The sequence below is a fragment of the Anomaloglossus baeobatrachus genome, chromosome 6, assembly GCF_048569485.1.
Source record: "Anomaloglossus baeobatrachus isolate aAnoBae1 chromosome 6, aAnoBae1.hap1, whole genome shotgun sequence".
In the NCBI taxonomy this organism is placed as follows: Eukaryota; Metazoa; Chordata; class Amphibia; order Anura; family Aromobatidae; genus Anomaloglossus; species Anomaloglossus baeobatrachus.
Window position 1 is genome coordinate 296,462,952 of NC_134358.1, and position 72,089 is coordinate 296,535,040.

The following is a 72,089-nucleotide window of genomic DNA, read 5'->3' on the forward strand; positions in this document are numbered from 1 at the left end:
CAAAAATGCAGCCAAGATGCAGCCAACAAAAAGATGTACTGTGCGGACAGCAAATTAGAAATCTCATAGACTTTTTGCTGGGAGAAGGAAATGCATGCATTTAGGTGCATCTTTGTGACGTCAAAAATGCACCAAAACGCAGTCAAATATGCAGTGTGTGAATGTAGCCTAAAACCCATAAAAAATTTAATAACAATGTAACGCTGAGGCCATGTTCACACATAGCGTAAATGCTGTGTTTTTTCTGCACGTGTCTCCACAACACAATAACAATCTTGTCTGTTTATTGCATGTTTTCCCAGATATTTGATATATGGTTGCTGCAGATGTGAAACCGGGTTTTTAATGCATTTTAATACTACAGAAAAGCTTTCATTCTCCATTAAAAAATGTAATGGCACTATTTTTGCTGCACAGTTTAGCAATGTCTCTAGATGCTTTTTTTCGGGTGGAGATTTCATGAACCCACATCCTCTTTGCTTGAACATTTAGGCTATGTGCGCACGCTGCAGATTTACGGCGGATTTTACCGCAGATTGTCTGCAGAAAATGTGTCTAACATTTCTGCAGTCAATCCCCAGCAAAACCTATGGGTATAAAAAAATGCTGTGCGCACACTGCGTTTTTTTTATACCTTCGGTTTTACCTGCGGATTTTCCGCTGTGAAATTAATGTGCATGTCACTTCTTTTTTGCATGTACCTGCGGTTTTTGCCATAGATAATGGTAAAAATCCAAAGGGACCAACCTGCGCCAAATCCACGGCAAATCCACACCAAACCGCGGCAAAACCGCATGCGGATTTCATTGCGGTTTTGGGGGCAGTTTTTTACTGCAGGTGCTGGATTCTTTAAGAGGGACCGGAATTTCCGTGAGAAAAAGTCACTTCTAGTGTGCGCATGGCCTTAAGCGGGCTTTACACACTGCGATATCGCCTGAATTTTGTCGTTGGGGTCACGGTTTTGGTGACGCACTTCCGCAATCGTTAGCGATATAGCTTTGTGTAACAGCGTTCAGCGATGTAAAATCGTCGCAAAAGCGTGATTTATCGCTAATCAGCTACACGGGTCCTAATTCCCAAAAATCGTTACTTCAGCAGTAACGAGGTTGTTCCTCGTTCCTGCGGCATCACACATCGCTGCGTGTGACGCCGCAGGAGCGAGGAACGTCTCCCTACCTGCCTCCCGGCCGCTATGCGGAAGGAAGGAGGTGGCCGGGATGTTACGTCCCGCTCATCTCCGCCCCTCCGCTGCGATTGGGCGGCGGTTCAGTGACGTCGCTGTGACGCCGCACGGACCGCCCCCTTAGAAAGGAGGCGGTTCGCCGGTCACAGCGACGTCGCTGGACAGGTAAGTATGTGTGACGGCTCTGGGCGATGTTGTGCGGCACGGGCAGCGATATGCCCATGTCGCGCAACAGATGGGGGCGGGTACGCACACTAGCGATATCGGGACCGATATCGCAGTGTGTAAAGTAGCCTTTAGTCTTTGTTCATATGTAGTGTAAATGCCAGGGATTTCTGCTGCTTTTTAGGACATAAATTCTTTGCTGTTTAACTGTCCAATGAAAGTGGATGTGATTTCATGAAAAGACGCCGTTGAATTCTGCGTTTTTGGTGCTTTTTTAGTCTAGAGATTTCTATGTGGAGCTTACAAAAACGCATGAAGAATGCTGCAGTTCTTTTATAAGTGTAGAGTCAAAGCTTTTCTGTACTATAAAAAAACACTTAAAAATGTGGTTTCATATCTGCACCAAAAACATATGAAATAATGGGGGAAAAGGCATAAAAAATGCAGCACAAATGGAATAATCAGAGAAGATTGTTATTGTATAATTTGATATGGACACCTGCAGAAAATAAAAAACACCGGATTTCTGCAACATATGAACACAGCCTTAGGCTAAGTTCACATTTCAATTGTTTTGCATCAGTCACATGCGTTGCTTGACACATGTGACTGATGCGTTGTACAACGGATGACAACGGTGACAAAGAAAAGAATTTCTTTGTCGGACTCCGTTGTGTGCTGGGGGCGGAGTTCGGGGGGTGGAGTTCGGGGGGCAGAGCTGAGGACGTCAGTGCTGCGGTCTGCATGGCTGCGGACAGGTGAGTGAGTGTGAGTGTGAGTGTGTGTGTGTGTCTACATGCGTGTGTACATGCGGAGTGCGGGAGGGGGCGGAGCGCGAGGGGGCGGAGCCGTGGAGCTGAGGACATCAGTGCCACGGAGACTGCAGGGCTGGGGACAAGTGAGTGTGTGTGTGTGTACACATGTGGAGTGCGGGAGGGGGCGGAGCCGAGTGGTGAAGTGTCGGCCTCCTTGCACACTGTATCCAGGGGAAATATCGGGTAACTAAAAGCAAAGCACTTTTTGCTTGATTACCCGATATTTATCTTGGATACCAGCTTAGCGCGGGCTCCCTGCACCCGTAACCACTGTAAATATCGGGTAACTAACCAAAGCGCATTGCTTGGTTATCCTATGTTTATCCTGGTTACGGGGGCGGGGAGCCAGAGAGCGCATGCGCAGCGAAATCCTGCGGATCAAAACAACGTTACATGCTGCGTTGCTCCCGCCCGGCGGTCAGTTAAAAAACAATTGACCGCGACGCAGCAGATGCAACGCAGCATCATCAGTCACAATCCGTCACTAATATTCTATAATAATTTTCTATGGGGAAAAACAGGATTCCTGCAAAATATTTTGCAGGATACCGTAATTCCTCAAGGCGACGGATTGTGACTGATGCAAAACAACTGAAGTGTGAACTTAGCCTTACAGACACAAAATAGCAACATGTCTTGTAGTGAAGATTATATAAATATGAGAAAGTTCTGTTCTGGCTGATACATCTATGAACAAATGAACAGTCCAGGGCATCTGCTGAACATCCCTCCCTGTTAAATGGGTGGGTGAAGCTTTGGGTGTGTCTAGGGGCTTTGTCAAAATTTACCACGGTGCATGTAGCGCAGCACATGCCTTGTCCCACTTTCTATCCTTAAGTTCATAAGTTGGGAAGTATGGCTTTGTGGATGAGGAGGCTCAAAGAGACCTGTGAATTTACTTGAAGAGGACCTAGAAATGTAAAGTGTCAGCAATGCATTAGAGGGGCCGATGAGAGGAGAAGGGAAGATGTGATTTTAATAGTAGCCAGAGCACAGAGAAGAAAGAAACCATTTATATGATCTTTATTCTTCCTCCCTTGTCCGTTGTTAAATAATGGATATATGCCGGATCAGTTTTTTTTTAACATAGGAGCAAGTGGAGAAATGGATCCATTAATGGATTGCTATTTTTTTTAGTCATCCTGTTTTTCTTACAGAATCTGTTTCAAATGGAAGCTAAATAGCTATCTGTTACTGGATCCATTCTGCATAGTCTCCCATTGTGAAAAAAAATTGATTCGGCAATAATAATTTTCAGAATTGATCTCAGCAGGATCCGTTCTAATGGACATGTGAACTCAGCCTTGCCCTTGACATTTTTTTACGGCTTGGATGCTGTAGTCAATAGCAACTGCAGCAACTAGTTGGTTAGATGTCTGAGTCTATTCAAAAGTTTGAGCCCAATTTTTTTTATTCATGCTCTTGCTCAAAATGTAAAATATTAGTCAAATTTATTTACAAATCTATTACATTTATATATCAATGAAATGCTACTGCATTCAAATTTGGTCTTAAATTATTTTCTTCAAAACTTTTTCTTACATTTCTGGGACATTTGTACATGTTTTCATGTCAAAATTAGGATAGTGCAAAAAAAAAAAAATAGAAGTACAAGAGTTGCTCTCTGCTAAGAGAGATGCACCATATAGATTTTTTAGATTCCAATAATGCATTTTTGTAACATGGCATACTATTTTATGTGTCAACATTTTCTCTATCAGATTTTCCCTCTGAGCTAAAAATGATAACTCCATAAAAAAGCTGTAGGAGAAATTTAGCTCTTGAAAATCCTACTTTGAAATATAAAGCTATGCAATTTTTCCATTGATGTGAACATAAATGACAGAATGCTAACACATACTAATCTATTTACATGGTAGAATCTTCTGAATAAACTTTTCTGTGTATGTGTATCCCCACTGAATCACAGCTGCTGGGTAATATGGATCTGTATTAGCTTCAATTACGTCTCCTGGGGATCTTCTCTTGCGTTTTTAATGCTGGTAAAATAAAATTACAGGTACAATATATTAGGCTAAGTAGGTAAAATGTTAAATTGCACTAACTTTTAATTACATTTCGTAATTAATAATAATTACAGATTGATCTGATAAGGGTCGAGATTGAGTTGAATTTCCTGAAATTATTAGGGTATGTGCGCACTAGGCTTTTTTTTGTGGCATCAAAAATGCTGCGTTTCTTGCAGCTAAAAACCGCACATAAATGCAAAACGCATAAAAAAAGCATGTGTTTTTACCGCGATTTGGTGCGTTTTTGGCTGCGTTTTGCTGCATTTTTGTTCACTGTGTTTTTATGCTTTTTCTTTATCAGTGAACAATGCCATTAAAGATTGGTGAAGGAAAAAAAAGATCTGATGTCATTTCCTGCTTCAATCTGTTCTCCTTCATTCTCCACTAGTGTATGTGTGACGCCCTGGCCGGGCCAGGTAGTCACAAATAGGCCCCTGCACAACACCTTTCCTCACAGGTAACAGCAGGAAAAGAAAACGACATGGGCTTCGCCATGTTTTTGTATACTAGCCAGGTACAGCAGGCAGGTATGGGCTGCCCCCAATCCCCAGCTGCCTATTTGTACTTGCCTGGGAACCAAAAATATAGGGAAGCCCTTTTTTTTTTAATTATTTCATGAATTTCATGAAATAATTAAAAAAAAAAATGACATGGGCTTCGCCCATTTCGCCCATTTTTGTGTCCAGCCAGGTACAAGTAGGCAGCTGGGGATTGGAATCCGCAGCGCAGGCTGCCAATGCTTTCTGGGTACCCCCGCTGCGAATTGCAGTCTGCAGCCACCCCAGAAAATGGCGCTTTCATAAAGCGCCATCTTCTGGTGCTGTGTCCAGCTCTTCCAGCGGCCCTGATGCCGGGTGGCTTGCTGGGTAATAATGGGGTTAGGGCTCGCTGTGTATTATCAACTGGCCCTAAGCCCGAAATTCATGGTGTCATGCCAATGTTGGACATGGCCACCATGAATTTCTAGTAAAGATAAAAAAAAATACACAAAGAAAAATATTTTTATTAGAAATAAAACACAACACAATTAGTGACTTCATCTTTATTGAAATAAAGAACCCCCCCCTCCGCAGTAATCCTAGATCAAGGGTCCCGCGATGTCCAATCCGGATCCAATATCATCTGATCGGTTTGCCAGAAAAAAGGCAAAGCGATCAGATGATGTCAGGTTCAAGGATGTGAATCACATGACACATTAGCTGATTGTATAAACGACGTTTATATAATCAGCTGATGCACCAGTAGAAAAAAAAACAAACTACAAACCTTTGTTCAGACTCCCGTTCGATCGCTGCAAAAGCTGCCGGTAATCAGTGATGCGGTCACCTGACAGCATCAGCTAATAGTTTAAGCCGGCCGGGCGGTAAAAAGCTGGCCTCACCTCGAGACTTATACGATCAGCTGATGTGGTCAGGTGACCGCATCAGCTGATCACCGTCAAGTCCTGCAGCGAACGGACGTGTCCCTGGAGTCTGCACACAGCCGGAGCAGGGGTGGCGGTACCAGGAAGAGGAGCTGGGAGCGGACATGTACTGGGAGTCTGCAGAGACAGGTGAATTTATATATATTTTTTTAACTGATCACTTTTGATTTCGCAGCTGCGATTTGATTTTTTATTTCTTTTTTATTTCGCAGCGGTGGTGGTACCGGTAGGATTAACGCTTTTGTGTTTACCAACAGAAGGAATCCTCTTCCTGTACACGTCACTGTACTAACTACCCCTTGCGTTTATAGCTGCGTTTTTAGTTATAGAAACGCAGCTATATTTGCAATTTGCGTTTTTCATTGCATTTTTGAACTTCTCATTGAACTCAATTGGTGAAAAACGCAGTGAAAAACGCAGGAATAATTGACATGCTGCGTTTTTGTGGGCACCACAAAAATGCAGCTAAAAAAATTGCTGTGTGCAGACAGCAAAAATGAAAACTCATAGACTTTGCTGGTGAAGCAAACTCATGCAGTTTTCTGAACAAAAATGCACCCGAAAAATGTGCAAAAACGCCTAGTGCGCACATAGCCTTACCGTAAATGAATTTGAACAATCTGTAATAAGATGTGCAGTTTTCATTTAAAATAAAATTGCCCAGCACCATTTCACACATGTTGCGTAGTCAGTGAGCGGGTAAATGGCAACAAGCATGGCAGTGTGCGCTTCCCTACAATGCCATGCAGCAATCTAATCCGATGGTGTATTACACTCAGTGGCGTAACTAGAGTTTGATGAGCCCCGGTGCAAAGTTCAGACCTGCCCCCCCCTTCTCCACGTACACCGACACTTGGGATATAGGATAATGATGCTGACACTTGGCTCTTACCTGCAGCACCCAGGTTTCCTATGATCTGAAATCCCTCTATCAGCACCCAGCTTTCCTATGTTCTGATATCCATTTTGTCCTCGGCACCCAGCTTCCCCATGTTCTGCTATACATCTTTCCCTCAACACCCAGCTTTCCCATATCAGAGCATGGGAAAGCTGGGTGCTGAGAGAAGATGCATAATAGAGTATGGGAAAGCTGGGTGCTGAGGGAAAGAGCCTTTTTCCCTCAGCACAAAACGTTTCGATCCCTTGCTTGTATCTTTGTCCCCCCTTGTATGTAGTTCTCCAAATACTATAATGGCCCGAACATAACCTTCCATATAGTATAAAGGGTCCCACATAACACTTCATATATTAGAATGCACCTCCATAGTCATCCATGTGTTATAATGTATTTCCCATAGTTCTCCATATATTATACTGCACCACATAGTCCTCCATATATTATAATTCACCCCCATAGTCCTCCATGTATAAAGTAGCCCTCATAGCCCTACAATTATTATATTGAATTTCTCATAGTTTTCCATTTATTATAATTCACCCCTTAGTTCTCCATATATTATAATTCACCCCATAGTACTCCATATATTATACTGTACCACATAGTCCTCCATGTTTTATAATGCACCCCCATAATCCATGTATAAGGTAGGCTCCATAGTCCTCCATATATTATAATGCAGCCCCCATAGTCCTATAGGTATTATAACGCAACCCCATCAAACTTTATATTGTATTATGCAGCCCCATACTCCTCCATGTATAATGCACCCCTATAGTCCATGTATAAGGTGTCCTTCATGTTGTATAATGCATCCTCATAGACCTCCATGAATAATGCAGCCCAATAGACCTCCATGTATAATACACCCCTATAGTCCATGTATAAGGTGTCCATCATGTTTATTATGCAGCCCCATAGACCTCCATATATAATACAGCACCCCCAGGCTTCCATGTATCTAAATGCAGCCAGCCTCCCCAGGCCTCCATGTATAATAATGCAACCAGCCTCCCCAGGCCTCCATGTATAATAATGCAGCCAGCCTCCCTAGGCCTCCATGTATAATATAGCAACCAGCCTCCCCAGTCCTCCATGTATAATATAGCAGCCAGCCTCCCCAGGCCTCCATGTATAATATAGCAGCCAGCCTCCCCAGGCCTCCATGTATAATATAGCAGCCAGCCTCCCCACGCCTCCATGTATAATAATTCAGCCAGCGATCCCAGGCATCCATGTATAATAATGCAGCCAGCCTCCCCAGGCCTCCATGTAAATAATGCAGCCAGCCTCCCCAGGCCTCCATGTATAATAATGCAGCCAGCATCCCCAGGCCTCCATGTATAATTCAGCACCCCAAAGCCTCTGGCCACCGTGTACTTAATAATTTATATAAAAAAAACAACAACAAGTACTCACCATTCTCCCGTCCTGTGCTCTGCATGCCTTAGCACAGCAGTCGCACAGGAGTAACATCACCTCGCAGGCACAGGGGGAGGCTGATGAAGCATGGAGCGACACAGGCCGCTCTATGCTTTATCATTGCTATGTGCGATGACGAGGGAGGGGGCCCTGGTGCCGCCACTGACACCAGGCAGGGGGGCCCCATGTCAGCGGCGGCAGCGGGTCATATAGCAGCCGCGTGGTCTGCGACAGATCAGTGCAGCTTGTCTCTCACAGAAAGGAGCTGTCTGCTGATATGCAGGCCGGCCGCGGGCACCTAACCTGCTAGGCCGGGTCGCAATGGAGACCCCTGCGACTGTGGTAGTTACGCCACTGACTACACTAATTGATGGAGGTTATGATGGACAGTATAAAGTCAAAAGTGGATTTCAGTTTTCCAGCAACTGAGGCAAAAGTTTAGTTTAGTACCCCCTCCTATACACAACTTAATTGGTTTGAGCAGTAGTATCCACTAAAAAGCAATTTGCACATATATAGTCTGACTTACATGCTGACTAGTTACTCTTCCTTATTAGCTCAATATTCAATGATGACCCCCTGCTTCATCGAAAAAAGCTAGAAGACAAGCTAGTTGTCACATTAAAATTGTATATGAGTCTGATGTTCACTAGCACTGGCAAGCAGAACCGAATCCTGACAGTAAGTACATTACAATGCATTACACACTGTTTGGATTGCACTTGTTATATTGCTGAATTTTGTAATTAAAGAAGTTGTCTAAGATTGCGATGAAAGCCTGCAATCTTTGCAGAACATGTGTGAGGACAGCATGATAGACTACTGTCATGGGTGTATCACAGGTGACAGGCAGTCCTGTGGTGTCCAGCTAAAGAAAGTCACAGCATTTGGCTGCACAAACTGCTCCTTGACATTTCATTATTTCTTCTTGGTGTTTTTGGTGTCCTATGTATCTCCTGTAAGTTTTCATCCCTTTCCCTTTAGGACCCTGCAGAGTTTCCTCAACCTTTCAGCTGTTTTTCATCAGAACCTCCCTTGGTGTCTTTATATACCCTAATTTCCCCCTACTTTGTGTTGGTGTGAAGCCCCACAAGTGCAGTGTCGGTGCATTACCTTCAGGGACTCCACTCGGCTGGATCCTGTCACAGGTAGGAGATCTTCTATTTAGGATTGTCGTGACGCCACTCTCAGAATTGCGGTCAGTGGAGACCGCCACTGCAGATTAAGGGAGGCCTGGGGCTGATGGTGGGTGCAGTCAGTTGTAGTAGCCTCCTGAGAGTGAGGCAAGCCCCAGGACCCTGTGTAGGTGTGTAGAACCACAAGGCGCAGAATAACTCAACACAAGCAGAATGTCTTTCAGGGGTTTTACTCACTGTTGATGGCAGGGTGAGTAACCCGGGCGTAGCTGGGATGAACCAGGCTGGAACCAGGTATCCTTCAGGCTGACTGATGAGGGTGGCTACCGACTCGCCTTCCTTAGCCCTTCTGTGGTTTGTGGTAACCCCGACTTTTAGTCCCTATGGGGGTCACCCAGGGAAGTAACTGCTCCCCTCGTTTGTTTGCCGTTTGCTTGTCGCCTGGACCAGATCACTCCAGCTGCTTGCCTCCTGTGAACTATGGGCCCTAACTGTGGCTACGTGGCTGCGGCTTTTAGGGTGTTGTGGCGTGGGCTTTAAGGGCCCCACACCGGCAGGTTTAGCAAGGAAAGGTGGATCTATCCCCGCACCGGGATCTGCCGCCCGTTTGGGCCTGGTACTCCCTGACAGTCTCCGTACTTTCCACTACGCGGCTCTCTCTCCAGCTGTGTGTGGGGTTCGGGCAGCACTACCAGGTGACCATTCTCCCCCGTCGGTAGTCACTGCGCGGACGCTGTTAGACTGCAACAGCTCCAGGGTCTGCTTCTGCTCTTCCTGAGCTGCACACTAAACTGACTCACTCGTGGGACCTGCACTGCTGCTCCTGTCTGAGCTCCACTTCCCTGCTCCTCACTCCTCCACACTCTGCTTCAGACTCTTACTCCTCCTTCTCTTTTCCCCTTGTGCCTGCCTACGCCACCTAGCAACCAGGCTCTCTACCACACCCCTTGAGTGGAGATGGAGGCTTTGCACCGGCTTCGCCCCCTCCTGGGATCCCCAGGGGTCCTCCCAAAGGTACATGTGTGAGACCTGATCACTATGCGCCTGTGTAGTCACACCTCGGTCAGCCTTCTGGATTACCTGTGTTGCACTGTCCCCAGCATGGGTGCAGTACTCAGTGGTGCCTGACCAGGTCAGGGGCGCCACATTCCCCCTTAGTTATCACCAGCACGTCCTCGGGCTGCAAGACAACATTTTAAAATGCATAAAACATTAAAACATGGTAAAACGTTTTAAAACCACCAGGTACCATACATCACCACCCTCCACCCACAAGTCCGTTAACCCACCCTAAACCCTTTCAGGAGGCAGGTCACCGGTTTCTTTTGGTAACCAGGTCTGGGCCATCCACTTCCCCAGACCTTTCCTCCAATCTGCCTCTCCCGTTGGCCGCGCCTTCAGCCACTTCTGGCAGGATGTAGAGGCGGCTTTCATGGTCTAGTGGTCGTCAGGGCATACCTGGCCTGGTGAAGCCGCGCCTTCAGCCACTTCTGGCAGGATCCAGAGGCGGCCTTCACAGTTGGTGCTGACCAGGTACCCTCTTTGTGGTGGAGAGCCAGGCCCCATAAACAGGCATGCTCTCTGGTTGCAGGCGAGCCAAGGCCCCATAAACGGACGTGCTCCCTGGTTGCAGGCGAGCCAAGCCCCTAAACAGGCTGGCTCTGGTGGTGGTACCTCTGGGGTAACTATGTACACTGCGAGAGTTTGTGGCTATAGCCAGTTCATAGCCTTAAGGTTCATGGGTTTCTCACACTAGTTCATGTGGGCACATGCTTAAACTTGTAAACGTTGCAAACTGGTCAAAACTGTAACTTGCTGTACTTCTTTCTTTACTTTACATAGATTCCTCCTCACCAGGGCTTGGGCCTGTAAGGCTGCGGCACCTGTTGCTTTCTTCATTTCTCTCATCATCGGAGGTAGTCTCATCAGTGGGTTCTTTATCTTTCCTTTCTTCTTCTGTATCTGTTTCTTTTTCTTGTGGTATGGAGACAACTGGGTTTCTATAGGAATCTCTGGTACATGGCGTAACGTCAAGTGCATACCATCCTCTTTCTCCCTGATGCATTGTGAATTCCACTGTATCTCCCATCTGTAAGTTCCTTCCTGGATGTCCTCTGGGCAAATGGGCTCTAACATCCCTTCTATTCACAAATATGCCTTCTTTTATGCCAGGAGCTACTATGAAGCCATATCCACTCTTCAAGCTGAAGTCTTCCACAACTCCACGACAAAGTGGGCCTCTGACCTGGGATTTGGCCCTTCTCAGAAACCGTTTCTCTTCCAAGTCTCTGGCCATGACTTCGTCTTTCTGCTCTGGAGACTGCGGTGCAGGGGAAAACTTTGCTCTGCTACGGCGCCGTGTCCTACGGGCTGGATTCTGCTGGGCTGTTACTTCACTGCCTGCAGGCCCCCAGGTGAGGTTTCTGGGCAACTCTTCCTCTTCATCCCAGCGGGAATACGGCAGCATCTCTGGCGCGGGGCATGGATCCACTGCTGATGGCTCCGGGGTCAGCTTCTCAGCTTCCTGGCCTCCCCTCCCCCTTAGTTCTTCTGAGCACTCCTGTTGTGGCAGCGCCGGGGATGGGTGGTCATCAGCAGGCCCGGGCGGGGGACTCTTTGGCGTGGTTGCTGCAGAAGTCGCCTTGGGGGTGTGCGGAGGGAGCAGGTACCGATCCACCATCTCCTGTGGGAACTGGGCCTCTAGGTCAGCCTTCAGCTTCCAGTATGCAGGGTCCTCTCCTATCAGGGACTTCCTAGCAGGGACTTCCTTAGACTGGGGAGCGGTGTCTGCTCTGGCCTTGCAGGCCGGGGTAAACAGAGGTACATTCTTGTCTTGGCGGGCCGCGCCTGACATGGCGGCGGCCTGGTCTTGGCGGGCCGCGCCTGACATGGCGGCGGCCTGGTCTTGGCGGGCCGCGCCCTGCATGGCGGCGGCCTGGTCTTGGCGGGCCGCGCCCTGCATGGCGGCGGCCTGGATCAGCGTCGCTGTCGCAGCTGGAGTCTTAGCGGGCATCGCTACTGTGGCCGGTTCTTGGCGGGCCGAGCAGGGCATCGCTGCGGCGGCCTGAATTGGCGTCGCAGCTGCGATGGGATCTGTGCAGGCTGGGCTGGGCGTCGCTGCAGCGATCGGAGCTTGGCGGGCCGCACCTGGCGTGGCTGCGGCCTGGTTCAGCACCTCGCCTGCGGCGTGGATGAGCGTCGCTGCTGCGGTGGGATCTTGGCGGGCCGGGCCTAGCAAGGCGGCGGCCTGGGTCAGCGTCACACCCGCGGCATGGATGAGGGTCGCGGTGGCAGCCGGATCTTTGCGGGCCGGGCAAGGCATCGCTGCGGCGGCCTGGGCTTGGCGGGCCGGGCAGGGCATCGCTGCTGCGGCCTGGTCCAGCGTCGCCGCGCCAGGCGCCTCTTCAGGGACCGCGAGCGTGGCAGCAGGGGTCGGGGCACTCGCGCTGGCAGGGGCAACACTGGACTCACCCATCGGTGGCACCATCGGGGTCTGAGTCGTCGCCGCTCGGTCTGGCACTCGTCGCGTGGCTCTCCCCTCGTAGGCCTGAACCGCTGCAGCCATCTCCAGAAGCTCCGTGCGTTCCTCTCTGATCTGCTCTACGACTCGGGTCTCCAGTCGGTCGCAGAACTGGGCAAGCTCCCGATACCACCAGGCAGCGGAGCCTGGTTCTGGGTTTCTGCGTTCAGACGCCATTTCCTCTGCGCCTTCTTCTGCACGATTTCCCAGCAGCGGACTCGTCGCTGCCTCCAGTAGCAGGCTCTTCAGTTTCTGCTCTGCCTCTTCCAACAGCAGGCTTCTGGCTCCCTTTCTGTCCCGACGTCTCTGAACGCCTCCGCTCTCATCACTTGCGAGACCAGAACTCTGCAGGGGATCTCTGGGTAGCCACACCTCTTCGTGGGCGGTAACTTCTCCCAGCGCGGGCTGCTGTTGTTTTTCAGCGCGCTTTTCATGGTGGCAATATGGCGGCGCTTCCAATTTTTCAAGCGGACCGCCCAGGCACATGGTCACCTGTCTGAACAGGTCTAGTCCTTATCCTGTTCGTGACGCCAGATGTGAAGCCCCACAAGTGCAGTGTCGGTGCATTACCTTCAGGGACTCCACTCGGCTGGATCCTGTCACAGGTAGGAGATCTTCTATTTAGGATTGTCGTGACGCCACTCTCAGAATTGCGGTCAGTGGAGACCGCCACTGCAGATTAAGGGAGGCCTGGGGCTGATGGTGGGTGCAGTCAGTTGTAGTAGCCTCCTGAGAGTGAGGCAAGCCCCAGGACCCTGTGTAGGTGTGTAGAACCACAAGGCGCAGAATAACTCAACACAAGCAGAATGTCTTTCAGGGGTTTTACTCACTGTTGATGGCAGGGTGAGTAACCCGGGCGTAGCTGGGATGAACCAGGCTGGAACCAGGTATCCTTCAGGCTGACTGATGAGGGTGGCTACCGACTCGCCTTCCTTAGCCCTTCTGTGGTTTGTGGTAACCCCGACTTTTAGTCCCTATGGGGGTCACCCAGGGAAGTAACTGCTCCCCTCGTTTGTTTGCCGTTTGCTTGTCGCCTGGACCAGATCACTCCAGCTGCTTGCCTCCTGTGAACTATGGGCCCTAACTGTGGCTACGTGGCTGCGGCTTTTAGGGTGTTGTGGCGTGGGCTTTAAGGGCCCCACACCGGCAGGTTTAGCAAGGAAAGGTGGATCTATCCCCGCACCGGGATCTGCCGCCCGTTTGGGCCTGGTACTCCCTGACAGTCTCCGTACTTTCCACTACGCGGCTCTCTCTCCAGCTGTGTGTGGGGTTCGGGCAGCACTACCAGGTGACCATTCTCCCCCGTCGGTAGTCACTGCGCGGACGCTGTTAGACTGCAACAGCTCCAGGGTCTGCTTCTGCTCTTCCTGAGCTGCACACTAAACTGACTCACTCGTGGGACCTGCACTGCTGCTCCTGTCTGAGCTCCACTTCCCTGCTCCTCACTCCTCCACACTCTGCTTCAGACTCTTACTCCTCCTTCTCTTTTCCCCTTGTGCCTGCCTACGCCACCTAGCAACCAGGCTCTCTACCACACCCCTTGAGTGGAGATGGAGGCTTTGCACCGGCTTCGCCCCCTCCTGGGATCCCCAGGGGTCCTCCCAAAGGTACATGTGTGAGACCTGATCACTATGCGCCTGTGTAGTCACACCTCGGTCAGCCTTCTGGATTACCTGTGTTGCACTGTCCCCAGCATGGGTGCAGTACTCAGTGGTGCCTGACCAGGTCAGGGGCGCCACATTGGCGATAAGTCTAATACCCTTAACAAGTCTCCAGTGCAGTTCCTCTTCCTAAGTCATCTGGAAATAGGTTATTTGTTTACTTTCCCCCTGTTTGTTATACCTGTGTCTTCTTTAAAGCTTAGTGGGGTTGACTAAGCGCTCAAACTATTTGTTTCCTACCTAGGGCCTGCTTTAGTATCAGGTATCCAGTAGAGTTGAGCGCGGTTCGCGGTTCTCCAGTTCGCGGCTCGAGTGATTTTGGGGGCTGTTCTAGATCAAACTATAACTCGAGCTTTTTGCTAAAGCTCGATAGTTCTAGATACGTTCGAGAACGGTTCTAGCAGCAAAAAAACAAGCTAATTACTAGCTGGCTTTCCGCTGTAATAGTGTAAGTCACTCTGTGACTCACACTATTATGAAAATTCAGCGTATAGTGTGCGGGAACAGCACATTCAGATCACTGCTGTTTGGATAATGGCCATTTTTTTTTTCCTTGTCTTCCTTCCCTAAGCGCCCGCGTGTAGTGGGGCGGGCTAGCATGTCAGCCAATCCCAGACACACACACAGCTAAGTGGACTTTTAGCCAGAGAAGCAACGGCATGTGTGATAGGATGTCCATGTCACATGTCCATTTTCCTCCAGCACGCCATTATCTGCCTTCTGCGTCTGGGTGTCAGTCACCGTTGGCGTAGCTCCTGTCTCCGATACTGCTGTGTACGCTCTATACACAGCGCTATACAGAATAGGGATAGAAGTTTCTATTAGTCCTTGTAAGGGCTAATACAGGCAGGGTCAGAGCCATAGGTGACAGTCAGGTCCGTGAAAACAGATTTTAACAGCTACAAAAGATGACAGCGTCTGTGTAGCTAAGGTCAGGGATTTCCTCGCTGCATTTCCCCATTAGGAGGGATAGAAAGGGAGGCTTCCTTTCCTCTACCCAGACCCACAACCCTGCCACTGTACCCTCCTGCCCTTTGCACACTCAAACTCATTGTTACTAAGCCATTATACTAGCAAACACTGAGTAAACTTAGTGGCATCCTAAAAGTGGCTGTCGGACTTCCATTAGTGTCCCACTGGTGCAAATCTATGTGCAGCACCTCTGCATTGCACACTCAAACTCATTGTTACTAAGCAATTATACTAGCAAACACTGAGTAAACTTAGTGGCATCCTAAAAGTGGCTGTTGGACTTCCATTAGTGTCCCACTGGTGCAAACCTATGTGCAGCACCTCTGCATTGCACACTCAAACTCATTGTTACTAAGCCATTATACTAGCAAACACTGAGTAAACTTAGTGGAATCCTAAAAGTGGCTGTTGGACTTCCATTAGTGTCCCACTGGTGCAAAGCTATTTGCAGCATCACTGCATTGCACTCTCAAACTCATTGTTACTAAGCCTTTATACTAGAAAACACTGAGTAAACTTAGTGGCATCCTAAAAGTGGCTGTTGGACTTCCATTAGTGTCCCACTGGTGCAAAGCTATTTGCAGCACCACTGCATTGCACACTCAAACTCATTGTTACTAAGCCATTATACTAGCAAACATTGAGTAAACTTAGTGGCATCCTAAAAGTGGCTGTTGGACTTCCATTAGTGTCCCACTAGTGCAAAGCTATTTGCAGCACCACTGCATTGCACACTCAAACTCATTGTTACTAAAGCGGGCTTTACACGCTGCGACATCGCTAATGCGGAGTCGTTGGGGTCACGGAATTTGTGACGCACATCCGGCCGCATTAGCGATGCCGTTGCGTGTGACACCGATAAGCGATTTTGCATCGTTGCAAAAACGTGCAAAATCGCTCATCGGTGACATGGGGTCCATTCTTAAAAATCGTTACTGCAGCAGTAACAAAGTTGTTCCTCGTTCCTGCGGCAGCACACATCGCTGCGTGTGACACCGCAGGAACGAGGAAGTTCCCCTTACCTGCCTCCCGGCCGCTATGCGGAAGGAGGTGGGCGGGATGTTATGTCCCGCTCAGCTCCGCCCCTCCGCTGCTATTGGGTGGCGGTTCAGTGACGCTTCAGTGACGTCGCTGTGACGCCGCACGGACCGCCCCCTTAGAAAGGAGGCGGTTCGCCCGTCACAGCGACGTCGCCGGACAGGTAAGTATGTGTGACGGCTGTTGTGCGACGCTATTTGCAGCACCACTGCATTGCACACTCAAACTCATTGTTACTAAGCCATTATACTAGCAAACACTGAGTAAACTTAGTGGCATCCTAAAAGTTGCTGTTGGACTTCCATTAGTGTCCCACTGGTGCAAAGCTATTTGCAGCACCACTGCATTGCACACTCAAACTCATTGTTACTAAGCCATTATACTAGCAAACACTGAGTAAAGTTAGTGGCATCCTAAAAGTGGCTGTTGGACTTCATTATTGTCCCACTGGTGCAAAGCTATTTCTAGCACCTCTGCATGACATCCTCCTGCTCTGTTTTTAATAAGCTATAATAATAGCAAAAAATGCTGCCATTTAGTGGCATACAAGAAGTGGCTGTTGTACTCCATTAGTGTCCCACTGGTGCCAAGCTATTTCTAGCACCTCTACATGACACCCTCCTGCTCTGTTTTTAATAAGCTATAATAATAGCAAAAATGCTGCCATTTAGTGGCATACAAGAAGTGGCTGTTGTACTCCATTAGTGCCCCACTGGTGAAAAGCTATTTGCAGCACCTCTGCATGACACCCTCATGCACATTTTGCTACGCTAATTTTATAGCAAACTCAGGGAATTCCTTGCTGCATTTGATCATTCGGAGGGATAGAAAGTGAGGCTTCCTTTACTGTTCTGGTACCCACAGAACACGGCCACTGTACCCACCTGTCCACTTTTGCCACGCTATTTAATTTGCCCAAAGAGCTGACTCTTTTTCTGCCTTCCTAAAATTGTCTGTAATACTAAGTTAGTGTTCCTTTGCTGCCAAGCAAGGTACAACACATGTGCATTCTACACTCCTTTCCATTTCTGGAATGCAATTATTAACTGCAGGTAGTCCAGCCAACGAAGGTGCAGGTGTGGATATAATGTAGCCTGCATCCAATGTTGGTTTTCTCGATGTCTGACAGCTCAATAATACCATCTGTTTCCACTTCCAAAACAAGTGATGACCTGCCAATCACACTCCCTGTTGCGTGTAAAGGGGTGGAAGTTCAGTGTGAAAAACCATGTGAGACTGCTGTCCCCACAGTCACAGAGGATGAAGAGCAAGCAGATGCACTTGATGGGGCAGGCAGTGGTTGCACAGGCACGCTAGGCCGCATTGTAGCACAGTGAAATTCACATTGCGACTTATGCTTCATTTTAAGTCGTGTACAGGGTGGGCTCCCCAGTATGCAGCAAAACCAGGCAACAGGAAAAGGACTCTAGTCAGTTGGGTTGATAAATGATTGTTTAAATTTACCAAAACAAACAATAAGAACCATGCATACAATTTAAATAATTGAACAATCTATTCTGTTGCCTACTACCTGCTAATCCCTCTGCGTAGCAGTAATTGTGTGTTTGTGCGTGTGTGTGTTGTGTGTATGCGAACACGACTTACCAGTGGCGCATCACAAGAGCTTCCCAGTTATCTACCTAAACATAGAAAAAACACATTACCCCCCCTGAATACCCTTGTTTGCTGAAGCCTCACAGAAAAGGCAGATGATAACAGTGTGAATGCAAACCACACAGCTCTTCAACACAGTCATGGAAATCTTGAAAAGCAACAGTCAATGCAAACATGTGTCGGTGTCCCTCTATGATTTAAACTGTACATGACAATTTGACAGTGCAGAGGCAGCAAGTCTTATTGTCTATAAATAGTCGGCCTACCCAGAACAGGTATGTGTTTTGCTAATAAAACAAAGTGTTGCGTGCCCGCATTATTGTCTGGGCACAGCCTACCGTACCCGGGTACTGTGATGTCCAGTTGCCAGAAATACAGACTTTATGCTCCTCTCACGGTAAGCAGTATAGATAGCACCGTAAGAATGTTGGTCTGTGGCACAGGATGCTGCTCACTGGCATTACGGTACTCGTCACCAAACTCCAAAATGACTCCCCTCACAATTGAACGAAGTGTTTCCGCGGTGGCTCCTTGCTATAACACACACCTTCAGCTTTTCCTTCTGTTCATAGACAGCATCTCCAAGTCCACACCCGAAGATCAATTTCTCCTCCACGTCTAGATGTGGAGAGGCAGCTAGTGCGCATGCGTGTGCCAATTTACCCCAGCCGCAGCCTAATTACAGTGTTTCGCCTAGTGAGTATGCTCAGCCTGACTGTGCCATTCCTGAGGCTAAGTCTTCATTTCGGGATACAGCGCATGCTCCCACACTTAGTGCGAAAAGCCTCTTTGCACAGGTACTTGCACTCCGTGCCGGGTCTAAGTCCTGTTTTGTGCCTAGACACCATGCTAAAGCTGATAGTCTTTTTTCAGAGACTGTATTTCATGCTACTGAGCATGCTCAGGCACTTACTGCATCAGAGACTAGGTCCGGTAATGAACTTTTTGGCCCTGCCCCTGATGTAGGGGGCCCATATAGACCACAGGACATCAGGTGTCCTGACGATGTGGCCAGGCCACTCCCAAATGGCTTGCAGAGGCCCGCCCCTATGACTTGTCACCTCATTTTTGATGGTCAGACGATGACTGGTGAGGTGTTTGTGTCGTGGCAGCCATGAGGTCATTATTGAAGTGGCGGTTCCGAATAGGATGCTAGTTATGCCACTCATGACGTGTCACTCTGCTTTTGTCTCCAGGAGGTGCATTGTGGTCCACCCTGGTTTGGGGCGGACCCAGGTTATAAAACGGGCTGGAGCCAACAAGGAGGTGCGCAGTCTTCTATTATGCTCCGAAAGAGCACACCTCCATGTGTTGAACCCATTGCGGCTTTAGGCCAGAGGTAGGCAGGGATAAGGCATCGATGCAGGCCGCCACCACAGTTGGTAACGCAGAACGGTTAAGACCAGCTCCTGTCCTACCAGTCCTGCTTGTGCAGCCCAGTGGCATTAACAGGCCTGCTGCTGATGCGCCTGCTGTCCACAGGTGTGGCCCCAATGCACACGGTCAGCGTACTCAATGGCCCCTGTGATGTTAACAGGGAGTTCCTGGGCTGGGTGGGCGTTTGGACCCCTTGACGCTAACAGGGCTCCCAGTCTCCAGATCCGAGTGGCGTCTAACTCGGTTCAGGCTACTATTAGTTTCATAGCCACACAGCTCTGTATTCTCCACCTAACCTTCCAGTTGCCAACCTCTCCTTTTCCATCTGGGAGCACGGTGGACACTGACTGCTGATGGGGATATATACCTTTCTCTTTCTTTTCTTATTAATTTTCGTTATATAGCGGTAACATAGTATATACCACCTTATCCAAATCTGCCAGTCCCACCGTAACAGATGGTGTTTCTTCAGCAAATGTTACTTTTGCTTAACCACTAGTGATGAGCGAGTACTAAAAAGCTCGGGTGCTCGAGGCTCGGGCCGAGCATCCCAAGATTCTCGTGTACTCGGCCCGAGCACCGAGCCCAATGTTATCCTATGGGAGACCCGAGTATTTTTATGAAATGACCCCCCGGCAGCATGTAGAAACCCTAAAAATGTCACAAAAGTCTCAGAAGAGTGCTCAAATGACGTGGCAACAGCATGGGGAAGACCCCTTGAAGCATTTATCACTCAAAAGTCACAGCTGTGAACAATTTTGTCCGCGTTTTACGCCATTTTTACGGACTCACCAGAAAACCTTCAAAAATGACACCAAAATGAATTTTCATGGCGGAAATGTTATGGGCACATACCCAATAGTGAGATAGAGCTGGTGTATGTTACTTTTGGAGATTACATGAAAGATTTTACGTGAAAACATTGTGTGGCACTCCGATGTCCCTGAGAAGAGACGTACATGAAGGCCTCTTGAGTCTAATGTGCCCATTTTGAGGAAGTGAGTCTTTGTAGTATGTTCCTTTGCCAGGGCAGTCCAAAATTGTGAGGTTCACCAATGCCCCTGCACACAGACGTGCATGAGGGCCTGTAAACCTGAAGTGCCCATTGTAAGGAAGTGGGTCTATTGTAGTATAGCCCTTAGGCATGGCAGCCAAAAATTGGGAGGCTCCACGTTGTCCCTGGATAGAGACGTGCATGAGGGCCTGTAAACCTGAAGTGCCCATTGTAAGGAAGTGGGTCTATTGTAGTATAGCCCTTAGGCAGGGCAGCCAAAAATTGGGAGGCTCCACATTGTCCCTGGATAGAGACGTGCATGAGGGCCTGTAAACCTGAAGTGCCCATTGTAAGGAAGTGGGTCTATTGTAGTATAGCCCTTTGGCAGGACAGCCAAAAATTGGGAGGCTCCATATTGTCCCTGGATAGAGACGTGCATGAGGGCCTGTAAACCTGAAGTGCCCATTGTAAGGAAGTGGGTCTATTGTAGTATAGCCCTTAGGCAGGGCAGCCAAAAATTGGGAGGCTCCACATTGTCCCTGGATAGAGACGTGCATGAGGGCCTGTAAACCTGAAGTGCCCATTGTAAGGAAGTGGGTCTATTGTAGTATAGCCCTTTGGCAGGACAGCCAAAAATTGGGAGGCTCCACATTGTCCCTTGATAGAGACGTGCATGAGGGCCTGTAAACCTGAAGTGCCCATTGTAAGGAAGTGGGTCTATTTTAGTATAGCCCTTAGGCAGGGCAGCCAAAAATTGGGAGGCTCCACATTGTCCCTGGATAGAGATGTGCATGAGGGCCTCAAAACATTGTTCCCATTGCAAAGGATCGGGTCTCCTGTCGTTGTAATGTCCATTCTGAAAGAATGGGCGAAAAAATTTACCACTGGGGGTATACCTGAAACAACGGCCTAACTATTGTAACGGTCATCATGGTGGCGCATGAGGAGAAGGAGGAGCAGTCCAGCGATTATCCAAAGTCCAGAAGTGTGTACCCATGGGTGAGTGGAGGTACATGGCAAATTCCCGTTACAAACTTTAAATTCCGCTCTCATTTGCTGGTGGTGTGGTGAAGTCTGGCCCAATCCAACCCTTGTTCATCTTGATCAGAGTCAGCCTGTCAGCATTTTCAGTTGATAGGCGGGTGCGTTTATCTGTAATGATTCCACCTGCGGCACTAAAAACACGCTCTGACAAAACGCTAGCGGCAGGGCAGGCCAGGACTTCCAAGGCGTAGAGAGCCAATTCATGCCACGTGTCCACCTTGGATACCCAATAATTGTAAGGCACAGAGGAATGTCGGAGTAGAGTTGTTCGATCTGCAAGGTACTCCTTGAGCATCTGGGCAAACTTAAGATTTCTTGTGGCACTACCCCGCACCTCAGGGGCTGTGGTACGTGAGGGGCTGAGAAAACTGTCCCACATCTTAAAGACTGTTCCCCTACCTCTGGCGGATTGGACTTGTGCCCCTCTCGGCTGTACACCTTGGTTGTCCACTGATTCCTGACCTATGCCGCTAGCGTTTTGTGAGGGGAATGCTTTGCCTACTTCCGTGACTATGGCCTTCCGGAACTGCTGCATTTTGGCTGACCTCTCCGCCTCGGGTAACCAGTAATGATTGTCGGCCAAGATGTTCTTAACGCGAGGGTCACGAGACAGGCAGCTTACCATAAAGTCAGCCATGTGCGCCAGACTCTTAACAGCCAGTACTTCAGTATCCTGACCAACACGATGACTGAACATGCTGTCCTCCTCCTCCTCCTCATCTACCCTGTCCTCTGGCCAGCATCGCTGAACCGAGGATATGACTGGTGTGCATGTCATATCCTCAATTTGGCCGGAGAGTTGCTCCATGTCTTCATCCTCCTCCTCGTCATAGTCCTCCACTGCATGTTGTGATGAGACGAGGCTCGGCTGTGTGTTATCACCCACACCCACTACTGTTTCTTGCTCCAACTCATCGCGCTCCGCCTGTAATGCATCATGTTTGTTTTTGAGCAGAGACCGTTTTAGAAGGCAGAGAAGCGGTATGGTGACGCTAATAATGGCGTCATCACCACTCACCATCTTGGTGGAGTCCTCAAAGTTTTGGAGGATGGTACATAGGTTGGACATCCATCTCCACTCCTCAGGTGTTATGTGTGGAGTTTAACCCATTTCCCGACGGCTTAGGTGATGCAGGTACTCAACAACTGCCCTCTTCTGCTCACATATCCTGACCAACATACATGTGCAGAGTTGAATTCCAACGCGTGGGGACATCACACACCAGTCTGTGAGCCGGAAGATGCAAACGGCGCTGAAAGCCGGCAAGGCCGGCTGAAGCAGTAGGTGACTTTTGAAAATGTGCAGACAGGCGGCGAACTTTTACCAGCAGATCAGACAGCTCTGGGTATGACTTTAGAAACCGCTGAACCACGAGGTTGAGCACATGATCCACGCATGGAACATGTGTCAGCTGGCCTCGCCTCAAAGCCGCCACCAGGTTCCGGCCATTGTCACACACAACCTTTCCTGGCTTTAGGTTCAGAGGTGTGAGCCAGTGATCTGCCTGCTGTTTCAGAGCTGTCCACACCTCTTCTGCATTGTGGGGTTTGTCACCTATGCAGATTAGCTTCAGCACAGCCTGTTGCCGCTTCGCCGAGGCAGTGCTGCAGTGCTTCCAGCTTGGGACTGGTATGGAGGGTAAAGTGGATGAGGATGCGCAGGAGGAGGATGAGGCTGAGGAGCATGACATTCCGGAGCTGTAGAGTGTGGGTGAAACCCTGACTGAGGTAGGGCCTGCAAACCTTGGTGTGGGAAGGACATGTTCCGTCCCTAGCTCAGACTGGGTCCCAGCTTCCACAATATTAACCCAGTGTGCCGTCAACGAGATGTAGCGGCCTTGCCCACAAGCACTTGTCCACGTGTCTGTGGTTAGGTGGACTTTGGGTGAAACAGCGTTGTTCAGGGCACGTGTGATGTTTTGTGACACGTGGTTATGCAATGCGGGGACGGCACACCGGGAGAAATAGTGTCGGCTGGGGACCGAGTAACGTGGGACAGCTGCCGCCATCAGGTCGCGGAATGCTTCTGTCTCCACCAGCCTAAAAGGCAACATTTCCAGCGCAAGCAGTCGCGAAATGTTAGCATTTAGAACTGTGGCATGTGGGGCGTTGGCAGTGTATTTGCGCCTGCGTTCAAAGGTTTGCTGAATGGATAACTGAACGCTGCGCTGGGACAAGGACGTGCTTGATGATGGTGTTATTTCTGCGTAGGCAACTGCAGGTGCAGGGCCGGAGGAGGCTTGTTCACAGGCAGCATGGACAGGGGATTGGCTCGCATGCACAACAAGCGAAGACGTAGCAGTGACATCAGCATGCACTGCTCCTCGACTCTGTTGTACCTCGCCCAAAGTCGGGTGCTTGGCTGACATGTGCCTGATCATGCTGGTTGTGGTCAGGCTGCTAGTTTTGGTATGCCTGCTGATGCTGGCATGGCAGGTGTTGCAAATGGCCTTTTTAGAAACATCTGGAGCCAACTTAAAAAAATGCCAGACTCGGGAAGACCTAACATTTGTACAGGCACCTTGTGTCGTGTTGTTGTTCCGGGGAACGGTTGCCTGACGTCTGCCTGGGGCCACCACCCTGCTTCTTACTGCCTGTTGGGATGCTACGCCTCCCTCCCCCTGTGCACTGCTGTCCTCGCTCTGCATATCCTCCTGCCAGCTTGGGTCAGTTACTGGATCATCCACCACGTCGTCTTCCTCTTCCGCACCCTGCTCCTCTTCCTGACTTCCTGACAATCGTGTCTCATCATCGTCCACCCCTTGTTGAGACACGTTGCCAACTTCGTGAGAACTTGGCTGCTGAAATATTTGGGCATCTGTACATACGATCTCCTCATGACCCACTTCAACAGGAGCTGGCGAGAGGCCAGAATGTGCGAATGGAAACGTGAACAGCTCTTCCGAGTGTCCAAGTGTGGGATCAGTAATGTCCGTGGACGTGTACTCAACCTTGTGGTAGGAAGGAGGATCAGGTTCTGAAATGTGCGGTGCAGTATCACGGCTACTGACACTTGACCGTGTGGATTACAGAGTGTTTGTGGTGGTGCCAATCTGACTGGAAGCATTATCCGCTATCCAACTAACAACCTGTTGACACTGGTCTTGGTTTAAGAGCGGTGTACTGCTGCGGTCCCCAAGAATTTGGGACAGGACGTGCGAGCGAGTAGATGTGGCCCTTTGTTGTGGCAAAATTAGAGCTTGCCCACGACCTTGGCCTCTGCCTGCATCACCATCACATCCACTTCCTTGTTCGTTGCCAACGCCCTTGCGCATTTTGCAATGCTGTGCTGACGTGTATTCACTAGACTTGTGCGTTATATCCAAGTTTGTGCAAAACGCACACAAGTGCACCTGTACGCTGCCACCGACAGGCACACACGTGCGGTTTTTAAATGCAAGCACGGACGCACTAAGAACCTAACAGGTTTTTAGGAGCGACAATTACTGAGAAGTTTGACACTATCAGACACTGCTGACTGATGTGTATTATTCACTAGACTTGTGCATTATATACTAGTTTGTGCAAAACGTGCACCTGTACGCTGCCACCGACAGGCACACACGTGCGGTTTTTAAATGCAAGCACGGACACTCTAAGAACCTAACAGATTTTTAGGAGCGACAATTACTGAGAAGTTTGACACTATCAGACACTGCTGACTGACGTGTATTATATTCACTAGACTTGTGCATTATATCCAAGTTTGTGCAAAACACACACAAGTGCACCTGTACGCTGCCACCGACAGGCACACACGTGCGGTTTTTTAAATGCAAGCACGGACGCACTAAGAACCTAACAGGTTTTTAGGAGCGACAATTACTGAGAAGTTTGACACTATCAGACACTGCTGACTGACGTGTATTATATTCACTAGCCTTGTGCGTTATATCCAAGTTTGTGCAAGATGCACACAAGTGCACCTGTACGCTGCCACCGACAGGCACACACGTGCGGTTTTTAAATGCAAGCACGGACGCACTAAGAACCTAACAGGTTTTTAGGAGCGACAATTACTGAGAAGTTTGACACTATCAGACACTGCTGACTGACGTGTATTATTCACTAGACTTGTGCGTTATATACTAGTTTGTGCAAAACGTGCACCTGTACGCTGCCACTGACAGGCACACACGTGCGGTTTTTAAATGCAAGCACGGATGCACTAAGAACCTAACAGGTTTTTAGGAGCGACAATTACTGAGAAGTTTGACACTATCAGACACTGCTGACTGACGTTTATTATATTCACTAGCCTTGTGCGTTATATCCAAGTTTGTGCAAAACGCACACAAGTGCACCTGTACGCTGCCACCGACAGGCACACACGTGCGGTTTTTAAATGCAAGCACGGACGCACTAAGAACCTAACAGGTTTTTAGGAGCGGCAATTACTGAGAAGTTTGACACTATCAGACACTGCTGACTGACGTGTATTATTCACTAGACTTGTGCGTTATATACTAGTTTGTGCAAAACGTGCACCTGTACGCTGCCACCGACAGGCACACACGTGCGGTTTTTAAATGCAAGCACGGACGCACTAAGAACCTAACAGGTTTTTAGGAGCGACAATTACTGAGAAGTCTGACACTATCAGGACTGTTTTAGACTGTGTACACCAGCCCCAGATATGATGAAGGCTGCTATACGGTCACCACTAGGAATGGCTATATACCCTGCCTGCCTGCCTGTATACAGCTACAATAGTCCTGAGAAGGACTCTTCTTGTAACTAGCCTGTATTCCGATCTGGCTATACACCTGCCTGCCCAGCCTGTATACAGCAACAATAGTCCTGAGAAGGACTCTGCTCCTGTACTCCGACCTGGCTATACCCTGCCTGCCTGTATACAACTACAATAGTCCTGAGAAGGACTTCTGGTCACACTGTTTGCAGCCCTGCTACGGAAATAACTATAAAGGGCCACAAACCTTTCCCTGAAGCAGCAACACTCTCCCTGCACTGACTATCTGGATGGCTGTGTGCAGAGCACAGCGCGCCCGCCGGCATAAAGGCTCAGTCACGCTGTGCGGGCCGGCCAATCACTGCAATTCCACAACTAACAGGGCTGTGGTATTGCAGTGGTCTGCCAGCCATTCCCTGCATGAGGGCGGCCTCTCAAAAGAGCGCCAACATGCAGGGATGAAGACCACGAGTACAGCACGAGTATCGCGAGATTACTCTGTCCCCGCCGAGTAGCCCGAGTACAGTGATACTCGTGCGAGTACCGAGAAAGTGACAAGCATACTCGCTCATCACTATTAACCACCAAACCCACGGACAAAAACTTTTTTCCCCTTTCCAACACACCTGTTTCCTTTTCCACCAGCATCTGTCCTTTTTTGACTCATTTTGTATATGACCAAAAGTGCAACTCTGCAGGGACACCGTACTCAATGCCATCTCAGCACAGTAGCCAGTCCTCGGTCCCTCAGATGTGGACAAGTAAAAGACCATTTCCTCCTATCCATGACAAAGCATTGAGATTCACTCTGTGCAGTACTGATGTTTAGTGGAAAAGCAGATCTAAGATTGCGTACCACCTTCTGCAGATACTCCAGTATACGTGCGTCCCTTTCTATGGCAGGAATTATTTCGCCAAATTTTGTCTTGTACCAGGGATCTAACAGTGTGGCAACCCAGTAGTTAGCATTACTTCGAATTCGTACAATCCAAGGGTCATGTTGTAGGTAGTGCAGCAAGAAGGCGCTCATGTGTCTTGTGCATCCAGGAGGACCAAGTCCTTGGTGTGTTGGTGGCAGAGAGGTGAGAATCGTGCCTCCTTCCTCTCCCCTCTCCCCCCAACCTCGCACAACCGAAATGTGAGAAAGCTCTCACTCATCTGCTGAGTCTTCCATGCCCATCGCCAGTTCGTCCTCCATTTCTTCATGGGCTCCTGCACCTTCCTCAACACTTTTTGCTGATACTATGCGCCCTTGTTAATCCCTCTCCCCTACCATGACTGCCGCCTAGGTGCCGCTGACCATCTGGACCTCATAGATGTTGTTATCCCTTCCGCATATGACTCCTCCTGTACTTCCTCCCCTTCCTCTTGTCCCAACACCTGACTCCGAATAAGGCTTACACTGTGCTCCATCATGTAGATGACCAGAATTGTCACGCTGAGAATGGCATTGCCAGTGCTAAACATCTTCGTCGACATTTGTAATTGTGTAGAAGGGTGCATAGGTCCTTGATCTGACACCACTCCAGCAGCGTGATCTGCACCACCTCTGGATCAAGTTAGGCCAGGCTATATGTCATAACGTATTGCAGCAGGGTTCGGCGGTGCTGCCACAAACGCTGCAACATGTGCAGATTCAAATTCCTGCGTGTCGGCACATCGCATTTCAGGCGTTTAACCACCAGACCTAAAGACTTCTGGAGCGACGAAAGTTGTTGAGCTGCTGTGTGCGAACGATGGAAGTGAGCACATAGCGAGCATACCCGCTGCACAAGGCCATGTAGGCCGGGATGGTGTTTTAAAAATTGCTGGAGAATTAGATTCAACACGTGAGCCACACAAGGCACGTGTGTCACATTGTCACGGCAAAAGGCCGCACCCATGTTTGCATCATTGTCACACCCGGCCTTCCCTGGCTGCTGGTTGAGTGGAGACAACCATTGATGAAACTTGGTCTCCAGAGCTAACCGTCCACTTCTCAGCGGTGTGACTCACATTTCCCATACATTTCAAAGTAAACATTTGACCGCATGATGGCATTGAGCTCTGCTGCCAGCATAGTAAGGAGGTGTGTGGTTTTCCTTGTGCGCAGTTACGAGGAAGGGTGACCTGACCACACAGGGTTTGGGCCGAGGTGAAGGACCCACATGAGGTTGAGGAGGCAGAAGCAGTGTATTAAGTTCTACATACAGAGGAATGATTGATACAACTCGTGGGGACAGCAAGACTTGTACAGCAGACCCTTCTCCATCTCTCCCCATAGTAACCCATTGCCCAGTCAGCGACATGTAACGCCTCTGTCCATGCTTACTGGGCCAAGTATCTGTGGTGAAATGCACCCTGTAATGCAGCAAAATACCAAAAGTAGTCCACAGTAATCACAACAAATTAGCTGGACCAGTTACGGAGCTAAAGAGAAAAATTCATATACATAAAACATAACTTTTAATTCATACAAGGAATAAAAGTGAATTAGAATTCACTAGTGAGAATTAAAACCAGAGGTGCCAATAGTCCAAACATTCGGACCATATCAGGCTGAGGGCACAATTAATAGGCCCATAGGTACGGTCTGTCTCAGCTTACTTCAAGCCAGGTGAGTTGAAACACTCAAACCTTCTAACAAACCAGTCAGCTGAGAAAGAAACAGGTGCACACACAGAAACAGTTCCAATGAAAGCCCCCTATAGGGAGGGGGAGGGGTTTCACCAGTGTGTCACAGGCAGTTTATACTGGTACCTAAGTTAAGCCATAAAGGATCCCAAGTCATATGGGAACGGTCTTACCAGGTCCAGGAATTAATATCAGACATACAAACTGTTGCTGAGTGTCATCATAACGCAACAGTCCATGAATGCCCAGGTCACTAAGGAACAATATGGAGAAAAACAAGGGGTAAGCCCTGGAAACTACCTGCCAGGCCGTAGTCATCAAGCCCCATGGTTCAAAAGACTCACCGCACTATGGCGTATATCCAGACCTATTTTGAAGTTGCCGCGCTCGGCGCCCAGACGGACGATCCATATATAGCCCAGCGCATGCGCAGTAAGGTCAGAATTATGACGCGTACTCCCAGAAGACCGCTGAACCGGAAGTACCGCGTCATCCACAGCCGCGTCGCAAAGAGAAACACAAAAGGGCAATACAGAGGGAGCCAGGAAAGATGAACAATGCAGCGGGGGGGGGGTTTGATTATCTAAGGTGCACACTGCGGACTGTCCCTACCAGAGAGGTATCCCTACCTAACATGTGGGGGTCGGCACCCTACCAGTCCTGCGCTTATGGTGCCCCCACTCGGGCGTCGGCTTACCCTCCTATCACGTACCCTACTTCTAAGGTGCTCCTAGGAAAGGGGTAAAGGAAAGGGATTCATTTATGACCAAATTGAATAACAACAAAATCGGTTTGCACTTCACCAGCGAAATAGGTGGAGATAGACTGTCCTTCCTTGATGTTTTGGTGGAGAAGGGACCAGAGGGTCGTCTAAAAACAACCACCTATAGAAAGGCTACCTCGTCTAACTCTTTGTTAAAATGGGAGAGTGCCCATCCTGGTCCTCTTAAAAGGGGGATCCCTAAGGGACAATTTGTGAGGATGCGGAGAAATTGTTCTGATGATGCCACTTTTCTCACACAAGTGGCGGACCTGAAGGGACGCCTGAGAGAGAGAGGCTATCCTGAGGAGGTGATCAAAAAAGCGTACAAATCAACATGCAATTTGGACCGAGGTGGTCTATTAAACCCTAATCAAAGTAATGTGGCCACCCCTGATGTTTCGAGATTTATCACAACATATAACAACGGTGCAACGGACCTGCGGAGAATACTGTCCAAATATTGGCCTATTTTACATATGGACCCCACAGTTGACAAACATCTTTCCAGCCATCCATCCATCACTTATAGAAAGGCCAAATCCTTAGGCGACAGACTTGTACACAGTCACTTTCAGGAAAACAGGGCAACTGTGACTAAGAGTGGTGCAAAGGGCTGCTTCAAGTGCCACGATTGTATCAACTGCAGATTTGTGGAGGAAGGGAAAGAATTCCCAAACTCCAAGGGCAACAAAACATTCTCCGTGAGGTTACTTATAACCTGTAAGTCGAAAGGGGTGGTATATAGGGTTAGTTGTGGCTGTGGCAAATTGTACGTGGGCAAGACCATTAGGGAGCTGAGACGTAGAGTGGGGGAACACAAGAATAACATCATCAAGAAAAACGACACACCAGTGGCGAGACATTTTAATGCTTTCCACAATGGCGACCTGGGAAGCTTTAAAATAATGGGCATTGACTTAATCCATCCCCCACTGCGTGGTGGGAACTGGGATAAGGTCATCCTCCAGAAGGAATGCTTCTGGATTTTTAGCCTTGATACCATGGCTCCGGCGGGACTAAATGAATCCCTTTCCTTTACCCCTTTCTTAGGAGCACCTTAGAGGGGAGCCAGCACGATCTGAAAATGGCATGCATCATATAAAAAGTGCAAATTCACAGATTTATTCCAACTGTACTGTAATATAAATGAGATTTTTAGCAAATAATTGATCAATTCTTTGAGCCACCCCTGCCAACGTCACGGCAAATCTCAATAGGGGGGTCCTACTCTATATTCTGTATTTCATGTGCCTTTTTTGCAACATAGAAGCGGTTATATACAGGTTACAGGTATGTGTGCTCCATTATGGTTCTGCTTTTAACTTTATCTAGGAGGCCGCATGGCACATGAAATACAGAATGTAGAGTAGGACCCCCCTATTGAGATTTGCCGTGACGTTGGCAGGGGTGGCTCAAAAAATTGATCAATTATTTGCTAAAAATCTCATTTTTTTATTATAGTACAGTTGGAATAAATTTGTGAATTTTCACTTTTTATATAATGCATGCCTATTTCAGATCGTGCTGGTTCCCTTTTTTTCTCTTTTTTTTCTCTGTTTTGACCGTAGTTATGCTACAAATCTGGTGTCTGACCAACACCATACCATGCACGCCTGATTTTGGTTTGCAATATATTCCTCCTGTTGGTAGCTGTTCAGACTCAGTTACCTCACCCCTTTCCACAGGCAATGCTAATTAAGCACCATTCTTGGATCTGGTCCGCCTTTATCAATGGTTGCTCTCTGGCACTGGGAGGATCAGTTCTGATATAGTCCTGGTATGTGTGGGGCTTGCTCCACATGCTGGGACCTGGGCTGGTCTCTATCCACAAGTGCCTTTTTTGCAACATAGAAGCGGTTATATACAGGTTACAGGTATGTGTGCTCCATTATGGTTCTGCTTTTAACTTTATCTAGGAGGCCGCATGGCACATGAAATACAGAATGTAGAGTAGGACCCCCCTATTGAGATTTGCCGTGACGTTGGCAGGGGTGGCTCAAAAAATTGATCAATTATTTGCTAAAAATCTCATTTTTTTATTATAGTACAGTTGGAATAAATTTGTGAATTTTCACTTTTTATATAATGCATGCCAATTTCAGATCGTGCTGGTTCCCTTTTTTTCTTAGGAGCACCTTAGAAGTAGGGTACGTGTTAGGAGGGTCAGCCGACGCCCGAGTGGGGGCACCATAAGCGCAGGACTGGTAGGGTGCCGACCCCCACATGTTAGGTAGGGATACCTCTCTGGTAGGGACAGTCCGCAGTGTGCACCTTAGATAATCAAACCCCCCCCCCCCCCCCCCCCCGCTGCATTGTTCATCTTTCCTGGCTCCCTCTGTATTGCCCTTTTGATCACTTCCTGGGATGTTGCTTCTGACTGCGTACTGCGAAAATGATGTTTGATCTGTTGAACATCGTTGTGGCTGTATTGCTTAGCCCTAGGTCCCCTTGGTGCCCTCTCTGAGCAAAAAATCCGGTTTTAATTCCCTTCTTAATTATAACAATAATAGTATACATATATGTTTTCTGTCAAACATCCTGGTGGCCACATATGCCTAGGCTCCTTCTGATAAAACTGCCTGACTGATGACTATACTGATTAATACCGGCATTTTGAGGCCTTGTACCTCCATGCCCGATATCTATAATGTACTTCGCGGCTATCATAAGTGACGTCCACATTGCTATGGCGACGCCATATGCATCTCTGTGGGAGGTAGCTTGCGTTCCACTCACCTGGATATGACGACACCAGGCAGTGGTTGCTGTGTTTCTCTTTGCGACGTGGCTGTGGATGACGCGGTACTTCCGGTTCAGCGGTCTTCTGGGAGTATGTGTCATAATTCTGACCTTACTGCGCATGCGCTGGGCTATATATGGAGCGTCCGTCTGGGCGCCGAGCGCGGCAACTTCAAAATAGGTCTGGATATACGCCATAGTGCGGTGAGTCTTTTGAACCATGGGGCTTGATGACTACGGCCTGGCAGGTAGTTTCCAGGGCTTACCCCTTGTTTTTCTCCATATTGTTCCTTAGTGACCTGGGCATTCATGGACTGTTGCGTTATGATGACACTCAGCAACAGCCCGTTTTGACATCCCACTTGGACTCCCCTGATGATCTGTTTGTGAAACGTTGGGAGTGGGAATATCCATCTTTATGCCTGATACGGGTTTCCTGGCACGCATGGGATTTTGATGTGCTGATTGACAGCCCCCTTCAAGAGCCGGTACCCTGTTTGTATGCCTGATATTAATTCCTGGACCTGGTAAGACCGTTCCCATATGACTTGGGATCCTTTATGGCTTAACTTAGGTACCAGTATAAACTGCCTGTGACACACTGGTGAAACCCCTCCCCCTCCCTATAGGGGGCTTTCATTGGAACTGTTTCTGTGTGTGCACCTGTTTCTTTCTCAGCTGACTGGTTTGTTAGAAGGTTTGAGTGTTTCAACTCACCTTGCTTGAAGTAAGCTGAGACAGACCATACCTATGGGCCTATTAATTGTGCCCTCAGCCTGATATGGTCCGAATGTTTGGACTATTGGCACCTCTGGTTTTAATTCTCACTAGTGAATTCTAATTCACTTTTATTCCTTGTATGAATTAAAAGTTATGTTTTATGTATATGAATTTTTCTCTTTAGCTCCGTAACTGGTCCAGCTAATTTGTTGTGAAATGCACCCTGTCACACAGTTTCTCAAAGAAGCGGTGATGTTTGGTGCGACATGCTGGTGTAGCGTGTGGACGCCTTTGTTGGAGAAGGAGTGGCGCCTGGGCATCGGCTCTTGGGGCACTGCGATGGGCATAAGGTTTCGAAAATCCTCAGTTAAAAAGGTTGGAAAGGAAGCATTTTGGTAGCCAAAAGTTTGCAGATGCTGAAAGTCAAGCTCTAAGCCATGTCATGCCCTTCTAAAAGCATGTAAAACACAGCAAGGGGACTCCAACCACAGTCTCCCTCGTTTCCACTAATTGGGCCACACACACCCTACTTGACTGGCATCAGTTGACCCCATTTTCTAGATGAAAAAGATCCTTTGCAATGAAGCACTCTCAAAAATACTCGTGCCTTTCGCCTCCCCTGACTGAGCCAGGGGAAGAAAAGTCCTCTGAGAGCCATGACTTGTTCATCTTGGTGAACGTTAGTCTGTCCACATTAACTAGAAAAATATGGTGTGCACTCAGTTATTGGTAAATTGATGGAGGTGCTAGTGAGTGGACCGAGGTCCAGACTATCAAGTACAATGTAGACACATAGGAGAGTGCAGTGTCTACATTGTACTTACTAGTCTGTCCACATTGTCAGTGGACAGATGCGTGTGCTTAGCTGTCAGCACACCCCCAGCAGCACTGAAGACACGTTCCGAGAAAACGCTGGCTGCGGGACACAACAAGATCCCCAAGGCGTACGTGGTCAGCTCAGGCAATTTATCCAGATTGGAAGCCTAAAATGAGCAGGGCTCAAGTTGCACAGTAATGGCATCGACGTTCCCTTGCATATACTCATATCTGTGTCTCCTCCTCTTTTTCCTTGTCCAGCTCTTTTGTTTTCGCATGCGTATATGTCCTTGTCACTTTCCCATGTGTTTGTGTTGTGTTGTGAGTTGTTTATCACCTTTTGGACACCTTTGAAGGTGTTTTCTAGGTGTTTTTATGTGTTTGTGATTGCCTGCCATTGTTTCCTATGCGGTTCGAGTTCGGTTCGTCGGACGTTCGCCGAACCGAACTCGAACGAGACACCCATTCGGCGAACCGAACTCGAGCCGAACCACGACCGGTTCGCTCATCTCTAGTATCCAGCTCCACACATAGATGTGAAACCTAGAGCTGTGGAGTCGGAGTCGTGGAGTCAGAGTCGGTGTTCATTTTGGTGGAGTCGGAGAAAGAGTCGATATAAAATGGTCCTACTCCTAAAATGTATAATACATTGATATCGATATGTTTGTGACAACAAAGAAATTGTTATCAAGTCACTGGCAGTAAAAGATACTAAAGCTAATCACACCAGCCAGTTTCTCTAGGCCTTAGTGGAAAAAGTTCTGCAAGAATACGAACTCAAAAAAGAACAGGTTTTTGCTATTGTAAAGGACAATGCTTCAAACAAAAGTACAATTAAACTGATGAATGAGCGTAATGAACAACAACTAGAAGTACATTTAGGATTCAGTATGTTTGAGATGGAAGGCCACAGTTCTGTTCATGTAACGGAGGACCAAACAGATATTACAATGAAGAACAGCAAAATGATACTTTAGAATTAGATGATCTTGTTGAAGCTGCTTCAAAACACTTTCATATTCATTACATGCGCTGTGTTGTGCACACACTGCACCTGGCAATAAGAGATAGCCTGCAAGAGGGACATGCTAGAAATCTGATTGGAAAAGTTAGGAGGTTAGTTATTGCCGCCAGAACCCCTAAAAGTGATTCCATCTTGAAGAGACATGCTGGGAAAGGGGCAATTGTCGATCAAGCCACTCGGTGAGGCAGCACTTATTTAATGATTGAACAATTGCTTGAACTAAAAGCATTTCTTATAGATATAGTGAACCATCAGGTAACCCTAAATGAAGGTCATTGGACACAGGTGGCTGAATTGAAGGAATTGCTTAATCACCCATTTACTGTGACCAAAAAATTACAAGCTGAGGATTTAACTTGTGGCATTTTCATAAGGGAGTGGAAAAACTTGATATTTTGCCTGTCCCATGTCACATGGAGCAGGCAAAGTGTTGTCACAAGGAAAAAGATTTCACACCGTCTCCTATAGCAAGCAGATTTACCATATTTCAGCAAAATGTTTCACTTGCTTTCAAAGAAATAGAAACATTCAACCGTTCATCTAAACTGACTGTGCATGAGGCAATTCCTTTATACCTGGAAATTGTTAGAGATGTTGCCCATGTGGTTACGGCTTTGTCTCCAACTCAAGTTGGTGTAAAGAGGTTGTTCTCTAGCCTTAAAATTATTAGGTCAGATTTGAGGTCATCTATGAAGAAGGATCTGATGGAGGCAATTCTATTTCTTAGAACAAAATCATAGACTGCACAAATGTTATTTACTATGTTTTTGTTGAAAACAGTTTTCTGCCACTTACATAGTTTATTATGTAGTGTTTAATATAAATTACACAGTGTATTACATTTTTACAGTTTATTACAGTTTTTTGTGTTCTAAAGTTGTATTCCAATAAATATATTTTATGTTATAGCTAAATATCTTGATTATTGTATCATAAAAATGATTAAATGTCTGATGTTCATATTGTACCACAATACATTTTTTACTTAAATATAAGCAATATATGTGGGAGTCGGAGTTGGAGTCGGAGTCGAGGAGTCGGAGTCGGAGTCGGTGCAAGGGAAATTGAGGAGTCGGAGTCGCAGGTTTGGCTTACCGACTCCACAGCCATGGTGAAAGCCAGGACCCAGCAGTAGGCTTGGTCAGGGGTCAATATCACCCCCTTCCCTAGACACAGGGCTTCCCTTTCCTTTTGACATTTGCTTGGAACCTACCCGTACCTAGCATGACAACTACATAATTCAGCAGTCAAACTGAAGCATTTGTTACATTGTGATCCCACATTGAAGATAATGAAGGAAGTATGTAGCCTTTTGAAGCACTTTGAAGAAGCAACAATATTTGTCAGTGGGGACATGTGGGATCAACTATGTCAATATTTATGATGAAATTTTTTTTCACAAGCAGGCTAGAGGGGATGAAGGAGGAAAATCAGTTTGCAATTGCACCTGTTCAGTCTCATCTTGTGTTTGTTGGAGACCTTCCATTTCATGGGCTTCAAGATTTAAAGTTGAAAAGAACGAAGGGGAACATGTGGAAATGGGGAGGATATAGACTTGGAGCAGACAGGAAATGAGGCAGACAATCAGAGAGAAAATGATGAACACCACTGTTAAAGTAATTCTTACTCCTATTAAAAGTTTCTGGGATTCATTCTACGGTGTAGGTGAAAATTAAAAAAATACACAGGCATGTGATTTCCAAAGTTCTCCAAATGATTTTAATGAGAATCATTTCCTTTATAGTCCTCAGAAATATAGGCGTACCATGCATATGTGGAGCCCCTGAGGCTTCAGGCACCAAAGGGTACTGCACCTCAGCCTAGGTGTAGTATTCATCCCAGATAAGACGGAGGTCATTCACCGGTGCACACCACAATTCATATAACACACAGTTAGCTGCCCTCCCACTGGGACTGGGGTAGGGTAGGTGCTGGGGGTGGCCAACAGGAGGTATGGGACCTCCTGCCCACTAGTTCAGCAACCCAAAGGCGGGGCAATATCAGGGGGTGAGTGGCCACTTCGCGCATAATCTGTAGGAAGTCGAGGCTGGACCTGCGAACAGGCAACAGCAGACAAGGGAGAGCGGACACTAAAGGACAGGGACCTATGGCTTGGAGCTGGAGCAGCTCAGTCATGTGTTCTTAGGAAGAAGGGGGATCCCAGGGCTCGTGGGTAGTGTGACAGGCACCCATAACCTGTTCCACTTACCAGGTGCTACTGGGGTGGAGGGATTACCAATAGAAATGACTCAGAGAAGGAACACCACACTTGTCCTCCAAACTATTCGGGATCAGCTGGAGCCCATAACAGCAGATCATGTAACCGGGCCTGGCCGCTGTGACATCCTAACCCCCTACACCGGCCCGGAGACAAGTAACCCTTCGGACCCTGTGGGCACATCAACTTGGTGTCAAAAACAAGATTTTGTGCCCGCAACAATGGGTACTGTTGTGAATACATTTTCCAGTTTGGGGCTCCCTCTTGTTGTCAGTGCTGGCGGTGCAGTTGACTTGTGGAATGAGAGCCACACACCTGTGGAGGACTGGCAATCAGGCCTTTCAGATTGTTACTATATAACTGAGTAGTTTTCTCTTGTTACTTGCCGGTGCTCAATGGATATCCTGTGTGTTAAGGACATTCTGAAACCAGCCCTGTTTTCTACCAGAACTCCTCAAAGATAAGTTGGTCTTTGTACCTCTGCTTATTGTTTGCACTTTCTTGTTGTTTTTTCTGTTTTGATGCTATGCTTGATTCCTATTTTGCCTGTGTGGAGCTCCTGGTGGAATTGGATCATTCCCTGCTGGGAGTGTCTGTATACTTAGCTCCATGATTCGGCAATTATTGTGTTTTGTCATGCTTGGTATTAAATTCAGTCCCTCATCTATATTAGTGTTTTTGGATCCCAGTAACATTAGAGTACTGATATAGTGGGGGAGAGTCTGTGTGGGCTCAGGGTTTTTCCATATTAGGCGTGCTGAGAATATTTAGGGTTTTTACAGCTGCAGATAGTGCTCCTTCCTATCCTTTCCTATAAAGATAGTTTGAGCCTCATTTTTGCTGAATCTGTTTTCTAGCTTTGTATGGTGTTTTCCTATATCACCGTAGTCTTTACATGTCGGGGGCTATCTATATCTTTGGGAATTGCTCCGAGGCAAATTAGCTTTTCATATATTTCTATCTGTGAGAATATTTAGTTCTCCAGCTGTGTCGAGATGACTAGGTCATCGTAGGCTTGTCCCACGGCTACTTCTAGTTGTGTGTCAGGAATATATCTGCAGTCCGTTAAGGTTCCAGCCACACTGGTTACTTTTTGGGTTTCCACATTTTTGATCCTCCTCGGTCCCTGAATCATAACAGTAGCACCGGCCTCACCTAAGATTCCAGGGTATTCAAAAGAAGGAAAAAAAAGTGTCAACATTTTTTTTGTGTGTGTTTTTTCCTCTTTATCTCTGGGTGCCATGGAGGATCTTGTGCTGTTATGGATGTTACACAATTAGCTGAGCGAGTTGATCAGCTTACATCACAGGTTAAGGATATATCCGATTATCTTGCCCAGACACCTGCTGTAGAACCTAAGATACCTTTACCTGATTTGTTCTCTGGGGATCGGTCTAAATTTTTGAACTTCAAGAACAATTGTAGGTTATTTTTTGCCTTTAAACCAAAGTCCTCAGGGTCTTCCAGGCAGCGAGTTCAGATTGATATCTCTTTGCTACGTGGTGACCCCCAGGATTGCGCCTTTTCCCTAGCGCCTGAAGATCCTGCTCTTGCTGATGTGGAATTTTTTTTTCAGGCTCTGGGGTTGTTATATGATGAACCTAATGCTAATCAAGCCGAGAAAACTTTATTGGCTTTGATCCAGGGTAAGGAACCTGCAGAAGTATATTGTCAGAAATTTTGTAAGTGGGCGGTTCTTACTGAGTGAAATGATACAGCGCTTGTAGCTCTCTTTCGGAAGGGGTTGGCAGAGCCTGTAAAGGATGTTATGGTGGGTTTTCCTGTCCCCTCTGGTCTCAACGACTCTATGTCATTGGCCATTCAGATTGATAGACGTTTACATGAACGTAAAACAATGTGAGCAGAGGGGTCACTCTCAGAGCTTATGCAATGTGATAGGGTCCTTTCTAGGGTGGAACAGCAGGGTTTTAGACGGCGTAATAAGCTATGTTTCTTCTGTGGAGACGTCTCTCATACTATTTCTGTTTGCCCTAAGCACAAGAAACGATTTGCCTGTTCGTTTACTTTGGGTTTACAGTCTAAGTTTCTTTTGTCGGTTTCTTTGATCTGTTCCCTATCATCATTTTCGGCTATGGCTTTTATTGATTCAGGAGCTGCCCTGAACTTGATGGATTTTGGGTTTGCTGAGCGTTGTGGTTTTCCTATGGTACCTTTGCATGCTCCTATCCCTTTGAGGGATATTGATGCTACTCCTTTAGCAGAAAATAAGCCCCAGTTTTGGACCCAGGTGACAATGCGGGTCGCGCCTGACCATCAAGAGGTTTGTAAGTTTTTGGTCTTGCATAATTTGCATGACATTTTGGTACTGGGATTCCCATGGTTGCAAGCCCATAATCCAGTTCTTGATTGGACTTCTTTATCTGTGACTAGTTGGGGCTGCCAATGTGTGCATAGTGTGCATACTCCTGTTTTGTCTATTTCATCTCAGACAAAGGAGGTCCCTGACTATTTGGCGGATTTCATGGATGTATTTAATGAGACCGAGGCTGCGTCTTTGCAACCGCATAGGGACTATGATTACTCTATTGAATTAGTGCCTGGTTGTAAATTTCCTAAGGGACGGCTTTTCAATGTTTCTGTACCTGAACATGTTGCTATGCGGACATATATTAAGGAGTCTTTGGAGAAGGGTCACATCAGACCGTCATCTTCACCTTTGGGCGCCATTTTTTTCTTTGTGGCCAAGAAGGACGGCTCATTGCGGCCCTGTATTGACTATCGTCTCCTTAATAAAATCACGGTTAAATATCAGTATCAATTACCTCTGATTTCCAACCTGTTTTCTAGAGTGAAGGGTGCTAGTTGGTTTACTAAGCTCGATCTTCGGGGAGCGTATAATCTCATTCGCATTAAGCAGGGTGATGAATGGAATATGGCGTTTAATACCCCTGAGGGGCATTTTGAGTACCTAGTGATACTCTTTGGGCTCACTAATGCCCCTTCTGTCTTTAAATTTTTCATGAATGACATTTTCCGAGACTTTGTTGACAAGTTTTTGATTGTCTATTTGGATGACATTTTGATTTTTTCTGACGACTGGGATTCTCATGTTGAACAGGTTCGGACAGTGTTTCAGGTTCTCAGGGACAATGTGTTATATGTCAAGGGATTGAAATGTCTGTTTGGCGTACAAAAGATCTCTTTTCTGGGGTTTATTTTGTCCCCATCTTCTATTGAATTGGATCCGGTCAAGGTCCAGGCCTATCATGATTGGGTTCAGCCTACTCCTTTGAAAGGCCTTTAGACGTTTTTGGGTTTTGCTAATTTCTATAGTAAATTCATAGGCAATTCTTCCAGTATTGTCAAGAAATTGACTGATTTGATCAAGAAGGGAGCTGATGTTGTGAATAGGTCTTCTGAGGCAGTCTTGGCTTTCTAGGAGCTTAAAAGGAGGTTTACTTCTGCTCCAGTCTTGCGGCAGCCTGATGTGTCTATTCCTTTTCAGGTGGAGATCGATGCCTCGGAGATCAGAGCTGGATCTGTCTTGTCTCAAACAGACCCTGTGACTTATAAACTTAGACCCTGTGCTTTTTTTTCCCAGAAATTTTCACCACCGGAGCGAAATTATGATGTGGGGAAGCTTCATTACCATTCCTGGCCACCAGAGGGAGCTCCACACCAGCACCCACTCAGATGACATTCACTACACACTACACAGCATAAGCCCCACCAAGACAACTGTTTACAAACAGGACCCGTGACTTGCCTAACCTATGGCACTGTTATACGTGTGGGCATCTTAGACACATGGCCAAAGATTGTCTTCAAAGTCAGGGCCCCATAGCTGGAGCCCGTCTGCCAGGCCAACTAGTCAACATCTGCTGAGACAAGTCATCAGGGTCTGGGGAATGCTACCCCCGAGAAAGGCCATTAGCTGAGGAAGTGATATACTCTGTCCACACCCTACGGCAGGTCAGACACCGTACACCAGCCAAACTCTATGGCCACATCCAAACCATCAAGGTCAGTGGTATTCAGGCCCAGGGACTTAGAGACATTGGATCTTCCATCACCCTGGTCAGTCCAGATATTGTTCCCCCAGAACATCATTTACCAGGCCGCCAAGTGACCATCTCCTTTGCTGAGGACCAGGGAGAGGTTGAAGTGGAGCTCATGGATGGCCTTCCAATCCCTGTTTGTATGGTAAATGACCTAGGGCAAGGGCTATCCAGCCAGTTTGATATGCCATCACCTGTAGCCAAGTATCATCCTTATGCGGATTCCCATCTGAAGATAACCCATCCCTCAATCTTCATCATCCTCCTCTCAACTGACAATACTGAGTACATCTAACCAAACTGTGACCATTGACTGGGGGGGAGATAGATTGTAAGAAGTTTAGGGAAGCCTAACTCACAGACCCCACCTTAGAACTTATCCACAGTGTCCATCTTGGGGGAGGAAATCAGGGGGAGGTGTATAAATGGGAGAAAGGGCTCTTACATAGGGAAAAGCCCATATCCTGTTCAGAGAAACCCTGGACTTGTGTACATCAGCTTGTGGCACCCCAGCAGTACAGATCCCAACTCTTGCGCTTGGCTCAGGATGTTCCTGTAGCTGGACTCATGGGGGTCAGAAAGACCCAGACCTGCCTGCTGCGTAGCTTCTTTTGGCCAAGGGTCACTCAAGAAGTGCAGAAACACAGAGCCTATTGACCAGTGTGTCTACGTCTGGGGGGAAGCCCAATGTTGTAACCAGCTCCAACCCATGCCCTTGATAGGGGAACCGTTCCAGAAAGTTGCCATTGATTTAATAGGCCCCTTAGCCATCCACAGCTGCAGCGGAAAAAAGTTCATCTTCACCCTGGTAGAGTCTGCCACCAATTACACAGAGGGAGTTGCCTTGTCCTCCATAGATGTGAAGCAGTTGGCTCAACCTCTACTGAACATCTTCACTCGAGTAGGGTTTACGAAGTACGTATTGACTAACCAGGGGGCCCAATTCCAAATTGAACTGATTCAGACCATCTGGGAGAAACATGGAGTCCACCCCATGCGCAACACCCCCTACCATCCTGAAACTAATGGGTTGTGTAAGCGCTTAAAAGGAATGCTTTAACGGCTCATTAGCCAGTATGTAGAGTCCAAGGGGGGAGACTGGCAGAAAAACCTGCAGCAGCTCCTTTTTGCCTGCCGGGTGGTGCTGCAGGACTCCATCGGGTTTTCCCCCTTTGAATTGCTGTATGGTGGAAAAGTACAAGGGCCTTTACAGCTGGTACGAGAGAGTTGGGAGGGCACCTTCCCCACAGAAGAGGTTCCCATACTTGATTATGTTCACAAGTTTAGGGAAAGGATGAGGCACCTGATGCCGTTAGTCCACGTGAATTTAGAAGTAGCTCAGGAAAGGCAAAAACGATGTTACTACCACACTGCCCGCCTCCGAGAATTTGCCTGTGGACAGAGGATCCTGGTACTTGTACCGATATGCAAAAACAAGCTGCAAGCCATGTGGGCAGATCCGTTCACCATTACCAGGAGATGTGGGAATACTGATTACACCGTGGCCCTGGATTGAGCAGGTGTCCATGAATATACCTACCATGTCAACAGGCAAAAAGCATATGAGGAAATAGAGGTCACTAATTTAGTTTGTTGTCTCAATTTAGATGACCCAGAGATGGACCAGATCCCAGACTTATTGTACTCCAAAGGAGAAATGGGGGTACAGGATGTAACACTAGGGGAGCGGCTTTGTCCATCTCATAAGCAACAGTTAGCTGACCTGCTAATAATATATGAATCATTGTTCACGAGTTGGCCTGGTCAAACACCCCTGGTCCAACATCATGTCAGTACAGAGTCAGCCACCCCACTCTGACAACCTGTCTACCGGCTGGGTGATGCCGCCAGTGTTGGCAATAATGAAGGCCGAGGTAGATGACATGTTAAATATGGAAGTCATAGTTCCTTTCCATAGCCAACTTCTGTGTAGACTATAGACGACTCAATGAGGTCACTGTTACAGATGCCTTCCCCATGCCCCAAGTGTATGAACTACTAGACAGGTTAGGGGGATCTCAGATCATATCTACCCTTAATCTGAGCAAGGGATACTGCAAATCCCACTCACGAAGGAGGCTCAAGAAAAATCTATATTTATAACCCCTTTTGGCCTGAGTTCACCAGCATGCCATTTGGGATGAATAATTCCCCACCTACCTTCCAAAGGATGGTGGACCAGTTACTAGAGGGATGTCAGGATTATTCCCAGGCCTACTTGGATGACATCGCTATCTACAGCGAGACCTGGGAAGCGCATCTTCAGCCCATGTCCCAGGTTTTGCAGAAGATAGCCAAAGCCCAACTCACCATCCGACCTGACAAGTGCTAAACGTGCATGGCCGAGGTACTATACTTGGGACATCGGATGGGAAGTGGGTGCATTCGTCCAGAACTTGCAAAACTAGAAGCTATTACCCAATGGCCCAGCCCTGCCAACCAAAATCAAGTCCATGCATTCTTTGGAACTGCAAACTATTATCTGGTTTATTGCCAATTACAGTACCGTAGCCAAACCCCTCACCGACCTCACAACCAAAAAACTATGCCCCTAATCTCATCTGGACCCCAGCATGTGAATCTGCGTTCCTCCAGTTGAAACGTCAACTAGCCCAGAGCCATCGAAGCTTCCATTGTCTGAGGTTGTGTATTGCTAATTTAATGTAAATCCCCCATCCTCTCTGTCTACCTCACTCAGAGGAGAATTATACAGGAGAATTAACTATGCAGATTGGAATGCCACCAAATAAGAGCACAGCCTATTCCACAAATCCGGTAAGACCACAATACCCTGGGATGAGTGCCAGGGAAATATTACAAGGGACTGCATGAGTCACTAGTTGTTCTTTTGCTATTTGGCTTCAAACTAAGGGTTTTCGTTCCAATTGGAAGGACCTTACCCAGCCTAGGCACTTCGGCAACGGTTAGGGGATCAGAAACTGGATTACATTGTGCAGGAGTACTGCTTAGGATTCTAGGATTTGGCAGGAATAAATCCAGGTTGGGATTATTCGGTTACCTAGCTAAAGACTTTGCTGTGCTTGTGAAGCTTACTACACTTGTCACTATTGCTGTTATCAGTGGGTACCTGCAAAAAGCAAAGTGCTGCTGGTTTAAGGTATGTGGCCCTGGAAGCTCCAAAGGCTTGTGTGGCACCCCTCAGGCTTCAGGCGGCACAGGATATTACACCTCCTTTAAGGGGTAATATCCATCCCGGATTAGGAGGGGGTTAACTGCCGGTGCCTTCACAAAACCCACACACATACAACAATAAGGTGCTTTCCCACAGTGGGGTGGACTATGGCAGACAGGTTGGTTAGTCATAATAAAGCATGGGACTTCCCCAATCACTAGGACAACCACTGGGGACTGGCACCACTTTGGGTAAGAAATAGGTGCAACCATCTCACTAAAGCAGACTATCCCGTTCACAGCTTGGGATAACATCTCGCACAGACAACAGGAGTCGAATGTTTCTCTTTCTTCGTGGAGCCCGTGGCTTGGAGCTGGAGGTTCAGTCCAGGTTCTGGATAACAAACGGGGACACTTCACTAGAAAGACTTACACGGGTACCAGCGGTGACCGCCGACTATCCAGGATCGGCTGGAAGCCCATCGTGGCAGAGACCGGTACTCTGGGGTAGCGCCTGAACTACCAGTGAGTAAAAGACCTCGAACCATAGTCCCTGCCTCTGCCACTCATTTGCTGTCGCCCAGTGCTGCAGCGTCAACGGGCACTACCACCACCCTCGTTTGTCCTCTGTCATCCTCTCCGGGGTAACCCTGCTCCACCTATGGGAAGCAACACCATCCCAGCTGCGACCCTCACCATCAGCGGTGGCCCATCTCTGGTTGCAGACCACAGGTGGCGTCACGATCTAAAAAGACTTTCCTCACCGTCACTACCCCAATCCTCCATCCTTGCACCCATCCACCGCCTTTCCTTCCTCCTGTACACCTATGGGTCACAAAACCAAGCCAGGCCAGCCCGTGATGACGCAGAGGATCTGCAACTCCCAGCCCGGTTATGAGTCAGGTAAAAACCCCTTGACCCCAGGGTGTTACATTTGGCGTCATGAACAGGATATTCGTGCCCTCAACAACCGGGTACTGTACGGCTATTGTTTATGTACTGTGTGTGGTGTATTAATAAAATCAGCAGACGCCATTAACTGCAAAGAGTGGGAACAGGGGGGTTGTGCCGTCAGAGCCCACAGAAAAGGACGGGAACAACAGTTCCACTGCAGAACCAGTCAGAGAGCAAATACCACAAGTAGTATGTCCGCCGAGGAAGAAGTAGAGGCTGTCCCTGCTGTAGTAACCACCTCTCCAGTAATCCCGTTTACCATGCCCTACCTGCCAGGAGCGACCTGGCTGCCACAGTATTATTTAAAAGCCTACACGTTGTCTGACTTTAAGGAGCGACTATATCGCTTATTCCGTATCTATACCCTAATGGAGAGCCAGAAAGCCAACGTCTTCATTGCTCAGTTAACCGGAGCAGCCAGGAGAGAGGTCAGATCCTAGCCAGAGACTGAAAAGAGGGTGGCAAAGGAATTTTTGGCTAACCTGAAAGTAACCTTTGATACCTGTATGCCGTCTGAGATAAAAATGCAGTTTTATGGATGCAAGCAAAGAGCCCAGGAGAACATACGGGATTATGCCTTAAATCTGCAGCAGGCAATGAGAGCACTCAAGCAGGTGGAACCAGCAGAGGTGGGGGAGGAAAATCGCCTACTCATCGACCAGTTTCTGGAGGGGCTGCTGTCTGATGCCCACCGGACCCAGCTGCGCATTGTAGCCATGCAACACCCAGATGTCAGCTTTGCCGAATTCAAAGACCGGGCCTTCCGAGTGCTGCATGAACCATCTCGGCACAATCCTGTGTCAATTACAAAGCTAAAGGTGGATGCTAAAGAACAGGCCATGGAAAAGGACCCTCCTGACGATTGGTGACTCCAGATTCAGGAACTGATCAAGAGTGTGTCTGCCTTAACCCATGCAGTGCAGTCCAAGCAGGTGAAACAGCAACCGGTATCCATTAAACTGGCTTACAGTGCTGATGACCTTCCCTGGCGACGACGCGGCAAAGACCCGTTGTCCCAAGTTCCTAATTAGAGATGAGCGAACCAGCCGTGGTTCGGCTCGAGTTCGGTTCGCCGAACGGAGGTCTCGTTCGAGTTCAGTTCGGCGAACGTTCGACGAACCGAACTCGAACCAATAGGATATAATGGGAGGCAATCACAAACATATAAAAACGCATTATAAATGTACACATACACTTAATAAACATTGCCATAACACTTACCGGTCCCCGCGATCCCTCCTGCACTCTGTCTCCTGCCGCTATTCCATCCGATGATCGCTGAATCCTCCCGGTAACCAGCACTGCCAGCAGTGATGCAGGACCTATCAAGACGTCAAAATAGAAATGTGACCAGTCACGTGGCTATTATCTCATTGGCTACAGACTGGTCACATGACTATGACGCGTCATGTAGGACCTGTCATTGCACTCTCTGGTACACGGTGCACATTTGTGTATCGCCGTGTACCGGCGACATGCTCTAGCACACGGTCGACTCCCGGTTCCGTTAGGGACCGGCTGACACAGCCGGTCATTAACGGAGATCACCTTTGCCATAGCAACGCAGTTAGCGGTGACGTCACCGCTAACCGTGGCTCCGGGAATCATATGATCGGAGCCCTGTTGCTATGGTAACGCATCTGTCAGCGTTACCGCTGTTACCGCTAGCAGCACTGATCTCTCACGGAGTGAAGGCTGCACAGGAAGCAGCGTCTTCCCCCATGCAGCAGTGATGTAGCAGAGCTGCATTTGTTGAACGAGAAAGACAGAAGACCATGGATCGTGGAGGGCTGACAGGGGGTAATAAAGATGGAGTCTCTAATGTGTCTGTGTATTTATTTCTATTAAAGTATTTTTTCTCTATGTGGTGTTTTTTTTAACCCTTTATTGGAGATTCTTAATGGCCGGGTCAAACGTGCCTGACGTTAAGAATCTCTGGCTTAATACTGGCTAGTAAAACAAAGCCAGTATTAACTCATGATTACCCAACAAGCCACCTGGCTCCAGGGCTGTTGGAAGAGTTGGATACAGCGCCAGATGATGGCACTTCTATGAGAGCGCCATTTTCTGGGGCGGCTGCGGACTGAAATTGGCAGCAGAGGCGCCCAGAAACCTCGGGCTAACCTGTGCTGCGGATTCCAATCCCCAGCTGCCTAGTTGTACCTGGCTGGACACAAAAATGGGGCGAAGCCCACGTCATTTGTTTTTTAATTATTTCATGAAATAAGTGAAATAATTAAAAAAAACGGGCTTCCCTATATTTTTGTTTCCCAGCCGGGTACAAATAGGCAACTGGGGGTTGGAGGCAGCCCGTGGCTGCCTGCTGTACCTGGCTAGCATACAAAAATATGGCGAAGCCCACGTCATTTTTTTGGTGAGCAAAAAACTTCTACATACAGTCCTGGATGGAGTATGCTGAGCCTTGTAGTTCTGCAGCTGCTGTCTGCTCTTCTCCATACAGACACACAGCAGCTGAAGAACTACAAGGCTCAGCATACTCAGCATACTCCATCCAGGACTGTATGCAGAAGTTTTTTGCTGAAAAAATTATGTGGGCTTCGCCATATTTTTGTATGCTAGCCAGGTACAGCAGGCAGGTACGGCTGCCCCCAACCCCCAGTTGCCTATTTGTACCCGGCTGGGAACCAAAACTAAAGGGAAGCCCTTTTTTTTATTATTTCATGAATTTCATGAAATAATTAGAAAACAAATGACGTAGGCTTCGCCCCATTTTTGTGTCCAGCCAGGTACAACTAGGCAGCTGGGGATTGGAATCCGCAGCACAGGTTGGCCTGAGCTTTCTGGGCCCCACTGCTGCGAATTGTAGTTTGCAGCCGCCTCAGAAAATGGCACTTTCCTAGAAGCGCCATCTTCTGGCGCTGTATCCAACTCTTCCAGCACCTGCCTGCTATACCTGGCTAGCATACAAAAATATGGCGAAGCTCACGTCCTTTTTTTGTAGTTTTTTGGCAAAAAAAATAAAAAATGCTTCCCTGGATTTTCCATTGCCAGTGACGGTAACACCAAGCAGTGGGGGTTAGCAGCCACCCTTAGCTAGCAATACAAAAAATGCAGCGGGATCCCATATATATTTTTTTTAATTATTTATTTAAATAACTAAAAACAAAATGGGCTTCCCTGTATCAAAATGTATTTTGATTGCTGGACATCACAGTGCTGTAAAAATAAATCTTTAAAAAAAATGACGTAGCGCTCCGCGGTATTTTTGATTCTCAGCGCAGATAAAGCAGACAGCTATGGGTTGCCATCCCCATCTGCCTGCCATTACCTTAGTTGGCAATCAAAATACAGGGAAGCCCATTAATTTTTTCTATTTAAAAAATAGTTAAAAAAAAAGACGTTGGGTCCCCCCATTTTTGATAGTCAGCTAGGGTAAAGCAGACGGCTGTAGCCTGAAAACCACAGCTGGCAGCTTTACCGTGGTTGGGGATCCAATGTGGAGGTCCCCCCAGGCTCTTTTTTTTATAATTATTTTATAAATATTAATAATTACACAAAAAAAGTAGGGTCCCCTCCAAATTGGATCACCAGCCAAGGTAAAGCGGACAGCTGTGGTCTGGTATTCTCAGGGTGGGAAGGTCCATAGTTATTGGGCCTTCACAGCCTAAAAATAGCAGGCCGCAGGCACCCCAGACGTGGCGCATCCACTAGATGCGCCAATCCTGGCGCTTCACCCCAGCTCATCCCGTGCCCTGGTGCAGTGCCAAAACGGGGTAATAAATCGGGTTGATACTAGCTGTAAAGTCACCTGAGATCAAGCCCAGCAGTTTGTGATGTCATGGCGTCTATTAGATACCCAACATCATAAACTGTCAGTACTAACAAAAAAAAAGTCGACAAAAGAAATTTATTTGAAAAAACAGTACCCAAAACATTTCCTCTTTCACCAATTTATTGTAAGAAAAAAAATAAAGGGGTCCCACGACGACTCTGGACCGTCTATAATATGGGGGGAGACACTCAGGGAACTTATCCCCCATTTTCTAGGAGTGCGGACCCTTCATGTGAGGAGTGTGGGTGCAATGAATCTGCACTCACTCTCCCCGGGTCCACAGCAGCAGAGTCCATATCGTAATGGTTGCTACCAAAGCTGCAATGCCCTGCTCATGAGGTAAGGGCATGCCTAATCAGGAGAACTATTCTACATTTCCAAATATTGGTATTTGCTGATATTATTGCTATTCCACCTACTATATATTGGGGATAGGATCTTGGAGATGGAATACCCCTTTAAGTCCAGTTATCCAGCTGAATTAATACTTAACAACAGAGCTCGCTATTTAGATGTGTTTTCTTGTGGCGTATAACGGACTCTCATGTTTGGTAGTCGTTCAGCAGGGAAACTATAAAAGCAAATCCCTCCATTTGGAAATGTAGTATATAGCTCTCCTGATAAATTATGTTCCTTACCTCATGAGCAGGGCATTGCAGTAATAATAATAATTTATTCATTTATATAGCGTTATTAATTCCATAGCGCTGTATGTCTTTGGAGTGTGGGAGGAAACCCACGCAAACACAGGGAGATGGTGCCCATGGTGAGAATTGAACCCAGGACCTCAGCGCTGCAAGACTGCAGTGCTAACCACTGAGCCACCGTGCCGCCCATTTAGCTTACAGATGCATAACCACCACTCACTGTGTCTGAACACAGGAAGCTGAGCTGACAGCCACTCTGTGCATGCGGCAGCATCTATTGTGAAGGAGAGGGCCGTGGGGGGATCAACGCTGAACAGGTACCGTGGGACACCGGGGAACACCGGTGGGGTTATAGGGGGTGACCTGGCAGGGCCTAGGGAGGAGTTTGGTACATGGCACATGCGACAGAAATCAGAGGAGTAGGGTGAATGCGGCCGGCGCCCTGCTGTGCGCGCGGCCATCTTGGATTTCTGGGAGGGCATCAGGGGGGGCACTTTGGCGACACCGGGGGACTGGAGGGGACCGGGTAGGAGATTTGTCATGTTTGTTCATGCCAGATGGGAGATAAATAATTTTTTACCGGCGCTGTCATTTACTGTAACGTGATCATCGGTATACGGTGATCTTGCAGCGCTGGGGTCCTGGGTTCAAATCCCACCAAGGACACCATCTGCAAGGAGTTTGTATGTTCTCCCCGTGTTTGCGTGGGTTTCCTCCGGGTACTCCGGTTTCCTCCCACATTCCAAAAGACATACAGATAGGGACTCTAGATTGTGAGCCCCAATGGGGACAGTGTTGCCAATGTATGTAAAGTGCTATGGAATTAATAGCGCTATATAAATGAATAAAATTATTATTATTATTATTATCACATGAGCAGGGACCGGAAAAACCGTCCTGAATCATGATCTCCAGGGTCTCAGCTAGCCCGGAAGCCCCGGAGATTTTCTGACTCTAGGGAGGCGCTATTCACTTATTTCTGCCTGCTGTTTATAAACGGCAGACCAGAATAAGGCTACATTCACACAACCGATCAATTTTTGTAATCTGCAAAAAACAGTCCTTTTTTTTTCACGGGTGCATCCGTGTGGCATCCGTTTCCGTTCCATAGACGGTATGTCATCTGTTTGTCATCCGTGTGCCTTCCGTTTTTTTTTGTGTACTGCAAATAAACTGAAGGAGGGAAAATACATAAATTTACCCAGGATCCATAGCTTCATCCTACATGAGGCACATGTTCACTCCAGTGCCATTTTCTACTGCTTTTCACAGCGTAGAGCGCTCTGGTGATTTTCTTTTGCTTGTACACTTCATATCAGTCTTTTCTGTCCTTATAATGGCAGAAAGACATATAATGTCCCACTCTCCTGAATTTTGTAATTTTGCACCCTTTGGTGCCTTTCATGTGGCACTAAGGGGTGCTTAGCTTTGTATTTAGCCAAAAAAAATGAAAAAAAAAATGACGTAGGGTTCCCCCTATTTTTGTAGCCAGCTAGGGTAAAGCAGACGGCTGCAGCCTGCAGACCACAGCTGGCAGCCTCACCTTGGCTGGTAATCCAAAACTGAGGGCACCCCACGCTGTTATTTTGAATGAAATAAATAATTAAAAAAAAAAACACGTAGGGGTCCCCCCAAAATTGGATCACCAGCCAAGGTAAAGCAGACAGCTGGGGTCTGATATTCTCAGACTAGGGAGGTCCATGGTTATTGGACTCTCCCCAGCCTAAAAATAGCAGGCCGCAGCCGCCCCAGAAGTGGCGCATCCATTAGATGCGCCAATCCTGGTGCTTCGCCCCAGCTCATCCCGTGCCCTGGTGCGGTGGCAAATGGGGTAATATATGGGGTTAATACCAGATGTGTAATGTCAGCCCTGGGGTTGGTGAGGTCAGGCGTCTATCAGATACCCGACATCACCAACCCAGTCAGTAATAAAAAAAAATAGACGACAAACACATTTTTATTTGAAAAAACACTCCCCAATACATTCCCTCTTTAACCAATTTATTAGAAAGAAAAACAAATCCAGGTCTGGTGTAATCCAAGGGGTTGCCATGACGATCCACACTATCCCAGTCAATAAAGAGCAGGATGTTCCCCATTGGCTGGGAGAGCAATGCAGTGACCTGAGCTAACATAAATGGGTCAGCCCAGGTCACTGCAGGGGATGACAAGTGCTGCTGTCAGCGAGGTACATTACCTGCGCTGATCTCCTGCACACTGACTTCATCTTCACAGCCAAGTATCGCGAGCGGCCCGTGACGTCACCGCTAGTCAGTCTCGGGTCGGAAGCGAGAGAAGGTGATGTGACAAGCGGCGGCCATGGAGGACAGTGACAGCGCTGAGGTCGGGACTTCATCACCGCAGGTAAGCCGAGCGGGACCATGTGTGCAGAGTGCCGGGTGGGCAGAGCCTAGCGGGGTAATGTGTGCAGAGTGACAGGTGGGCGGAGCCTAGCGGGGTAATGTGTGCAGAGTGCCAGGTGGGCGGAGCCTAGCAGTGCCATGTGTGCAGAGTGCCAGGTGGGCGGAGCCTAGCGGGGTATTGTGTGCAGAGTGCCAGGTGGGCGGAGCCTAGCAGTGCCATGTGTGCAGAGTGCCAGGTGGGCGGAGCCTAGCGGGACCATGTGTGCAGAGTGCCAGGTGGGTGGAGCCTAGCGGGGCCATGTGTGCAGAGTGACAGGTGGGTGGAGCCTAGCGGGATCATGTGTGCAGAGTTCCAGGTGGGCGGAGCCTAGCGGTACCATGTGTGCAGAGTGACAGGTGGGTGGAGCCTAGCGAGATCATGTGTGCAGAGTGCCAGGTGGGCGGAGCCTAGCGGGACCATGTGTGCAGAGTGACAGGTGGGCGGAGCCTATCGGGGTAATGTGTGCAGAGTGCCAGGTGGGCGGAGCCTAGCGGGACCATGTGTGCAGAGTGCCAGGTGGGCGGAGCCTAGCGGGGTAATGTGTGCAGAGTGACAGGTGGGCGGAGCCTAGCGGGACCATGTGTGCAGAGTGCTAGGTGGGCGGAGCCTAGCGGGACCATGTGTGCAGAGTGACAGGTGGGCGGAGCCATGTGTGCTGGCGGCGGAGTGCAAAGTGGGTGGAGCCTAGCGGGGTCATGTGGAGCTGAGGACGTCAGTGTCATGGACTGCTTGGCTGGGGACAGGTGAGTGTGTGTGTGTGTGTGTGTGTATGTACATGCCGCGTGCAGGAGGGGGCGGAGTGAGCTGAGTTGGGAAGTGTGGGCTTCCTGCACGTAACTAGGATAAATATCGGGTTACTAACCAAAGCGCTTTGCTTGGATAACCAATGTTTATCTTGGTTACCAGCTTCTGGCAGGCTGCCAGCGATGGCTCCTTGCACACTGTAGCTGTAAAAAGCCCTGCTTTTCACTGCTAGAACCGTTCTCTAACGTAACTAGAACTATCGAGCTTTAGCAAAAAGCTCAAGTTCAAGTTCGATCTAGAACACCCCCCAAAATCACTCGAACCGCGAACTGGAGATCCGCGAACCGCGCTTAACTCCATTCCTAATCGGTATACTGCCGACGGGCAGCCCATCTGTCAACATTGTGGTAAAGCGGGACATTTTGCAAGGGGCTGTCCCATGAATGTCCAGAACCAGGGGGCCGGGATCGGTTCCCTGGTACAGCCATTTCCAGAAGTAGCAGTAAAGAAAGAGTGATAGTATATGTTTTCTCACATAAAAAGTTAAAGTTAATGTTGATTTACTATGCAGCACTTTGAAAGAATATTGTTATGACCTGTTGACATGTTTGAAAAAGTTGAAATGTTTGCAATGCTTTATTTGCTGTGTCTCCCATCTCCAAAAAAGGGAAGAAATGTTGTTTGGTTAATTGCATAACAAAATGTGGTGATACCTGTAAGTTGTTGCAGCCCCGGAGTTCTGCCATTTGCCACTGGGGAATGTGGCGCCCCTGAAGCTTTAGGCGCCACAGGGTATTACACCCCCTTTAAGGGGTAATATCCATCCCGGGTTAGGAAGGGGTTAACTGCCGGTGCCTTCACTAAACCACACACATACAACAGTAAGGGGATTTCCCACAGGGGGGTGGACTAGGGCAGATAGGTTGGTTAGCCTTCATGAAGCATGGGACTTCCCCAGTCACTAGGACAACCACTGGGGGCAGGCACCACTTGGGGTAAGAAGTAGGTGCAACCATCTCACTACAGCAGACTTTCCCGGGCACAGATTAGGATAACATCTCGCACAGACAACAGGAGTTGAATGTTTCTCTTTCTTTGTGGGGCCCGTGGCTTGGAGCTGGAGGCTCAACCTGGGTTCTGGATAGGAAATGGGAAACAGTTCACTAGAAAGACTTACACAGGCACCAGCAGTGACCGCCGACTATCAGGGATCGGCTGGAGCCCATCGTGGCAGAGACCGGTACTCTGGGGCAGCGCCTGAACTACCAGTGAGTAAAAACCCTGGAATCTCAACCCCTGCCTCTGCCTCTCATTTGCCGTCGATATCCTCCAGCGTTGCGGCACCAAAGGTAATACCACCACCCCCATCCGTCCTCTGTCATCCTCCCTGGGGTAACCCCCTTCCGCCTGTGGGGAGCGACACCATCCCGACTGTGACCTTCACCATCAGTGGCCCATCTCTGGCCGTGGACCACAGGTGGCGTCACGATCTAAAAGACTTTCCTCACCATCACTACCCCATCCTCCATCCTTGCTCCAGTCCACCACCTTCCCTCCCTCCTGCCTCGGGGTCACGAAACTGGGCCAGGCCAACCTGTGATGATGCAGAAGATCTGCAACTCCCGGCCCGGCGACAAGTCGGGTAAAAACCCCTCGACCACACGAATATTCTAATCCTTGGTGAGCTAGTGTAAAGGTGAGACTCTGTTGCCTGTTATATCATGTGAATTGCATGGTTTTCTGTTATATGCCTTTGACTGTTGGGGATTCAATAAAGTCTAATTATTGTGGTTCCCACACCCTGTGTTGTCTGAGTAGTGTTCTGGGCGTTCAGTTGGGATGAGCCATGGTCCCACTGACTCCCGTGTCTCCACAATCGCTTTTTCATTAAACAAAGTGCATTGCTCTTTATAGAACCTAAACAGGGATAATTGTTGCACCAAACCATGTGAAATGCTAGAACATATTCAATTGACTCCAAGAGGAACTTATATTCTTCGTCACATATTTTCTAAGCAATTATAGGATTTTTAACTATGTGATTTGCAAAAAATTATTTGCCAGAAATCAAATATTGAAGGAAAATTTGATGAATTTCAAAAATGTCCATTAATTTACTCTCGTAAATGTTAAAAATGTATTAATTTCTCCACCTTATAAGAGTTGCCTATTGCAATTCTTGTAATATCTTTACTATGTAATGTTCCTATAATAGCATCTAATATTCTCTATGGACAAATATGCTCCCAAAAATAAAAAATAATTAATCTATGTTCACACATTGAGGAAATTCATCTGACTTTATTCTCTAGGGAAAAAATCCCTATAAAATAATGAATAGTGTTGAGCGAGTATGCTTGTCACTACTCGGTACTCGCACGAGTATCACTGTACTCGGGCTACTCGGCGGGGACCGAGTAATCTCGCGATACTCGTTCTGTACTCATGGTCTTCATCCCTTCATGTTGGCGCTCTTTTGAGAGCCAGCCCTCATGCAGGGATTGGCTGGCAGACCACTGCAATGCCACAGCCCTGTTAGTTGTTGAATTGCAGTGATTGGCCGGCCCGCACAGCGTGACCGAGCCTTTATACCGGCGGGCGCGCTGTGCTCTGCACACAGCCATCCAGACAGTCAGTGCAGGGAGAGTGTTGCTGCTTCAGGGAAAGGTTTGCGGCCCTTTATAGTTATTTCCGTAGCAGGGCTGCAAACAGTGTGACCAGAAGTCCTCAGGACTATTATAGTTGTATACAGGCAGGCAGGGTATAGCCAGGTCGGAGTACAGTAGCAGAGTCCTTCTCAGGACTATTGTTGCTGTGTACAGGCAGGGTATAGCCAGGTCGGAATACAGGCTAGTGACCAGAAGAGTCCTTGTCAGGACTATTGTAGCTGTATACAGGCAGGCAGGCAGGGTATATAGCCATTCCTAGTGGTGACCGTATACCAGCCTTCATCATATCTGGGGCTGGTGTACACAATCTAAAACAGTCCTGATAGTGTCAGACTTCTCAGTAATTGTCGCTCCTAAAAACCTGTTAGGTTCTTATTGCGTCCGTGCTTGCATTTAAAAACCGCACGCGTGTGGCTGTTGGTGGCAGCGTACAGGTGCACTTAATTGCATTTTGCACAAACTATTATATAACGCACAAGTCTAGTGAATAATACACGTCAGTAGTGTCTGATAGTGTCAAACTTCTAAGTAATTGTCGCTCCTAAAAACCTGTTAGGTTCTTATTGCGTCCGTGCTTGCATTTAAAAACCGCACGTTTGTGGCTGTCGTTGGCAGCGTACAGGTGCACTTAATTGCATTTTGCACAAACTATTATATAACGCACAAGTCTAGTGAATAATACACGTCAGCACAGCATTGCAATATGCGCAAGGGCGTTGGCAACGAACAAGGAAGTGGACGTGATGGTGGTGCAGGCAGAGGCCGAGGTCGTGTGCGAGCTCTAATTTCGCCACAACAAAGGGCCACATCTACTCGCTCGCACGTCCTTTCCAAAATTCTTGGGGACCGCAGCAGTACACCGCTCTTGAACCAAGACCAATGTCAACAGGTTGTTAGTTGGATAGTGGATAATGCTTCCAGTCAGATTGGCACCACCACAAACACTCTGTCTTCCACACGGTCAAGTGTCAGTAGCCGTGATACTGCACCGCACATTTCAGAACCTGATCCTTCTTCCTACCACCAGGCCGAGTACACGTCCATGGACATTACTGATCCCACACTTGGACACTCGTAAGAGCTGTTCACGTTTCCATTCGCACATTCTGGCCTCTCGCAAGCTCCTGTTGAAGTGGGTCATGAGGAGATCGTATGTACAGATGCCCAAATATTTGAGCAGCTACGTTCTCACGAAGTTGGCAAAGTGTCTCAACAAGGGGTGAACGATGATGAGACACAATTGTCAGGAAGTCAGGAGGAGGAGCAGAGTGCGGAAGAGGAAGACGACGTGGTGGATGATCCAGTAACTGACCCAACCTGGCAGGAGGATATGCAGAGCGAGGACAGCAGTGCACAGGGGGAAGGAGGCGTAGCATCCTAACAGGCAGTAAGAAGCAGGGTGGTGGCCCCAGGCAGAAGTCAGGCAACCGTTCCCCGGAACAACAACACGACACAAGGTGCCTGTACAAATGTTAGGTCTTCCCGAGTCTGGCAGTTTTTTAAGTTGGCTCCATATGATTCGAAAAAGGCCATTTGCAACACCTGCCATGCCAGCATCAGCAAGGGTACCAAAACTAGCAGCCTGACCACCACCAGCATGATCAGGAACTTGTCAGCCAAGCACTCGACTTTGTGGGATGTACAACAGAGTCGAGGAGCAGTGATTGTTGATGTCACTACTACGTCTTCACTTGTGCATGCGAGCCAATCCCCTGTCCATGATGCCCGCGAACAAGCCTCCTCCGGCCCTGCACCTGCAGTTGCCCACCCAGAAATAACACCATCATCAAGCACGTCCTTGTCCCAGTGCAGCGTTCAGTTATCCATTCAGCAAACCTTTGAACGCAGGCGCAAATACACTGCCAACGCCCCACATGCCACAGTTCTAAATGCTAACATTTCGCGACTGCTTGCGCTGGAAATGTTGCCTTTTAGGCTGGTGGAGACAGAAGCATTCCGCGACCTGATGGCGGCAGCTGCCCCACGTTACTCGGTCCCCAGCCGCCATTATTTCTCCCGGTGTGCCGTCCCCGCATTGCATAACCACGTGTCACAAAACATCACACGTGCCCTGAACAACGCTGTTTCACCCAAAGTCCACCTAACCACAGACACATGGACAAGTGCTTGTGGGCAAGGCCGCTACATCTCGTTGACGGCACACTGGGTTAATATTGTGGAAGCTGGGACCCAGTCTGAGCGAGGGACGGAACACGTCCTTCCCACACCAAGGTTTGCAGGTCCTACTTCAGTCAGGGTTTCACCCACACTCTACAGCTCCGGAATGTCATGCTCTTCAGCCTCCTCCTTCTCCTGCGCATCCCCATTAGAGTTGAGCGCGGTTCGTGGTTCGTGGTTCTCCAGTTCTAGGCTCGAGTGATTTTTGGGCTGTTCGAGATCGAACTAGAACTCGAGCTTTTTGCTAAAAGCTCGATAGTTCTAGATACGTTCGAGAACGGTTCTAGCAGCAAAAAGCAGGGCTTTTTACAGCTACAGTGAGCAGGAGCCATCGCTGGCAGCCTGCCACAAGCTGGTAACCAAGATAAACATCGGGTATCCAAGCAAAGCGCTTTGGTTAGTAACCCGATGTTTATCTTAGTTACGTGCAGGAAGCCCACACTTTCCCGCTCAGCTCGCTCCACCCCCTCCTGCCCGCGGCATGTACACATACATACACATACACAAACACACACACACACACACACATCCACCCCCTCCCCCCCCCCACCCCCCGCCCGCCCGCCCGCCCGCCCGCTCGCTCGCTCGCTCGCTCGGCTTACCTGCGGTGATGAAGTCCCGCCATCCCGACCTCAGCGCTGTCACTGTCCTCCATGGCCGCCGCTTGTCACATCACCTATCGCTTCCGACCCGAGACTGACACTGGCGGTGACGTCACGGACCTCTCGCGATACTTGCTGTGAAGACGCCGGTCATTGACCTCAGTGACAGGGGCTGTCAGTGTGCTGGAGATCAGCGCAGGTAATGTACCTCGCTGACAGCAGCACTTGTCATCCCCTGCAGTGACCTGGGCTGACCCATTGATGTTAGCTCAGGTCACTGCACTGCTCTCCCAGCCAATGGGGAACATCCTGCTCTTCATTGACTGGGACAGTGTGCATCGTCATGGCAACCCCTTGGATTACACCAGACCTGGATTTGTTTTTCAATCTAATAAATTGGTTAAAGAGGGAATGTTTTGGGGAGTGTTTTTTCAAATAAAAATGTGTTTGTCGTGTATTTTTTTTTTATTACTGACTGGGTTGGTGATGTCGGGTATCTGATAGACGCCTGACCTCACCAACCCCAGGGCTTGATGCCAGGTGACATTACACATCTGGTATTAACCCCAAATATTACCCCGTTTGCCACCGCACCAGGGCGCGGGATGAGCTGGGGCGAAGCACCAGGATTGGCGCATCTAATGGATGCGCCACTTCTGGGGCTGCTGCGGCCTGCTATTTTTAGGCTGGGGAGATTCCAATAACCATGGACCTCCCTAGTCTGAGAATATCAGGCCCCAGCTGTCTGCTTTACCTTGGCTGGTGATCCAATTTTGGGGGACCCCTACGTGTTTTTTTTTTTAATTATTTATTTAATTTAAAATAACAGCGTGGGGTGCCCTCAGTTTTGGATTACCAGCCAAGGTGAGGTTGCCAGCTGTGGTCTGCAGGCTGCAGCCGTCTGCTTTACCCTAGCTGGCTACAAAACTAGGGGGAACCCTATGTCATTTTTTTTTCATTTTTTTTGGCTAAATACAAAGCTAAGCACCCCTTAGTGCCACATGAAAGGTACCAAAGGGTGTTCCACTTTTTCTCCATTTTTTTCTCCACTTTCTCTCCACTTTTTCTCCACTTTTTCTCCATTTTTTTTCTCCACTTATTCTCCACTTTTTCTCCTCTTATTCTCCACTTTTTCTCCACTTTTTCTCCACTTTTTCTCCATTTTTTTCTCCACTTTCTCCACTTTTTCTCCACTTTTTTCTCCACTTTTTCTCCTCTTATGCTCCACTTTTTCTCCTCTTAATCTCCACTTTTTCTCCACTTTTTCTCCACTTTTTCTCCACTTTTTTCTCCACTTTTTCTCCTCTTATGCTCCACTTTTTCTCCACTTTTTCTCCACTTTTTCTCCACTTTTTCTCCACTTTTTCTCCTCTTAATCTCCACTTTTTCTCCTCTTATGCTCCACTTTTTCTCCACTTTTTCTCCACTTTTTCTCCACGTTTTCTCCACTTTTTTCTCCACTTTTTCTCCTCTTATGCTCCACTTTTTCTCCACTTTTTCTCCACTTTTTCTCCAATTTTTCTCCACGTTTTCTCCACTTTTTTCTCCACTTTTTCTCCTCTTATGCTCCACTTTTTCTCCACTTTTTCTCCACTTTTTCTCCTCTTAATCTCCACTTTTTCTCCACTTTTTCTCCACTTTTTCTCCACTTTTTCTCCACTTTTTTCTCCACTTTTTCTCCACTTTTTCTCCTCTTATGCTCCACTTTTTCTCCTCTTTTTCTCCACTTTTTCTCCACTTTTTCTCCTCTTATGCTCCACTTTTTCTCCACTTTTTCTCCACTTTTTCTCCTCTTATGCTCCACTTTTTCTCCACTTTTTCTCCACTTTTTTCTCCACTTTTTCTCCTCTTATGCTCCACTTTTTCTCCACTTTTTCTCCACTTTTTCTCCACTTTTTCTCCACTTTTTCTCCTCTTATGCTCCACTTTTTCTCCACTTTTTCTCCATTTTTTTCTCCACTTATTCTCCACTTTTTCTCCTCTTATTCTCCACTTTTTCTCCACTTTTTCTCCACTTTTTCTCCTCTTATTCTCCACTTTTTCTCCACTTTTTCTCCACTTTTTCTCCATTTTTTTCTCCACTTTCTCCACTTTTTCTCCACTTTTTTCTCCACTTTTTCTCCTCTTATGCTCCACTTTTTCTCCTCTTAATCTCCACTTTTTCTCCACTTTTTCTCCACTTTTTCTCCACTTTTTTCTCCACTTTTTCTCCTCTTATGCTCCACTTTTTCTCCACTTTTTCTCCACTTTTTCTCCTCTTAATCTCCACTTTTTCTCCTCTTATGCTCCACTTTTTCTCCACTTTTTCTCCACTTTTTCTCCACGTTTTCTCCACTTTTTTCTCCACTTTTTCTCCTCTTATGCTCCACTTTTTCTCCACTTTTTCTCCACTTTTTCTCCACTTTTTCTCCACGTTTTCTCCACTTTTTTCTCCACTTTTTCTCCTCTTATGCTCCACTTTTTCTCCACTTTTTCTCCACTTTTTCTCCTCTTAATCTCCACTTTTTCTCCACTTTTTCTCCACTTTTTCTCCACTTTTTCTCCACTTTTTCTCCACTTTTTTCTCCACTTTTTCTCCACTTTTTCTCCTCTTATGCTCCACTTTTTCTCCACTTTTTCTCCACTTTTTCTCCACGTTTTCTCCACGTTTTCTCCACTTTTTTCTCCACTTTTTCTCCTCTTAATCTCCACTTTTTCTCCACTTTTTCTCCACTTTTTCTCCACTTTTTCTCCACTTTTTTCTCCACTTTTTCTCCACTTTTTCTCCTCTTATGCTCCACTTTTTCTCCACTTTTTCTCCACTTTTTCTCCTCTTATGCTCCACTTTTTCTCCACTTTTTCTCCACTTTTTCTCCTCTTATGCTCCACTTTTTCTCCACTTTTTCTCCACTTTTTTCTCCACTTTTTCTCCTCTTATGCTCCACTTTTTCTCCACTTTTTCTCCACTTTTTCTCCACTTTTTCTCCTCTTATGCTCCACTTTTTCTCCACTTTTTCTCCATTTTTTTCTCCACTTATTCTCCACTTTTTCTCCTCTTATTCTCCACTTTTTCTCCACTTTTTCTCCACTTTTTCTCCATTTTTTTCTCCACTTATTCTCCACTTTTTCTCCTCTTATTCTCCACTTTTTCTCCACTTTTTCTCCACTTTTTCTCCTCTTTTTCTCCACTTTTTCTCCATTTTTTTCTCCACTTTCTCCACTTTTTCTCCACTTTTTTCTCCACTTTTTCTCCTCTTATGCTCCACTTTTTCTCCTCTTAATCTCCACTTTTTCTCCACTTTTTCTCCACTTTTTCTCCACTTTTTCTCCTCTTATGCTCCACTTTTTCTCCACTTTTTCTCCATTTTTTTCTCCACTTATTCTCCACTTTTTCTCCTCTTATTCTCCACTTTTTCTCCACTTTTTCTCCACTTTTTCTCCTCTTATGCTCCACTTTTTCTCCACTTTTTCTCCACTTTTTCTCCACGTTTTCTCCACGTTTTCTCCACTTTTTTCTCCACTTTTTCTCCTCTTAATCTCCACTTTTTTCTCCACTTTTTCTCCTCTTATTCTCCACTTTTTCTCCACTTTTTCTCCACTTTTTCTCCATTTTTTTCTCCACTTATTCTCCACTTTTTCTCCTCTTATTCTCCACTTTTTCTCCACTTTTTCTCCACTTTTTCTCCTCTTTTTCTCCACTTTTTCTCCATTTTTTTCTCCACTTTCTCCACTTTTTCTCCACTTTTTTCTCCACTTTTTCTCCTCTTATGCTCCACTTTTTCTCCTCTTAATCTCCACTTTTTCTCCACTTTTTCTCCACTTTTTCTCCACTTTTTCTCCTCTTATGCTCCACTTTTTCTCCACTTTTTCTCCATTTTTTTCTCCACTTATTCTCCACTTTTTCTCCTCTTATTCTCCACTTTTTCTCCACTTTTTCTCCACTTTTTCTCCATTTTTTTCTCCACTTATTCTCCACTTTTTCTCCTCTTATTCTCCACTTTTTCTCCACTTTTTCTCCACTTTTTCTCCTCTTTTTCTCCACTTTTTCTCCATTTTTTTCTCCACTTTCTCCACTTTTTCTCCACTTTTTTCTCCACTTTTTCTCCTCTTATGCTCCACTTTTTCTCCTCTTAATCTCCACTTTTTCTCCACTTTTTCTCCACTTTTTCTCCATTTTTTTCTCCACTTTTTCTCCACTTTTTCTCCACTTTTTTCTCCACTTTTTCTCCTCTTATGCTCCACTTTTTCTCCACTTTTTCTCCACTTTTTCTCCACTTTTTCTCCACTTTTTCTCCTCTTAATCTCCACTTTTTCTCCTCTTATGCTCCACTTTTTCTCCACTTTTTCTCCACTTTTTCTCCACGTTTTCTCCACTTTTTTCTCCACTTTTTCTCCTCTTATGCTCCACTTTTTCTCCACTTTTTCTCCACTTTTTCTCCACTTTTTCTCCACGTTTTCTCCACGTTTTCTCCACTTTTTTCTCCACTTTTTCTCCTCTTATGCTCCACTTTTTCTCCACTTTTTCTCCACTTTTTCTCCTCTTAATCTCCACTTTTTCTCCACTTTTTCTCCACTTTTTCTCCACTTTTTCTCCACTTTTTCTCCACTTTTTACTCCACTTTTTCTCCTCTTAATCTCCACTTTTTCTCCACTTTTTTCTCCACTTTTTCTCCACTTTTTCTCCTCTTATGCTCCACTTTTTCTCCACTTTTTCTCCACTTTTTCTCCACTTTTTCTCCTCTTATGCTCCACTTTTTCTCCACTTTTTCTCCACTTTTTCTCCTCTTATGCTCCACTTTTTCTCCACTTTTTCTCCACTTTTTCTCCACTTTTTCTCCACGTTTTCTCCACTTTTTTCTCCACTTTTTCTCCTCTTATGCTCCACTTTTTCTCCACTTTTTCTCCACTTTTTCTCCTCTTAATCTCCACTTTTTCTCCACTTTTTCTCCACTTTTTCTCCACTTTTTCTCCACTTTTTCTCCACTTTTTTCTCCACTTTTTCTCCACTTTTTCTCCTCTTATGCTCCACTTTTTCTCCACTTTTTCTCCACTTTTTCTCCACGTTTTCTCCACGTTTTCTCCACTTTTTTCTCCACTTTTTCTCCTCTTATGCTCCACTTTTTCTCCACTTTTTCTCCACTTTTTCTCCTCTTAATCTCCACTTTTTCTCCACTTTTTCTCCACTTTTTCTCCACTTTTTCTCCACTTTTTTCTCCACTTTTTCTCCACTTTTTCTCCTCTTATGCTCCACTTTTTCTCCACTTTTTCTCCACTTTTTCTCCCCTTTTTCTCCTCTTATGCTCCACTTTTTCTCCACTTTTTCTCCACTTTTTCTCCTCTTATGCTCCACTTTTTCTCCACTTTTTCTCCACTTTTTTCTCCACTTTTTCTCCTCTTATGCTCCACTTTTTCTCCACTTTTTCTCCACTTTTTCTCCTCTTATGCTCCACTTTTTCTCCACTTTTTCTCCATTTTTTTCTCCACTTATTCTCCACTTTTTCTCCTCTTATTCTCCACTTTTTCTCCACTTTTTCTCCACTTTTTCTCCACTTTTTTCTCCACTTTTTCTCCTCTTATGCTCCACTTTTTCTCCTCTTTTTCTCCACTTTTTCTCCACTTTTTCTCCTCTTATGCTCCACTTTTTCTCCACTTTTTCTCCACTTTTTCTCCTCTTATGCTCCACTTTTTCTCCACTTTTTCTCCACTTTTTTCTCCACTTTTTCTCCTCTTATGCTCCACTTTTTCTCCACTTTTTCTCCACTTTTTCTCCACTTTTTCTCCACTTTTTCTCCTCTTATGCTCCACTTTTTCTCCACTTTTTCTCCATTTTTTTCTCCACTTATTCTCCACTTTTTCTCCTCTTATTCTCCACTTTTTCTCCACTTTTTCTCCACTTTTTCTCCTCTTATTCTCCACTTTTTCTCCACTTTTTCTCCACTTTTTCTCCATTTTTTTCTCCACTTTCTCCACTTTTTCTCCACTTTTTTCTCCACTTTTTCTCCTCTTATGCTCCACTTTTTCTCCTCTTAATCTCCACTTTTTCTCCACTTTTTCTCCACTTTTTCTCCACATTTTTCTCCACTTTTTCTCCTCTTATGCTCCACTTTTTCTCCACTTTTTCTCCACTTTTTCTCCACTTTTTCTCCTCTTAATCTCCACTTTTTCTCCTCTTATGCTCCACTTTTTCTCCACTTTTTCTCCACTTTTTCTCCACGTTTTCTCCACTTTTTTCTCCACTTTTTCTCCTCTTATGCTCCACTTTTTCTCCACTTTTTCTCCACTTTTTCTCCACTTTTTCTCCACGTTTTCTCCACTTTTTTCTCCACTTTTTCTCCTCTTATGCTCCACTTTTTCTCCACTTTTTCTCCACTTTTTCTCCTCTTAATCTCCACTTTTTCTCCACTTTTTCTCCACTTTTTCTCCACTTTTTCTCCACTTTTTTCTCCACTTTTTCTCCACTTTTTCTCCTCTTATGCTCCACTTTTTCTCCACTTTTTCTCCACTTTTTCTCCACGTTTTCTCCACGTTTTCTCCACTTTTTTCTCCACTTTTTCTCCTCTTAATCTCCACTTTTTCTCCACTTTTTCTCCACTTTTTCTCCACTTTTTCTCCACTTTTTTCTCCACTTTTTCTCCACTTTTTCTCCTCTTATGCTCCACTTTTTCTCCACTTTTTCTCCACTTTTTCTCCTCTTATGCTCCACTTTTTCTCCACTTTTTCTCCACTTTTTCTCCTCTTATGCTCCACTTTTTCTCCACTTTTTCTCCACTTTTTTCTCCACTTTTTCTCCTCTTATGCTCCACTTTTTCTCCACTTTTTCTCCACTTTTTCTCCACTTTTTCTCCTCTTATGCTCCACTTTTTCTCCACTTTTTCTCCATTTTTTTCTCCACTTATTCTCCACTTTTTCTCCTCTTATTCTCCACTTTTTCTCCACTTTTTCTCCACTTTTTCTCCATTTTTTTCTCCACTTATTCTCCACTTTTTCTCCTCTTATTCTCCACTTTTTCTCCACTTTTTCTCCACTTTTTCTCCTCTTTTTCTCCACTTTTTCTCCATTTTTTTCTCCACTTTCTCCACTTTTTCTCCACTTTTTTCTCCACTTTTTCTCCTCTTATGCTCCACTTTTTCTCCTCTTAATCTCCACTTTTTCTCCACTTTTTCTCCACTTTTTCTCCATTTTTTTCTCCACTTTTTCTCCACTTTTTCTCCACTTTTTTCTCCACTTTTTCTCCTCTTATGCTCCACTTTTTCTCCACTTTTTCTCCACTTTTTCTCCACTTTTTCTCCACTTTTTCTCCTCTTAATCTCCACTTTTTCTCCTCTTATGCTCCACTTTTTCTCCACTTTTTCTCCACTTTTTCTCCACGTTTTCTCCACTTTTTTCTCCACTTTTTCTCCTCTTATGCTCCACTTTTTCTCCACTTTTTCTCCACTTTTTCTCCACTTTTTCTCCACGTTTTCTCCACGTTTTCTCCACTTTTTTCTCCACTTTTTCTCCTCTTATGCTCCACTTTTTCTCCACTTTTTCTCCACTTTTTCTCCTCTTAATCTCCACTTTTTCTCCACTTTTTCTCCACTTTTTCTCCACTTTTTCTCCACTTTTTCTCCACTTTTTACTCCACTTTTTCTCCTCTTAATCTCCACTTTTTCTCCACTTTTTTCTCCACTTTTTCTCCACTTTTTCTCCTCTTATGCTCCACTTTTTCTCCACTTTTTCTCCACTTTTTCTCCACTTTTTCTCCTCTTATGCTCCACTTTTTCTCCACTTTTTCTCCTCTTATGCTCCACTTTTTCTCCACTTTTTCTCCACTTTTTCTCCACTTTTTCTCCACGTTTTCTCCACTTTTTTCTCCACTTTTTCTCCTCTTATGCTCCACTTTTTCTCCACTTTTTCTCCACTTTTTCTCCTCTTAATCTCCACTTTTTCTCCACTTTTTCTCCACTTTTTCTCCACTTTTTCTCCACTTTTTCTCCACTTTTTTCTCCACTTTTTCTCCACTTTTTCTCCTCTTATGCTCCACTTTTTCTCCACTTTTTCTCCACTTTTTCTCCACGTTTTCTCCACGTTTTCTCCACTTTTTTCTCCACTTTTTCTCCTCTTATGCTCCACTTTTTCTCCACTTTTTCTCCACTTTTTCTCCTCTTAATCTCCACTTTTTCTCCACTTTTTCTCCACTTTTTCTCCACTTTTTCTCCACTTTTTTCTCCACTTTTTCTCCACTTTTTCTCCTCTTATGCTCCACTTTTTCTCCACTTTTTCTCCACTTTTTCTCCCCTTTTTCTCCTCTTATGCTCCACTTTTTCTCCACTTTTTCTCCACTTTTTCTCCTCTTATGCTCCACTTTTTCTCCACTTTTTCTCCACTTTTTTCTCCACTTTTTCTCCTCTTATGCTCCACTTTTTCTCTACTTTTTCTCCACTTTTTCTCCTCTTATGCTCCACTTTTTCTCCACTTTTTCTCCATTTTTTTCTCCACTTATTCTCCACTTTTTCTCCTCTTATTCTCCACTTTTTCTCCACTTTTTCTCCACTTTTTCTCCATTTTTTTCTCCACTTATTCTCCACTTTTTCTCCTCTTATTCTCCACTTTTTCTCCACTTTTTCTCCACTTTTTCTCCTCTTTTTCTCCACTTTTTCTCCATTTTTTTCTCCACTTTCTCCACTTTTTCTCCACTTTTTTCTCCACTTTTTCTCCTCTTATGCTCCACTTTTTCTCCTCTTAATCTCCACTTTTTCTCCACTTTTTCTCCACTTTTTCTCCACTTTTTTCTCCACTTTTTCTCCTCTTATGCTCCACTTTTTCTCCACTTTTTCTCCACTTTTTCTCCACTTTTTCTCCACTTTTTCTCCTCTTAATCTCCACTTTTTCTCCTCTTATGCTCCACCCTTCCCCCCCCCTCCCTCTTCCCCTTACCCCTTCCTCCCTTTTCTTCCCTCCCCTTACCCATACCTCCCTTTCTTACCTCTCCCTATCTCTCCTTACCCCCTCTTCCTACCTTCCCCTCCCCCCTCTACCCCTACTTCTTCCCCTTCCCCCCCCCCCTTACTCCTTCCCCACCCCTCCTTCTCTTACCCCTCCCCCTCTTCTCCTCCTTCTTAATCTCCACTTTTTCTCCACTTTTTCTCCACTTTTTCTCCACTTTTTCTCCACTTTTTCTCCACTTTTTACTCCACTTTTTCTCCTCTTAATCTCCACTTTTTCTCCACTTTTTTCTCCACTTTTTCTCCACTTTTTCTCCTCTTATGCTCCACTTTTTCTCCACTTTTTCTCCACTTTTTCTCCACTTTTTCTCCTCTTATGCTCCACTTTTTCTCCACTTTTTCTCCACTTTTTCTCCTCTTATGCTCCACTTTTTCTCCACTTTTTCTCCACTTTTTCTCCACTTTTTCTCCACTTTTTCTCCTCTTATGCTCCACTTTTTCTCCACTTTTTCTCCTCTTAATCTCCACTTTTTCTCCTCTTATGCTCCACTTTTTCTCCACTTTTTCTCCACTTTTTCTCCTCTTATGCTCCACTTTTTCTCCACTTTTTCTCCTCTTATGCTCCACTTTTTCTCCACTTTTTCTCCACTTTTTTCTCCACTTTTTCTCCTCTTATGCTCCACTTTTTCTCCACTTTTTCTCCACTTTTTCTCCACTTATGCTCCACTTTTTCTCCACTTTTTCTCCACTTTTTTCTCCTCTTAATCTCCACTTTTTCTCCACTTTTTCTCCACTTTTTCTCCACTTTTTCTCCACTTTTTCTCCACTTTTTTCTCCACTTTTTCTCCACTTTTTCTCCTCTTATGTTCCACTTATTCTCCACTTTTTCTCCACTTTTTCTCTACTTTTTCTATGGTCGGTCTACCCATTAGCTCTGCCATGCATAGTGTAGCTCTACACCTACTGCACATGTTACTTTATGATTGACATCTCTTTCGTACCAGAGCTGTCTAAGCCTACTCTGACCCCATATTTGTCATTACTATATTGTCCTTGTACTGTATTATGACATTTGTATCATGTGTTTCATTTCTTGCTGTGTTGCAATTTTTTTGCTGCATCCCAATTGTACCTCTACATTGTTCGAGTTTATGTTATTGTTCTCTCACTCTTATGTGATACTGATTATTGTCATTTTTCATGATTACATGCAGATAAGTCCAATCTGACGAAGGCTCAGGCCGAAACGTCATTTGTAACTTGTTTTGGACAAAAACATATATGCTTATGAAAAAAAAATTTTCTTAATACGGACCAATAAAGAGTGATTTTGCATTACTATCCGTTGTGACTTACTGACTTAGTCTGGGAGATATAGAGTGCCGAGGTTACTCACTAATTTTATCTATTATTACCTCTGAGCACCTATATACCAGTGAGCAGAGCTTCCTCTACAGTAGTTCTCCTGATTAGGCATGCCCTTACCTCATGAGCAGGGCATTGCAGCTTTGGTAGCAACCATTACGACATGGACTCTGCTGCTGTGGACCCGGGGAGAGTGAGTGCAGATTCATTGCACCCACACTCCTCACATGAAGGGTCCGCACTCCTAGAAAATGGGGGATACGTTCCCTGAGTGTCTCCCCCCCATATTCTAGACGGTCCAGAGTCGTCGTGGGACCCCTTTATTTTTTTTCTTACAATAAATTGGTGAAAGAGGAAATGTTTTGGGGACTGTTTTTTCAAATAAATTTCTTTTGTCGATTTTTTGTTTTTGTTAGTACTGACAGTTTATGATGTTGGGTATCTAATAGACGCCATGACATCACAAACTGCTGGGCTTGATCTCAGGTGACTTTACAGCTAGTATCAACCCGATTTATTACCCCGTTTGCCACTGCACCAGGGCACGGGATGAGCTGGGGTGAAGCGCCAGGATTGGCGCATCTAGTGGATGCGCCACGTCTGGGGTGCCTGCGGCCTGCTATTTTTAGGCTGTGAAGGCCCAATAACTATGGACCTTCCCACCCTGAGAATACCAGACCACAGCTGTCCGCTTTACCTTGGCTGGTGATCCAATTTGGGGGGTCCCCTACTTTTATTGTGTAATTATTAATATTTATAAAATAATTATAAAAAAGAGCCTGAGGGGACCTCCACATTGGATCCCCAACCACGGTAAAGCTGCCAGCTGTGGTTTTCAGGCTACAGCCGTCTGCTTTACCCTAGCTGGCTATCAAAAATGGGGGGACCCAACGTAATTTTTTTTTTTTAACTATTTTTTAAATAGAAAAAATTAATGGGCTTCCCTGTATTTTGATTGCCAACCAAGGTAACGGCAGGCAGATGGGGGTGGCAACCCATAGCTGTCTGCTTTATCTGCGCTGAGAATCAAAAATACCGCGGAGCGCTACGTCATTTTTTTAAAGATTTATTTTTACAGCACTGTGATGTCCAGCAATCAAAATACAGGGAAGCCCATTTTATTTTTAGTTATTTAAATAAATAATTAAAAAAAATATATGTTAGCTCCCACTGCATTTTTTGTATTGCTAGCTAAGGGTAATCCAAGCAGCTACTGGCTGCTAACCCCCACTGCTTGGTGTTACCTTCACTGGCAATGGAAAATCCAGGGAAGCATTTTTTTTTTTTTTTGCCAAAAAGCTACAAAAAAAGGACGTGAGCTTCGCCATATTTTTGTATGCTAGCCAGGTATAGCAGGCAGGTGCTGGAAGAGTTGGATACAGCGCCAGAAGATGGCGCTTCTATGAAAATGCCATTTTCTGAGGTGGCTGCAGACTGCAATTCGCAGCAGTGGGGCCCAGAAAGCTCAGGCCAACCGGTGGTGCGGATTCCAATCCCAGCTGCCTAGTTGTACCTGGCTGGACACAAAAATGGGGCAAAGCCTACGTCATTTGTTTTCTAATTATTTCATGAAATTCATGAAATAATAAAAAAAGGGCTTCCCTTTATTTTTGGTTCCCAGCCGGGTACAAATAGGCAACTGGGGGTTGGGGGCAGCCGTACCTGCCTGCTGTACCTGGCTAGCATACAAAAATATGGCGAAGCCACATAATTTTTTCAGGGGGCAAAAAACTTCTGCATACAGTCCTGGATGGAGTATGCTGAGCCTTGTAGTTCTGCAGCTGCTGTCTGTCTGTATGGAGAAGAGCAGACAGCAGCTGCAGAACTACAAGGCTCAGCATACTCCATCCAGGACTGTATGCAGAAGTTTTTTGCCCACCAAAAAAATGACGTGGGCTTCGCCATATTTTTGTATGCTAGCCAGGTACAGCTGGCAGCCACGGGCTGCCTCCAACCCCCAGTTGCCTATTTGTACCCGGCTGGGAACCAAAAATATAGGGAAGCCCGTTTTTTTTAATTATTTCACTTATTTCATGAAATAATTAAAAAACAAATGACGTGGGCTTCGCCCTATTTTTGTGTCCAGCCGGGTACAACTAGGCAGCTGGGGATTGGAATCCGCAGCACAGGTTAGCCCGAGGTTTGTGGGCGCCTCTGCTGCGGATTTCAGTCCGCAGCCGTCCCAGAAAATGGCGCTCTCATAGAAGCGCCATCATCTGGCGCTGTATCCAACTCTTCCAACAGCCCTGGAGCCGGGTGGCTTGTTGGGTAATCATGAGTTAATACTGGCTTTGTTTTACCAGCCAGTATTAAGCCAGAGATTCTTAATGTCAGGCACGTTTGACCCGGCCATTAAGAATCTCCAATAAAGGGTTAAAAAAAGACACCACACAGAGAAAAATACTTTAATAGAAATAAATACACAGACACATTAGAGACTCCATCTTTATTACCCCTGTCAGCCCTCCACGATCCTGCTCTTCTGTCTTCTTTCTTTTTAGTGTAGTAGTAGTGACGATTGTAGTGAGGGGCATCACTTGGGGCTGGGGAACCTCCATCCTAACTACAATGCTCACTACAATCGGGAAGCAGCGTGCAGCCTTCACTCCGTGAGTGATCACTGCTGGCTGCTAGCGGTAACGCTGACAGACGCGTTACCATAGCAACGGTGCTCCCGGAGCCGCGGTTAGCGGTGACGTCACCGCTAACTGCGTTGCTATGGCAACGGTGATCTCCGTTAATGACCGGCTGTGTCAGCCGGTCCCTAACGGAACGGGGAGTCGACCGTGTGCTAGAGCATGTCGCCGGTACACGGCGATACACATATGTGCACCGTGTACCGGAGAGATGCACTCGCAGGTCCTACATGACGTGTCATAGTCATGTGACCAGTCTGTAGCCAATGAGATAATAGCCACGTGACTGGTCACATGGCTATTTTGACGTCACGATAGGTCCTGCTTCTCTGCTGGCAGTGCAGGTCACCGGGAGGATTCAGCGATCATCGGATGGAATAGCGGCAGGAGACAGAGTGCAGAAGGGATCGCGAGGACCGGTAAGTGTTATGGCAATGTTTATTAACTGTTTGTGTACATTTATAATGCATTTTTATGTGTTTGTGATTGCCTCCCATTATAGCCTATACGTTCGAGTTCGGTTCGTCGAACGTTCGACGAACCGAACTCGAACGGGACTCCCGTTCGGCGAACCGGCCTCGAGCCGAACCGGGACCGGTTCGCTCATCTCTAATCCCCATCCACTTTACCCTCCACACCAGTCCCAAGCTGGAAGCACTGCAGCACTGCCTCGGCGAAGCGACAACAGGCTGTGCTGAAGCTAATCTGCATAGGTGACAAACCCCACAATGCAGAAGAGGTGTGGACAGCTCTGAAACAGCAGGCAGATCACTGGCTCACACCTCTGAACCTAAAGCCAGGAAAGGTCGTGTGTGACAATGGCCGGAACCTGGTGGCGGCTTTGAGGCGAGGCCAGCTGACACATGTTTCATGTGTGGCCCATGTGCTCAACCTCGTGGTTCAGCGGTTTCTAAAGTCATACCCAGAGCTGTCTGATCTGCTGGTAAAAGTTCTCCGCCTGTCTGCACATTTTCGAAAGTCACCTACTGCTTCAGCCGGCCTTGCCGGCTTTCAGCGTCGTTTTCATCTTCCGGCTCACAGACTGGTGTGTGATGTCCCCACGCGTTGGAATTCAACTCTGCACACGTTGGTCAGGATATGTGATTAGAAGAGGGCAGTAGTTGAGTACCTGCATCACCTAAGCCATCGGGAAATGGGTCAAACTCCAC